At 44.0% G+C, this 72,089-nt stretch overlaps 3 protein-coding genes across 4 annotated transcripts; 1 reads left to right on the plus strand and 2 right to left on the minus strand.

The window, feature by feature from the left end:
* The first annotated feature begins 14,791 nt into the window (after positions 1-14,791).
* On the plus strand, positions 14,792-25,964 carry LOC123111417 (clathrin heavy chain 1). 2 transcript variants are annotated; one of them, XM_044532212.1, is made up of 30 exons: positions 14,792-15,016; positions 15,159-15,363; positions 16,976-17,064; positions 17,173-17,251; positions 17,368-17,495; positions 17,785-17,883; positions 17,965-18,073; positions 18,246-18,325; positions 18,409-18,636; positions 18,723-18,788; positions 19,378-19,494; positions 19,960-20,157; positions 20,275-20,391; positions 20,488-20,547; positions 20,658-20,744; positions 20,863-20,946; positions 21,032-21,166; positions 21,245-21,307; positions 21,379-21,483; positions 21,575-21,687; positions 21,777-22,029; positions 22,125-22,261; positions 22,331-22,609; positions 22,716-23,718; positions 23,796-24,281; positions 24,364-24,534; positions 24,614-24,799; positions 24,955-25,077; positions 25,166-25,276; positions 25,379-25,964. In XM_044532212.1, the coding sequence occupies exons 1-30, from the start codon at positions 14,972-14,974 to the stop codon at positions 25,547-25,549; spliced, it is 5,127 nt and encodes a 1,708-aa protein (XP_044388147.1). In that variant the 5' UTR covers positions 14,792-14,971; the 3' UTR covers positions 25,550-25,964. The 2 variants fall into 2 exon arrangements, with proteins under 2 accessions (XP_044388147.1, XP_044388146.1); XM_044532211.1 differs by having other exon boundaries at positions 21,032-21,307.
* A 1,809-nt stretch (positions 25,965-27,773) lies between these two features.
* On the minus strand, positions 27,774-28,526 carry LOC123115996 (probable calcium-binding protein CML25/26). Its single transcript, XM_044537020.1, has one exon. The coding sequence runs from the start codon at positions 28,524-28,526 to the stop codon at positions 27,921-27,923; it is 606 nt and encodes a 201-aa protein (XP_044392955.1). The 3' UTR covers positions 27,774-27,920.
* Positions 28,527-59,333: 30,807 nt separating this feature from the next.
* Positions 59,334-62,184, minus strand: LOC123111418 (mRNA turnover protein 4 homolog). Its single transcript, XM_044532213.1, has 8 exons — positions 61,989-62,184; positions 61,547-61,715; positions 61,109-61,199; positions 60,952-61,010; positions 60,792-60,852; positions 60,117-60,207; positions 59,957-60,033; positions 59,334-59,617 (listed from the first exon to the last, which is right to left on the minus strand). Exons 1-8 carry the CDS (start codon positions 62,014-62,016, stop codon positions 59,489-59,491), a joined length of 705 nt encoding a protein of 234 aa, XP_044388148.1. The 5' UTR covers positions 62,017-62,184; the 3' UTR covers positions 59,334-59,488.
* Between the last annotated feature and the right edge of the window lie 9,905 nt (positions 62,185-72,089).

The raw sequence follows: 72,089 nt of genomic DNA on the forward strand, positions 1-72,089 counted from the left end.
GACCCACACGTCAGTTTGACCCAGTCAACTGCACAGTTGACTGCTGACGTCAGCATGATGTCATGCTGACGTCATCATTTACTATTCTGGATAATGTTGAAGTAATTAATTAAATTTTAGAAATTAATAAAATCTTTAGAAAATCATATCGTTTAATCCTTAACTCGGATTAAAATACTTTCTACATGAAAGTTGCTCAGAACGACGATACGGATCCGGATACGCAGCCCGTTCATCCGCCACGCGTCCCTAGCATAGTGAACCTGCAACATTTAACCTCCGGTTCATGTGTCCGAAAACGTGAAACACCGGGGATGCTTTCCCGGATGTTCCCCCCCTTCACTAGTATCACCTCATACCGCGTTAGGGCACCCCTAGCACTGTTACTTGTCATGTCATGCATCGCTATGCATCTGTTTGCTTAAGTATTTATTGTTTCTTCCCTCTCTTCTCTCGCTAGACACCGAGACCGACGCCGCTGCTACCTAGTACGACTACGGTGTTGACGACCCCACTCTCTTGCCAGAGCAACCAGGCAAGCCCCCCCCCTTGGTCACCAGATATCGCCTATTCTTCTCTATACTGCTTGCATTAGAGTAGTGTAGCATGTTACTGTTCAGTTACTCCTATTATGTTGCATAGCCTGTCATTGTTGCTACAGTCATTGATACCTTACCCGCATTCCTAAATGCTTAGTATAGGATGCTAGTTTATCATCATTGGCCCTACACTCTTGTCAGTCTGCCTTGCTATACTATCGGGCCGTGATCATTTGGGAGGTGATCACGGGTATATACTACATACATACATACTATACAAATGGTGACTAAAGTCGGGTCAGCTCGTTGAGTACCTGCAAGTGATTCCGGTGTGGGGGCTGAAAGGACAGGTGGCTCCATCCCGGTAGAGGTGGGCCTGGGTTCCCGACGGCCCCCGACTGTTACTTTGTGGCGGAGCGACAGGGCAGGTTGAGACCACCTAGGAGATAGGTGGGCCTGGCCCTGTTCGGCGTTCGCGGATACTTAACACGCTTAACGAGATCTGGGTATTTGATCCGAGTCTGGCCATTTGGTCTATACGCACTAACCATCTACGCGGGAGTAGTTATGGGTATCCCGGCGTCGTGGTATCAGCCGAAGCCTTCTTGACGTCAGCGACGGAGCGGCGCGCGCCGGATTGGACTGCGTTAATGCAACTTCCTTTGTAATGGAGGTTGCTAGGTCTGTTTCCGGCCGCCCTCGCAACATGCAGGTGTGCAATGGGCGATGGGCCCAGACCCCTGCGCGCATAGGATTTAGACCGGCGGGCTGACCTCTCTGTTGTGCCTAGGTGGGGCTGCGACGTGTTGATCTTCCGAGGCCGGGCATGACCCAGGAAAGTGTGTCCGGCCAAATGGGATCGAGCGTGTTGGGTTATGTGGTGCACCCCTGCAGGGAAGTTTATCTATTCGAATAGCCGTGTCCCTCGGTAAAAGGACGACCCGGAGTTGTACCTTGACCTTATGACAACTAGAACCGGATACTTAATAAAACACACCCTTCCAAGTGCCAGATACAACCCGGTGATCGCTCTCTAACAGGGCAACCAGGAGAGGATCGCCGGGTAGGATTATGCTATGCGATGCTATGGAGATGCTACTTGGAGATGCTACTTGGAGGACTTCAATCTACTCTCTTCTACATGCTGCAAGACGGAGGCTGCCAGAAGCGTAGTCTTCGACAGGATTAGCTATCCCCCTCTTATTCTGGCATTCTGCAGTTCAGTCCACTGATATGGCCCTTTACACATATACCCATGCATATGTAGTGTAGCTCCTTGCTTGCGAGTACTTTGGATGAGTACTCACGGTTGCTTTCTCCCCCCTTTTTCCCCCTTTCCTTTCTTTCTGGTTGTCGCAACCAGATGCTGGAGTCCAGGAGCCAGACGCCACCGTCGATGATGACTACTACACTGGAGGTGCCTACTACTACGTGCAGGCGGCTGACGATGACCAGGAGTAGTTTAGGAGGATCCCGGGCAGGAGGCCTGCGCCTCTTTCGATCTGTATCCCAGTTTGTGCTAGCCTTCTTAAGGCAAACTTGTTTAACTTATGTCTGTACTCAGATATTGTTGCTTCCGCTGACTCGTCTATGATCGAGCACTTGTATTCGAGCCCTCGAGGCCCCTGGCTTGTATTATGATGCTTGTATGACTTATTTATGTTTTAGAGTTGTGTTGTGATATCTTCCTGTGAGTCCCTGATCTTGATCGTACACATTTGCGTGCATGATTAGTGTACGATTGAATCGGGGGTGCCACAAGTTGGTATCAGAGCCAACTGCCTGTAGGAATCCCCCTTCCCAACTCTTTGGCCGAAGTTGAGTCTAGTCGATGAAAATTGTTTTACTAACTTGGCTGTGCAGCCCATGGGCCCACGTCGCCATTGGGTGGTATTAGGATCTTTTATTCCTCGACCTATACTCTGGGACTCTGATCTCTCTTCTATTCGGGTTAAATGATTTTGCAAAAAAAAAACTAACTTTAGGTTCTCGAAAATACTTTCTCCCGGAGAGCCCCTCACTCCCGATGATCGTTTGCTACTCCAGAAGATTCCGAAGATACTCGCTGAAGTTCTCTCGAGACTTTGTGCCCACTTCTTTTGCAATTCCCTACCATCGATAAATCCTTATGGATAACTTATTACCCTTGCCATTCTTACATTCATCCCTAGCTGCTCTTGTTATTACAAGATGCATCGAATTGTTCTTCGTCTTTTAAGAATCTTTTGAGCCATTGCATTGCAGATCTTTGCCACATGAATACCCCCTATGGATAATTCCTCACGCTTACCGAGTATCCGTTCTTCCACCGTTGTTCATGTGTTCCACAATGGTCTTCGAATTACTAATCCTCCAAAAAAAAATCCTTAGTAGCTTATTGCTCTGCAATACTTGTCTGCTTGCATTGTGGATGCTTTCCATATGTCTGGCAATATTCGTTAGCATCCTTAGGCACCGTCATTTTGATCCTATTGATTCAACATGAGTGCGAATGCACGCAATCATCAGTTGATCCTTTTAAATTATCTTTCCGACTCAGACGTCACTTTAAACATGAGCTTGATCTCGACCAATCAAATTGTTGTCGATCTTACCCCTAAGCTTACTCAACCTATCCATCCTTAATCAGAGCGTTTGCTTCTGATCTTTTGATTTGGTAATCATAATTCCTTTACATGTGAGCTTTGAATTAGTCAGTTGCTTCTATAAGCCAATGCCTTCGCATTGTTTCTTCCTCTGGTTGTGTGCCGATACTCACATCAGTTTCACTATGGACCGTCGGATCCTTTGTTGAAATATCATCCGACAGTGTCCTTCGTATACAAAAACCTCGAGAAGTTCTTTCCTGGTACATAATGCCTTTGTTAAATTGTATCATCTACTTTCTCAACCTTGCTCTACATTCGAGCTTGTGATATTTACTCTTGAAACTTGTGGTATATGTTTCTAAGAAGCCCCTATGGGTTGACCATATGCCTTCTCTAAACCTTGTGAACCCGAAAGTTTTCACGAGTCATACTCTTCTCGTGCTTCGCTAGATAAAATTTCAACACTGCAACTTCTTCGAAGACGGGAAGTGAATGAAAGGTTATGCATTGAAGAAGTGGGAGTCGACCTTGAACTTTGTGTTCATGCCCATGGACATGATGTAGATCCTATCATGGAAACTTCTTGTAATAATAAATATTTCCTTGATAAATATCATCTGGTAGTTGTGAATTGATCCTTTGCAACCGTGGTTTCGACCATGTTTGTTCTCCTTTGATTTTATTTCTCGGACAAGTTAAATTACTTGCCTTCTGCAGATCAATACGCCTTCCCAACCTCTATTTTGTTCTACCTTCGAGTATTACCCCTAGGTATCTCGAGGATATCAACCCATTGCACTCCATCTTATGAATTTCTGATGAAGTACTATGTTTCCCCATCACAGTCACTCCACGGGTTATGGGTTGTCGTCAACCGAGAACCCCGATTTGTGAATCGAATCAACACTGAGATTTGGTACCCCCAGTACTTTGTGGTTGAGGAGTTTAATACTCCATCCCGTCAGTCCTAGCCTGATCGGCTACATCATTATCGTGCTAATTTTAACTGTGCTACCGGGTCCTTATTCCCGAAGCACAACTTTCGACGATAGCTAAGCTTACGGCGATCGTCCTCGGCATATCATTTCGCCTTGAACAACAATCTTTGATTTCAAGTTTGTATTGTACTAGTGGTTTCTTTGACTTGTTGTCATCGCCGATCAATTACACCTTCATGAAATCTCTCGACAATTGTGTCGGATCACCTTCAACACTTTGACTTCTTCCGAGATGTTAACTGTGTTCATGATGAGAAATACCCTCCTTGCCCTCGATGATTTTATTATCATCGACAACACCCTTGACTTACTTTCATCGCGAGCTTGTCCACATTATGAATACAACCTGCTCTCCAGCTAATGTTGTGTTCTGCCTTGAAGTATTACTGTCTTTTCTATCAAGAATGTTGTGAGGATTGCTCCACCTCTTAAGAATTCTTGAAATAGTGATACTTCTCCCCATCACCTTCTTTATTGGTCCCCGTGTTGTTTCTAACCGGAATACCGATAATTGAACTATGATGTGTGAATTCAAAATTCCTAGCAACCCTATTGCTTTGAAGTGAATGGTCAATAACTCCATTCTAAGTCTTTTGGTTATTGAATCGCCATTCTAACATTGATCATGCTACCTAAGCCCATATTTCGGGTGCACCTTTCAACTAATGTTTAATTATGTATGTTTCCCTCGAGCATACATCACTATATCATCAGATCTGACAAATGTTATCTCTTTGTCCGCATAATTGTGGAAACCCATCTTTTTGGAAATCTCAATGAACTTTTGCTGACTCCATCAGCCACCTCCTCATCCCCTCTTTGGTGTAATGATGAACTATTGTTTTAGGAACCCGCTCCCATAGTTCATTTCCCGAGAATCTTGCAATGTCATTTCATCGAATTTGTGTTGCACCTTTTCTTCTCAGACATCTCGAGTTTGAGGTATCATGACACCAAGCGGATCTGAATCTCGGTCAGATATGATGGTTGGGACAACTTTACAGGAGTTATGATGTTGGTCCTTTGATGACCCGGTAATATGATGTCATGCCTAGCACCCCCCCCCCCCAGCTAGAGGACCATCATTATAATTTCTTTTGCAAGGATAACCATTCTTCCTGGAGGAAACTGTAAAACTTATTTTATAAGTTGCTCCTGATGGATCATTTGTGTATCCAAAGTCAGACCCTTGATTGAAACACCATGTCATTGCTACCTCGAAGCATGACTATGATACCCCGCTCATCAACAAGAACATTGGAGGCGCGATGCTAAATGTTCCTTGGTCAGTTATCCAAACACCATTGTATGCGTAACATCTTGATGAATCCTTGCCTCTTTATCTGAATGGTTGGGTACTTGCTCTCCTACCCTGTATGCCATGTTCTGCTTGCCCATGAGAAGGATATACTCCTAATAATTGTGTGTAATCACATTTTTTCTTCCATTGGTCTGTTTAATCTGATAATCACGTTTTCCTTTCCATTCTTTTGCTTAACCTTTCCTGTAATCTGACTTAACTGAGCAGAGATATTTCCCTGCTTAGGTAAGCACCTTGTTGTACCACTTTGTTTGTAAGACCCTGTTACTATTGTTGATGACATTCCGGTAACCACCGATGGGTGAGAACTTTGCCAATTGGTTCGCCTCGTTCAACGAGCAGGAAAATGGTTTCTCTTTGTTCCTCGTCCTTGGTACCGACATTGTTGCCGACATAGCTGACAAGCTATCCACTGACATGCCTCCCTGTCGCGGTTGTGCAAGATGTCACCGCCTTTCCTACTTTCAACCCACATGGTGGGCCCATAACCCACAGATCCACTGGATCGAAACCTGACTCTTCTTCACAACCCGGATTCTAATGTATACTTTGCACCTGGCTTCGTGTGTGATTCACGAGCTAAATGCTATACCAATATTCATCCTGGGATCAAACACCATGTTATTCTTGTTGTTCAAACCCCCATTCCAGCTTCTGTCTAGTCATCGAATGATTGCCTACCTATTTGAAACTTTGGTACCAGTGTATATTGCACTCAACGAATTCACTGAAATACAACTCGTGGGGTACCTTGTGTATTTCCCATTGAGTTCACCGTCGGATGCCCAGCTTTGTGGAGATGCGTTCTTCCGAAGTTTTTTTCCCCTGGTCGCGTTCGTAGGACGATGGAGATCCCGAAGAAAGGATGACAACTTGGTCATGGTGACTTGAAGCAGAGAAACGAAGACATCAACATAATGGATCGACCTCTGTGAGAAGAGCAACCAAGACTGGGAACACTCGCTAGAATTTCGTAACCAAAACTTTCCCCCTTACTCCCCTCTTAAATCTCGGGACGAGATTTCTTGTAGTGGAGGAGAATTGTGATGCCCGGGTATTTAGCTACAGTAATTCCCTACTAATGATGCTACGTCACTTCGATTACTTTCGCTAATCTCATGATTAGTTCGGAACCGATTCAAATTCATATTCAAAATCAAGCAAACAATAAACGTTTTCAAAAGCCAAAACAAAAATGTTCAGTGGGTGCCAAACATTGCACTGGTAGTTATTGTGGAGAAAACAAATTTTTAGAAAATGCCTAATTATTTTAAAGTGAATTAAAACAGAAAGGAAAATAAATAAATAATAAAAAAATGAAAGGAAAACAAAACAAAATGTAAAACAACAGAACCCCCCTTCCCTGGGCTGTTCGGCCCAACAGGGCTACCAGGCCCCCCTGGCCGGCCCACCCCGCCTCCCTTATTCCCCACTCCTCCTCGTGACCTAGCGAACCACCCCACTTCCCCCCAGTCCCTCACGCTTCCCTCCCGATCCGATCTGGATCGGGGCTGCGACCCCGTCGCCGCTCGACGGCTAGGACGCCGACACCGGACCTCGCCGGAGGCCACGTCGCCGGAGCCCCTCCTCGCCGGACTGCCTCCACTGCGACGCGCCTTCCCCGTCCTCCTCCCTGAGCCCCGCTGCCTCGAACCCTACGGCCCCAGTGAGCGACTCTCGCCTCTCCTCTCTTCCCGGCCATGTCACCGTACTCGCAGCGTCGGGCCGCGCCTCGGGCGCGCTCACCAGCGCTCCGCCCCGCTCCCCTCACCGCCCACGACCGCGTGACCCCGCTCTGCTGTCTGCTGCTCCTCATCATGCAGCCCGTGACCCCGTGTCCACCCGCACAAGTGCAACCACGCCCTCCGGCCGCTGCTCACTCCCCTGCCGCCTAGCACCCGCTCTCGTCGGGATTGCCCTCCCGCACGCGTCGCTCCTACCCCTGCAACTGCCATCGAGCCATCCTACCGCGCTCCGGCGAGCCTCCCTGGTCGCCTCGGTCCATGCTACACGCGCTTCCCCACGCGCCCCTCGCGCTACGCCTCCCCCCGCTGCTGCCTTCCTCACCGCCGCAGCTGGCCACCCTTGGCCTCGCCTTCGGCCCCACGCCGGCGACCCCGTGACCGGATGGCCACGGCCTCGCCCCGCAACCGGGCGGGCTACGGCCTTCGCCCGGCGCCCACACCCGTTGCCAGCACACCCGCTAGGCCTCTGGCCACTGACTGCTAGGGCCCAGCCCCAGTAAAAACGAAAACGAATTAAAACAACAATAGTAAAATTAATTAGTTAATTTATTAGTGGACTTATTAACTTAATTAAAACTAGTTAATTAACCTAAGCACTTAGTTTAGTTAATTAATCTGTTAGGTTAATTAACACTCAATGACAGCTGGGACCCACACGAGTTTGACCCAGTCAACTGCACAGTTGACTGCTGACGTCAGCATGATGTCATGCTGACGTCATCATTTACTATTCTGGATAATGTTGAAGTAATTAATTAAATTTTAGAAATTAATAAAATCTTTAGAAAATCATATCATTTAATCCTTAACTCGGATTAAAATACTTTCTACATGAAAGTTGCTCAGAACGACGATACGGATCCGGATACGCAGCCCGTTCATCCGCCACGCGTCCCTAGCATAGTGAACCTGCAACATTTCACCTCCGGTTCATGTGTCCAAAAACGCGAAACACCGGGGATGCTTTCCCGGATGTTCCCCCCTTCACCGGTATCACCTCATACCGCGTTAGGGCACCCCTAGCACTGTTACTTGTCATGTCATGCATCGCTATGCATCTGTTTGCTTAAGTATTTATTATTTCTTCCCTCTCTTCTCTCGCTAGACACCGAGACCGACGCCGCTGCTACCTAGTACGACTACGGTGTTGACGACCCCACTCTCTTGCCAGAGCAACCAGGCAAGCCCCCCCCCCCCCTTGATCACCAGATATCGCCTATTCTTCTCTATACTGCTTGCATTAGAGTAGTGTAGCATGTTACTGTTCAGTTACTCCTATTCTGTTGCATAGCCTGTCATTGTTGCTACAGTCATTGATACCTTACCCGCATTCCTAAATGCTTAGTATAGGATGCTAGTTTATCATCATTGGCCCTACACTCTTGTCAGTCTGCCTTGCTATACTATCGGGCCGTGATCACTTGGGAGGTGATCACGGGTATATACTACATACATACATACTATAAAGATGGTGACTAAAGTCGGGTCAGCTCGTTGAGTACCCGCAAGTGATTCCGATGTGGGGGCTGAAAGGACAGGTGGCTCCATCCCGGTAGAGGTGGGCCTGGGTTCCCGACGGCCCCCGACTGTTACTTTGTGGCGGAGCGACAGGGCAGGTTGAGACCACCTAGGAGACAGGTGGGCCTGGCCCTGTTCGACGTTCGCGGATACTTAACACGCTTAACGAGATCTGGGTATTTGATCTGAGTCTGGCCATTTGGTCTATACGCACTAACCATCTACGCGGGAGTAGTTATGGGTATCCCGGCGTCGTGGTATCAGCCGAAGCCTTCTTGACGTCAGCGATGGAGCGGCGCGCGCCGGATTGGTCTGCGTTAACGCAACTTCCTTTGTAATGGAGGTTGCTAGGTCTGTTTCCGGCCGCCCTCGCAACGTGCAGGTGTGCAATGGGCGATGGGCCCAGACCCCCTGCGTGCATAGGATTTAGACCGGCGGGCTGACCTCTCTGTTGTGCCTAGGTGGGGCTGCGACGTGTTGATCTTCCGAGGCCGGGCATGACCCAGGAAAGTGTGTCCGGCCAAATGGGATCGAGCGTGTTGGGTTATGTGGTGCACCCCTGCAGGGAAGTTTATCTATTCGAATAGCCGTGTCCCTCGGTAAAAGGACGACCCGGAGTTGTACCTTGACCTTATGACAACTAGAACCGGATACTTAATAAAACACACCCTTCCAAGTGCCAGATACAACCCGGTGATCGCTCTCTAACAGGGCGACGAGGAGAGGATCGCCCGGTAGGATTATGCTATGCGATGCTACTGGAGATGCTACTTGGAGATGCTACTTGGAGATGCTACTTGGAGGACTTCAATCTACTCTCTTCTACATGCTGCAAGACGGAGGCTGCCAGAAGCGTAGTCTTCGACAGGATTAGCTATCCCCCTCTTATTCTGGCATTCTGCAGTTCAGTCCACTGATATGGCCCTTTACACATATACCCATGCATATGTAGTGTAGCTCCTTGCTTGCGACTACTTTGGATGAGTACTCACGGTTGCTTTCTCCCCCCTTTTTCCCCCTTTCCTTTCTTTCTGGTTGTCGCAACCAGATGCTGGAGTCCAGGAGCCAGATGCCACCGTCGACGACGACTACTACACTGGAGGTGCCTACTACTACGTGCAGGCGGCTGACGACGACCAGGAGTAGTTTAGGAGGATCCCAGGCAGGAGGCCTGCGCCTCTTTCGATCTGTATCCCAGTTTGTGCTAGCCTTCTTAAGGCAAACTTGTTTAACTTATGTCTGTACTCAGATATTGTTGCTTCCGCTGACTCGTCTATGATCGAGCACTTGTATTCGAGCCCTCGAGGCCCCTGGCTTGTATTATGATGCTTGTATGACTTATTTATGTTTTAGAGCTGTGTTGTGATATCTTCCCGTGAGTCCCTGATCTTGATCGTACACATTTGCGTGCATGATTAGTGTACGATTGAATCGGGGGCGTCACACTTGTGGTCTTCGGCCGTAGTATCGCAGTGGTTCCGGGCTACTACCGCCTCGCTTCGAGACCAATGTTTTTCGTGTCGGGTTTTACGGTACTAGGAGCGGTAGTAGTGGCGGTAGTACCGCTCCAAGCGGTAGTACCGCTCTTACTCCCGCGGTAGTACCGCTCTGGGGCCAGGACCCTGCCTTCCTCATCAGCGCGGTAGTACCGCTGGGTGGGAGCGGTAGTACCGCTCTGTGCGTGGATGTTTAGTGGGGTAACGGTTGGATTGGTTCCCCCACTATATAAAGGTGTCTTCTTCCCCATAGTTGACCTACCTCTTTCCCCCAAAACTCCATTGTTGCTCCAAGCTCCATTTTCGCCCGATCTCTCTCCCTAGCCAATCAAACTTGTTGATTTGCTCGGGATTGGTTGGGAAGGCCCCGATCTACACTTCCACCAAGAGAAATTTGATTCCCTCTCTTATCCCTAGCGGATCTTGTTACTCTTGGGTGTTTGAGCACCCTAGACGGTTGAGGTCACCTCGAAGCCATACTCCATTGTGGTGAAGCTTTATGGTGGTGTTGGGAGCCTCCGATTGTTGTGGAGATAGCCCCAACTTTGTTTGTAAAGGTTCGGTCGCCGCCTTCAAGGGCACCAATAGTGGAATCACGGCATCTCGCATTGTGTGAGGGCGTGAGGAGAATACGGTGGCCCTAGTGGCTTCTTGGGGAGCATTGTGCCTCCACACCGCTCTAACGGAGACGTACTTCCCCTTAAAAGGAAGGAACTTCGGTAACACATCCTCGTCTCCACCGGCTCCACTCTTGGTTATTTCGTACCTTTACTCTTGCAAGCCTACTTGTGTTGTATCCATTGCTTGCTTATGTGCTAGTTGTTTTTGCATCATATAGGTTGCTCACATAGTTGCATATCTAGACAACCTATTTTGTTGCAAAGTTTAAATTGGTAAAGAAAAGCTTAAAAATTGTTACTTGCCTATTCACCCCCCCTCTAGTCAACCAAATCGATCCTTTCAGAAGTGCTAGTATGAGTCATCTAAAATAATAAATTAGGTCATATAAGATACTAACACATGATACTACTCCCTCCACTCCAATGATAAGGCACACACGTTTCATATTTAACTTTGACCAAGAATTACACAAATATTTTTTTTGTGGCTTTAAAATTATACTATTGAAAAATTCTTTCGAATATTAATTCAATGTTATAACTTTTATCACATATAACATACATTTGATTGGTCTATTTTTTGGTCAAAGTTGATTTTTTAGATGCGTGTGCGCCTTATTCATTATAATGGAGGGAGTATGCATTATGGAGGTAACTCATGATACCCCCTTCCCGCAAAAAAAGCTCATGATACTCCTTTTTTTAATTCCACATATTAGATTCGTCTTGAGTTAGATTTTATAAATTTTGACCAGATTTATATTAAAGTATATCAACATATACAATTATCAAATACATACAACATGAAAGTAAATCGATGATGAACCTAACGACATTGATTTGGTATTTTAAGTGTTGGTATTTTTTTATAAACTTGATAGGACTTCATAAAATTTGACTGGAGATAAACATAATATGCAGAGTAAAAAGAAACAAAAGGAGCACTACACACTACGAAAGTTTTTAGTTAGTGTTGATTGTTCTATAATAACTAGATGATACCCCGCGCGTTGCTGCGGCATTCATAGTGCAAGCAATTTGGACTGAATATTAATAAATATAATTAAAACATAATTTCTACTAATAGATATACATGTAGATATACATTAGCAGACCAGATAAGGTCTAATTGTACATAACATTAAAATGACTTACAATTAGAGAAAAGAGGTATACAGGTAGAAATGTTCTTATTCGTCAAAAAAGAACTTAAGGCATTAAACTCTTACTTGTGTTACAAATACATGCATATATTTCATATGCAGCTACTTATGCTGATCCACTGAATAATAGATATACCAATTTGTTGAGAAAATCCTCGGGCACTAAGAGTAATGGAGACAAAGCCTTTCGATCTGGTTTTGATTTAGTAGCTTCACCACACAACACGTTATATCTTATCCAAGCAACATGAATCTGAAGTAGTAGTCGAATAAATGATTGTATGTCATGACATCTATGTATAGCACATCGGTCGGTCATTGGGAACGACAAAAGAAAGAGTTAAAATCTCACAATTCTACTGAACTAAAACATATGAGAATATGGTTCGGAAACAAAGAAAACAATAGAAAACGCCAAAATTGGGTCAGAATGTCTGCTTTCAGCTAAATGTACCAACTTGCCAACTTGGTTGCTTGCTACATCTCATGAACACACAACATGAATGTAAGTTGATTTAGCAGTATTGTCTGACTCCATGGATACCAAGAACATGTAGCTTCTTTCACCTACATCTTCACAATCAAATATCTTAAACCTCCCATAAAGTAAGTGAATGTATAAAATAGCCTATTATCTAAGAGAAAATATACATGCAGTTGTATCCAGGTTCACGATGAATCACACTTACTTTATTGTTAAACAGCTAAGAAAACATGGATGCAAATAGTAAGCAAGCAAGTAAGAGAGGTATCGATTTTATAAATGGATCATACTCAGGCATAGAGAAAATATGTGTACTTTTCAGCTAATATGAGCACTGTAGGGAGAGGGAGAGGTCACTACTCACCAATGAACATGTTAACTAATGCATAGACACAAACAGTAGAGCGAAATAATAAAGTTGATTTTTTTTAAGATTAATATGTAAGACTACATGTGGAAAACTAATCAGTGTGTCAAACGCCTTGAGATGACTATCTGCATAACAAATAAGCGAAATTCATGATACTATATATAAGCCGGCGAACATAATTCCATGCGAAGATATATCTAGCAATCAGTTGACTTCCCTCTGTACAGCTAGCAAAAGTGGATGTATTCAGTCATTTGTGAACAAACTCATGAGAATAAAATAAATATTGACAACTCAGGTGCAACTTATTGTGGCAGTAAAGCGGCAAGGCATTAGCGGAGGATTGGAATTAGAGGGAATCTAAACTAACCTCATGAAGGAACTGGAAGAGACACCGGCAGATAGCAGGGCTCCAAATTCGTCCCATCCATCTTCATTGCGCTACCAGTAGGCGACCTACCAACATGTTGACTGCAACTTACGAATCAAAAATTCAGCTCATGTTGGAGACAAATATCATAGAGTAAATGGAGAAAACCAAAAGGGATGGCTCACCGATGTAGTTCAGATTTCAATCAGGGCACAAGAGAGAGGAGGAACAGAGGTAAAACAGCAGCACCGCCGCCGATTCGACGACGACACAGAGCACCAGATCGATTTCCATCATCAATGACACTACAGTCCGAGGGAGCCACCGGATGCGCCGTGGACCGGCGACCATGACAGAGAATGCACGAGGAGATCTCTTCCCAGGCGGCGCACTGCATACTACTGCAGGGGAAAACGGGAAAGCCTTTATTTAAGGAGAGAGAGAGGGAGGAGGAGGAGGAGGAGGATGAAACAGAAAGCCAGGCGGGGGTGGGGGCAGGACGGCTGTTCTTCTTCTTAGCATGACCTTTGAGCTTTTTTCCTGCAGTGAGTTGAGACCATTGGGCTTCGGTGGTAACTTAAAGGCTAAAAATGTAGCAACGAAATTAGTAAAATGGGAAAATAATTGATGATGTGGCAGGATGCTGAGGTGGATAGGCTGCATGTTGAGAGAATTGGTTGTAGTGGGGATCAACTTCTTAAGAATGTAAGATAAGGCGGATGCATGAACTGCGAGCTCTTAAATGTTGATTAACTTTGAGATCTAAAAGCATATCAATTCTAAATTCTTTCGCACTTTTGGTAATCAGGTACTCAAACAAACATGTTGTGCGCCGTACCTGTTAACCCAGGCATGTACCACCGTCATTGTGGAGAGGGCTAATGTGCAAAAAACTTTCAACACACACCCACTACTAAAAATTCCATCCATCTTCTTGCCCCATTAGTTCATCCTCCTCCCGTCCTCAGATCAGATCCGATCTCTGGCTCGCACCGGCCGGGTGAGACGACGCACGAGCGATCCCCTTCCCCTCCCCTTCGACTGCGGCACTATTGATGCAGTATCATATATCAATATCATACGCATGATACTCTCTTTGTTTCTTTTTATTCTGCATACTAGATTTGTCTTAAGTTAAATTTTGTAAAGATTGACCAACTTTATATTAAAAAAACCAGCATCCGCAATATCAAATACATACAACACGAAAGTATATTACACGATGAATCTAATGATGTTGATTTGACATTTTGAATGCTGGATTTTTTTTTCTATCTTAAGACAAACTTAATACGCAGAGTAAGAACCCCCAGAAGGAATACTACCCATTACGGGAGGTTTTAGTTAGTGTTGATGTTGATTTGTTGTATAATAATAAGGCGATCCGTGAACTGCGAGCTCTTAAATGTTGATTAACTTTGAGATCTAAAAGCATATCAGTTCTAAATTCTTTGGTACTTTTGGTGATTAGGTACTCAAAAACAAACATGCGGTGCACTGTACTTGCTAAGCTTGGCGTGCACCGCTGTCATTATGGAGACGCTGGAGGGCTAATGTGCAAAAAGACTTCCAACAGACACCCCACTACTAAAAATTCCATCCATCTTCTCTGCCCCGTTGGTTCCTCCTCCTCCCGTCCTCAGATCAGATCCGATCTCTCGCTCGCTCGCTCGCTCGCACCGGCCGGGCGAGACGACGCACGACCGACCCCCCTCCCCTCCCCTCCGACTGTGTCCTCTCGCCACCGCCGTCTGCCGCCATGGCGGCGGCTAACGCCCCCATCGCCATGCGCGAGGCCCTCACGGTAACACGCGCGCGCATCATGCTGCCCGCCCCCCTTTCGGGAGTCAGATCAGATCTCCCGGCAGGGGTCGGAGCTTGCGGCCGACCGACTCGACTGACTGACTGACTGACTGACTCGTCGTCCATGGCGTTGTTGCTTGCAGCTGACGAGCCTGGGGATCGCGCCGCAGTTCATCACCTTCACCCACGTCACCATGGAGTCGGACAGGTACATCTGCGTCCGGGAGACCTCGCCGCAGAACAGCGTCGTCATCATCGACATGGCCATGCCCAGCCAGCCCCTCCGCAGGCCCATTACCGCCGACTCCGCGCTCATGAACCCCAACACCAGGATCCTCGCGCTCAAAGGTAGATCTCGCCGACCCCCTTGCCTCTGGGATCTCGTTTTCATACTTGCTGCGGCTTCCATCCTAGTCGGCCGCAGGATCTGTCAGAATTGGTCGGTGATCTCATCATTTAGCTGCTTACTTAGTACAATGTGCAAATGGTGCAGTGGCTATTAATTTGCATTGAAACCTGAGATCAAGTTTCAGCTGGGGATCTGGTAGTTTAGAGTGGCGATTGACAGTCATTTCCATACTTACAATGATGAATAGCACAGTATCTCAGTGATGACTATGCTTGATCTTTTTGAAGCTACGAGCCCTAGGTGGAATAATGGCTTCTCACTGTTTGCATACATAGATAATTCAGTTATGGTAATATGCCAATGTCAGAAAGACAGCTTGGTGATCTGATATCTTAAAATTGCCGAACAGCGATGAATACATATGTTCTAGAATTTGAAAAATGAATGCTCCCATGAAAGGTCACGTACATACTTTCAAGCTTGTGCTGATGTCTACTGACATCCTACACTTTAAATGCGCGTGCTTATTGGTTGTGCACAGAGATCAGAGTTTCCATGGATTGCATGGCGTCTATTTTGCCTATACTGTAACCATGACCATGACTTAGATTCCTTGTAGTTGAGCTTAGCTTGGACTTTCTATAGGTCATCGTAAGAGTTAATATATGAACCTGTGCGAGCCATTGTACGCTGTTCTCATTTGAATCAATGACTTCTCCACGAACTGGATCTGCCTGTATTGTCTACGGCCTACTTTTGTCAAGGAAAATGCTACCTTTGTTTTGAAGGAAAACTGTAGGGTAGGATACGGCAGTATGCATATTATTTAACAACTAAAACGAAATATGCACAAGATATGGACGTGGAGGAATATGGAAATTACATACACTGATTGCTAGGCATAAACTGGATATACAATTGAATTATCCCAGGCACAGAACTTCCATATCTTCTCGTTTAAGCCTAAAGGCTTTTTGTCAATATGTTTTTTTAAAATCGAATGCTCCCTTATCACCAGTCCTCTTTGTTTTGGCTAGTTAGTTGTGATGAAGTAGAACTTGCATGTAAAATACCCATTTGATGTGATATATTTTTTTACGATGCTTTCTATTCCCTCTGTAAAGAAATATAAGCGCGTTTAGATCACTACTTAGTGATCTAAACACTCTTTTATTTCTTTACGGAGGGAGTACATTCAAATAGTGATATCGGTTGTGCATTTAAACGGTAGCTGCCAGGTAATGTTCTTCCTGAATCAGAATTGTCTACTTGCAGAATCAGAATTGTCTATCTTAAATTTGATAATTTTTTTATGATGCTTTCTACATACAAATACAATAGTGATATCCATTCTGCAGATAAACAGATAGCTGCGAAGTGATGTTCTTGCAGAATCAGAATTGTCTATCTTAAATCGTTTTTAGTTGAAATGACTGGTTCATGCATCGATTTGCATAGAGTTTGTCTGGTTGCTACATAGCTGCTTGGGTTTATTTTTTTTCTGTAGAAAATGCATATTCATGCTTAAGCATTACTGTATATTTACTTTGATCTATGTATTTCAGGAGTTTACGAATAGACACGATAACATTCACCTAATTATTTTTGCAGCTCAAATACCTGGAACCACACAGGATCACCTGCAAATCTTTAATATTGAAGCTAAAACTAAAATCAAGTCACACCAGATGCCAGAGCAGGTAAATGTTTTGAATTATTTTCAAGTGTTCTTGCTCCTTTTGTTTAAATGCTAATATGTAATCTTACTCGATACATTATCTTGCATATCTCCTCTTCTACAATTGCAGGTTGTGTTTTGGAAATGGATCACCCCAAAGTTGCTGGGTTTGGTAACACAGGCATCAGTTTATCACTGGTCAATTGAAGGTTACTCCTTTGACAAATCATAGTTATTATCGGTTTAAGTGCTTCCAGCTTTGCATGATTTGGCTGCTATGCATACAAAACCAAGATAATCATCGCTTGCTTTCGTTGGGATGCAGGAGATTCTGAGCCCATTAAGATGTTCGATAGGACAGCTAATTTGGCGAATAATCAGATTATCAACTATCGGTGTGATCCAGCGGAGAAGTGGCTCGTGCTTATCGGAATTGCACCTGGTGCTCCGGAGGTATGCTTAACAGGCATTCTTGATATTTGTCATCGTAACGTAGTGCACTGCTGTGTTCAGAATTGAACGCAATATAAAGACAACAATTGCTTTTGCCTCTCTTGCTGACATTTCTATCTCGATGATTTTTGACCCCTCTTAGTGTGTAAGAATATAATTTATAATTTTCCAAAATCCGAAGCAAATTTACCAGAGTGAGCCAGCAAGCAGTTGTTGTAGGCACTTATTAAACGATATACTTTGTCATATGTGCTTCTCATATTGACGAGCTTTCCTTTTCACCTATCAGAGGCCACAGCTGGTAAAGGGAAATATGCAACTTTTTTCTGTGGATCAGCAGCGTAGTCAAGCACTTGAAGCCCATGCTGCTTCTTTTGCAACATTCAAGGTACTGTTCAGTTATTTAGTGCTGCTTATATAATTGTTTATCTTCTAGTGTTTAACAACTGTGCTTGGTTTTCCTAACCAGGTTCCTGGCAACGAGAACCCATCCACCCTCATCTGTTTTGCTTCTAAGGCATCTAATGCTGGAACAATTACTTCTAAGTTGCATATTATTGAACTGGGCGCCCAGCCAGGTTTGCGTTTAGAACCCTGAAGTTCTACTTTTCAGTATTTTTGTTTCTGCATTCAAATTCAAATTCTTAGTAGAGCAAACTTGTCTTGCATGGCCATTAGAATTTTGCTTTTATTTTGTTTAAATTCGTTCCTCTGTTCTTATTACTTTTGTTGTCGGTTCATTTTATGCAGGGAAACCTGGCTTTTCCAAGAAACAAGCCGATCTCTTCTTCCCACCAGATTTCCAGGATGATTTTCCTGTAGCCATGCAGGTATTATTTTAAGTCCCACAGGATGTATACCCTATATTAGCTACCACATAGATCTAATTCATTTTATCTTCTTTTGATTACAGATCTCTCAAAAGTATGGCCTTGTCTATGTAATTACGAAGCTTGGGCTGTTGTTTGTATATGACTTGGAAACTGCCGCGGCAGTTTATAGAAATAGAATCAGTCCAGACCCCATATTCTTGACTGCAGAGTCTTCAACAACCGGTGGATTCTATGCCATTAACAGAAGAGGGCAGGTTTTGCATGCCACAGTTAACGATGCAACTGTTGTTCCTTTTGTCAGTGGTCAAGTATGTTGTTTTACTTTCTTTGATCCCTTGGCCATGTGTATGTTAGTTAATCCTTTTAAAGTTTTAATACATTATGGTGCATGCAGTTAAACAACCTTGAACTTGCCGTGAATCTTGCCAAAAGAGCCAATCTCCCTGGGGCGGAGAACTTGGTAAGCTCCGCAGCTAATTTTCTTCTGTGTATAATGATTTACATTTTTTGGCACCTGCTCTTTTTACCTATGCTTGTATTTCTGCATAATTAGTTAGTACAAGTTTTGTTCGTGAGTAGTTACTTGCTAAATTGTTGAGCTATCTGTTGCTAATTTCTTCGTATTCCATTGGAAATTGTGTAGCTGACATGTGTCAGTCTACTATATTTAGCACTTGCATTCTTGCTGAATGAGCACTTCAGTCTTTTCAAGCTGTTTACGTAATCACTTAGCACACTTATCCTTCATAGTTGGAAACTTCATGCTTGCTCATTTAATTATTTTGGCAGTCATCACTTATTGTTCCCTAGATGGCACCAATCTTTTTCCACCTATACCTTGTTACAGTAACTGTTTTGTCCTAGTGGCAATGGGGTGCTTATTGTTTTCTTTGTGAGTACTTATTGGTTGGCACTGGAGTGCTTACTCTTGCAGTCAACTAGTCATGTAGTTGAGTTCTATGCTCACTGTAGAGTTTTAGATGTTTATCTTATCCTTCATGCCACATTTTGATGTGTAGATCCTAAGTTTTGAAGTTTCTGAATTGCAGGTTGTGCAAAGATTCCAGGAACTGTTCGCACAGACAAAATATAAGGAAGCAGCAGAGTTGGCTGCAGAATCCCCGCAGGGTCTTCTACGAACTCCCGAGACTGTTGCCAAATTCCAGGTCCCTTTCTTTTCATGCTGCCTATGAAGCTCTTAATGCTTACTTATTTCCTTTCTACCGCTCAGTTGCCATCATTGTATTCCTTCTTAACGAGCCAGCCATTCTTCAGACTGAACTGCGTGACTTATAAAGTGTGTTTACGGTATAAATTTTCATCAAAGGGATTATTAAAAATTTAAAATCAGGGCTTTGCTATTTTTTTTTACAACGCCAAACTCTTGGTAGTTATAATTTCCTGGAAGTATTATTGGGTTAGGACTAGAAATGTACACCCACAAAGACATATTATCTTCTTTCACATATACAGTTAATCTGCTTATAGTGTTAACATCTCTATTCTTTATTTGAAGGTATTATTTGTTAAGCGAAACGCAACGGCCAAATTAGATGTTACCCTTGTATAATCTGCTTTAATTGCAGGTTCTTCTGCTTGGCTGATTTGCTGTTTTTGTGCTTCAAATGCAGAGTGTTCCTGTTCAAGCTGGACAAACACCTCCACTGTTGCAGTACTTTGGCACATTGCTTACTCGAGGGAAGCTCAATGCTTACGAATCTCTTGAGTTATCTCGACTTGTTGTCAATCAGAACAAGAAGAACCTTTTGGAAAATTGGTTGGCGGAAGACAAGTTGGAGTGCAGTGAAGAGCTTGGAGATCTTGTAAAGGTAAAATTGTGTTCTGCCATGTTTCTTGATTGCATAGAGCCATAGATATAGCCGTGCTTCCATTAATTTTGTTCACTATTGTGTCTGGAATGTTCACCCAGTAGTTTGTTATTGCAGACGGTAGACAATGATCTTGCGCTAAAAATATACATAAAGGCTAGGGCAACCCCGAAAGTCGTTGCCGCTTTTGCTGAGAGGAGGGAGTTTGACAAGATCCTTATATACTCAAAGCAGGTATAGTGCTTTGGTACTGTTAAATCTTGTTTTCAGTTGTTATACCCGTGTTCAATTTGGACATTAACTGTTGACCTAACACTCTTGCTATTCCAGGTTGGATACACTCCGGACTACCTCTTCCTCCTCCAGACCATCTTACGTACGGATCCACAGGTAATAGTTTGTTTAAGAACTGTGCCATGGTGAAACATTTTATACTTGATTGTGTGGTTCTTTGATCTGCATAAATCGCCTAACTGTATATCCTGTATGTTCCTGGTCAGGGAGCTGTCAACTTTGCTCTCATGATGTCACAAATGGAGGGAGGTTGCCCGCTGGATTATAATACCATAACTGATCTCTTCCTTCAGGTAGCCTTTCTGTTCATATAAATGCTTATTATGCTTTGTTGATTTGTAATATTCTTTTTGCACTTTTTGCTATGAATTTTGGCTGTAATTCTTTGCCTTATGCATCTTTTGTTGACAGAGAAATATGATACGAGAAGCAACAGCTTTTCTGTTGGATGTTCTAAAACCAAATTTGGAAGAGCATGCTTTTCTTCAAACCAAGGTTAGCATTTACATTTTTTGAATATAGATGGCTACCATACATGTTTCATTCTTTACTCAGTAGCTTCTGTCTGAATCCATTCTAGGTTTTGGAGATCAACTTGGTAACTTACCCAAATGTCGCCGATGCCATCCTTGCTAATGGTATGTTCAGTCACTACGATCGCCCTCGTATTGCTCAGCTGTGTGAAAAGGCTGGCCTGTACTTGCGGGCTCTCCAGGTGAGTATTTTTGCACGGATTCATTTTGGGTTGATTCTCTTTGGCTCACTATCTAATTGTTCTTATACTGCAATGCAGCACTATGCAGAGTTACCTGATATCAAACGTGTTATCGTGAATACCCATGCTATTGAGCCGCAGGTTTGTTCTCTTCAGTTATAATTGGCCAGCAGTCTTTTTTTTTCCGGTCCACTGACCACTTTCTTGCACAGGCACTCGTTGAGTTCTTTGGAACCCTTTCTAAAGAATGGGCACTGGAATGCATGAAGGACCTTCTACTGGTCAACCTGAGAGGAAATCTTCAAATTGTTGTGCAGGTAACCTGCACAGTTACCTTCTCTATCACGTTGCTGGTCCCCCCACCCCCCTCCCCTCTCTCTTTGTTCTAATTATCAAATTCATCTGTAGGCCGCCAAGGAATACTGTGAGCAGCTTGGAGTTGACGCCTGTATTAAACTGTTCGAACAATTTAAATCATACGAGGGGCTCTACTTCTTCCTAGGGTCCTATTTGAGCTCAAGGTACTTATGCCTGATGTAACTTGATATGTTCTGTTTGCCCTTCTCTTACTGCGTCACACTTTAATATTTGACTTCATCACATGGAACAGTGAGGATCCAGATATCCATTTCAAATATATAGAATCAGCTGCAAGGACTGGACAGATTAAAGAAGTTGAGCGAGTCACAAGAGAGTCTAACTTTTACGACGCTGAGAAGACAAAGAACTTTCTGATGGAAGCGAAACTACCTGATGCCCGTCCACTCATAAATGTCTGCGATCGCTTCGGTTTTGTTCCAGATCTTACTCACTATCTGTACACAAACAATATGCTCCGGTACATCGAAGGCTATGTACAGAAGGTATATAACTCTCATGAATTTAGTTTTATTTGAGTATCATTCTTCTAATATGTCGAGTATATGAATGGCTATTGACCCTTTTCTCTGTATTGTAGGTGAACCCTGGAAATGCTCCGTTGGTAGTGGGGCAGTTACTTGATGACGAGTGCCCGGAAGATTTCATTAAGGGTTTGATTTTGTCTGTTCGATCTCTTCTTCCTGTCGAGCCACTGGTTGATGAATGCGAGAAGAGGTTTGATTCTTAGCTCTTATCCTGTACAAACATGCGCATTGGTCTTATTTGTTTAATATTTTTAATCAGGAACCGTCTACGTTTACTGACACAATTCCTGGAGCACTTAGTGAGCGAGGGTAGCCAAGATGTGCATGTCCACAATGCTCTTGGGAAAATTATCATTGACAGCAACAACAATCCTGAGCATTTCCTTACTACCAACCCGTTCTATGACTCACGTGTGGTGGGTAAATACTGTGAAAAGAGGGATCCTACTCTTGCTGTTGTTGCGTACAGACGTGGACAGTGTGATGAAGAACTTATCAATGTTACCAACAAAAACTCGCTGTTCAAGCTGCAAGCTAGGTATGTAAATAGTTTTTTGTCCTTCTGATGCCATGTTGATGTTCTGAATCTTTATATCCATTGGGTGTCTGCTTACATGCTCAAATCATGTGATCTGAATTTTCAGGTATGTGGTTGAAAGAATGGACGGTGATCTGTGGGATAAAGTTCTACAGCCTGATAACGAATATAGAAGGCAGTTCATTGACCAAGTGGTTTCTACTGCATTGCCCGAAAGCAAGAGTCCTGAGCAAGTTTCTGCTGCTGTTAAGGCTTTCATGACAGCTGACCTCCCTCATGAACTGATTGAACTTCTTGAGAAGATTGTCCTTCAGAATTCCGCGTTCAGTGGAAACTTCAATCTTCAGAATCTGCTCATCTTGACAGCCATCAAGGCGGACTCATCTAGGGTCATGGACTATGTTAACAGACTAGACAACTTTGATGGTCCTGCCGTCGGAGAAGTAGCAGTTGAAGCACAACTTTATGAGGAGGCTTTTGCCATATTCAAGAAGTTCAACTTAAATGTGCAGGCTGTCGATGTTCTGTTGGATAACATCCGAAGCATAGAAAGGGCGGAAGAGTTTGCATTCCGTGTCGAAGAAGATGCTGTCTGGAGCCAGGTTGCCAAGGCCCAGTTGCGTGAAGGTCTAGTCAGCGAAGCAATCGAGTCCTTCATTCGTGCAGATGATGTGACACATTTCCTTGATGTCATCCGCGCTGCGGAGGAAGCCAATGTATACCATGATTTGGTCAAGTACTTGTTGATGGTAAGGCAAAAGGCAAGGGAGCCCAAAGTCGACAGCGAACTCATCTTTGCATATGCTAAGATTGATAGGCTCAGTGACATTGAAGAGTTTATTCTGATGCCGAATGTTGCCAATCTCCAAAATGTTGGCGACCGTCTGTATGATGAAGAGCTCTATGAAGCTGCAAAGATCATCTATGCCTTCATCTCAAACTGGGCTAAGCTGGCTGTCACTTTGGTCAAGCTAAAGCAGTTCCAAGGTGCTGTAGATGCTGCTCGCAAGGCTAACAGCGCTAAAACATGGAAGGAGGTCTGCTTTGCTTGTGTTGACGCCGAGGAGTTCCGTCTAGCACAAATCTGTGGTCTCAACATTATCGTTCAGGTATATAAGCGGGGACATCCTTTTGAGCTTAATATATTATATATGTTCCTTTCTGACATGCCTTCTTTTTTGTTTAGGTTGATGACTTGGAGGAAGTGAGTGAATACTACCAGAACAGAGGATGTTTCAGTGAACTTATTTCCCTCATGGAGAGTGGTCTTGGACTTGAGCGGGCACACATGGGCATCTTTACTGAATTGGGAGTTCTCTATGCCAGATACCGCCCTGAGAAGCTCATGGAACACATCAAACTCTTCTCCACCCGTCTCAACATTCCTAAGCTTATCCGTGCTTGTGATGAACAACAGCACTGGAAAGAGCTTACATACCTATACATTCAATATGATGAATTTGACAATGCTGCTACCACTATCATGAACCATTCTCCAGATGCATGGGATCACATGCAATTTAAGGATGTCTGTGTTAAAGTTGCAAATGTTGAGATTTATTACAAGGCAGTGCATTTCTATTTGCAAGAGCACCCTGATCTCATCAATGATCTTCTCAATGTGCTCGCACTTCGTTTGGATCATACCAGAGTTGTAGATATAATGCGCAAGGTTTGTACCTAATTGAAGATGTTGGTGTCTTAGACTTGTATACCATGCTAAAACTTTGAACTGTTCTGTTATTTTGATGCAGGCTGGTCAGTTGCATCTTGTGAAACCGTACATGGTTGCAGTTCAGAGCAACAATGTCTCTGCTGTCAATGAAGCTTTGAATGAGCTTTATGTCGAAGAGGAGGACTACGAGAGGCTCCGTGAATCTGTTGACATGCATGATAACTTTGATCAGATAGGTCTTGCCCAGAAGGTAAGAAAACTAGACAAATATGAAATGCTTGTTGATGTTATTACTGTTTTTATAACCAGTGCCTGCTCTTGTTGACCAGCTTGAGAAGCATGAGTTGCTTGAGATGAGAAGGATTGCTGCCTACATTTACAAGAAGGCTGGCAGATGGAAGCAATCCATTGCCCTATCGAAGAAAGACAACATGTACAAGGATTGCATGGAGACATGCTCACAGTCTGGTGACCGTGAGCTCTCAGAGGACTTGCTTGTCTATTTCATCGGACAGGTCTGAATTCTATGCGAATTGAGTTATGCCTTTTCTTGTGCTGGTTTAGCAGTGTGAATTTTCTATTGTAATTTTTGAACTTTAGTCGGCTGTCATGGAATGGCAGCACGTGATATTGCTTTTCTTATCACTAAAGATGTCTGGTTTTCTTGCAGGGAAAGAAAGAATGTTTTGCTTCTTGCCTCTTCATTTGCTACGACTTGATTCGTGCGGATGTTGCTCTTGAGCTTGCATGGACGAATAACATGCTGGATTTTGCGTTCCCCTATCTATTACAGGTATATATCTTTCCATGTGAATGTTTGGAATTGGAAATGTCCACATATGTACGATTTTGCTATAATGGTGTTGTTGCTGTCCATGCAGTTCATCCGTGAGTACACAAGCAAGGTGGATGATTTGGTGAAGGACAGAATAGAATCGCAGAAGGAAGAAAAAGCTAAAGAGAACGAAGAGAAGGAACTAGTTGCGCAGCAGGTAATCTTATTGTGCCCCTTTGTTTTGGTTGAACGATGTATTATTTATTATTGATGATGCTTATAAGGAGCCAACATGACAAATATGCGTTGTGTTTGGCAGAACATGTACGCTCAATTGCTTCCTCTGGCCTTGCCTGCTCCGCCCGGCATGATGGGCGGTCCACCTCCGATGGGTGGAATGGGCATGCCGCCGATGGGCGGGATGGGTATGCCTCCGATGGGTCCTGGTCCAATGCCAGCATACGGGATGCCTCCAATGGGAAGCTACTGAGTCAACCAGCCTCTGTTGTATGAATTTGAAGAGTACAGATGATGTGAAGTATTTCAGTTGATGCAGAGGGAGGGAAGAATCATGAATATCTATCCCAGAGAGGTATCTTCCAAGGTGTATATCTGCGTCATTGGTTGTTCCAGTTAATATTCTTTTGGTACCAGGACAATTTTGGCAAGCGAAATCTCTAGCCGAGTTTGAGTTAATTACAGGATTGCTATATTATATATATTATATTACGGTCGGATAGGATGAGCAGCAGCATGACTGGTTAGGCCCCTGGTACCATTTGTATAGGTGTTATATTGAAAGTCTGTAGACATTCTGCATGTACACTCGTCGGTGTTGGTGTTGCTGCCAGCCATAAACACATCAAATACTGTCTGTATGTTGTTAATTACCGGTTTCGGTCTCTTGTCCAGTGCTTAGTTTTTTGTAACTGAATGAACGCTTTGGTTGAACTTGTGAGTTGCTGATGTGTCTAGTTTTTTCCGTGCATCGTACTAGCAGTGCTCAAATCCGATAATGTACAAGTGCCTCTCTTTGATGGTTGTTTTGTGACTGGTCATGCTCCACGCGAACCAGAAGTTTCGCGAAACTACTCGTGTCAATTTCATATTTATGGAGATGGGTGTTGGCTGACAGGAACATCTTGGAAACTACGTAGGCGCGTGGCCCCAGTAACGTCGACTAAGCAAGATTATCTCATTCTAGTCTTTCTAGACGTTTGAATCCCATCTCCAGAAGAAAAAGAAGTCTGAATCCAGAATGTCCATCCTGGAAGGACCCATTCCAGTCAAGTACAGTATATTCAAGGACCACTCAAGAATGGTCTAGAATGTGCATCCAGTTGCAACTAAGCCGGCGGCTATAACACTTGGAGGCTACCGGTTTCCCTTGTCACCGCTTTGTTTTCGTCTAGTTCCTGTTCTTTGCATCAGCTGCGTGCGCTGATAAGCATCTGTCACCTTTAGTCGGTCCATCTACTTGTTCGTGAACCCTTGTTTGTCACCCAACATGTCTCGATGCATGCTTCTCTTGGTTAAGCCCGGTCAGTTACCCATGACTGTCCTGTACTCGACATTCATCAAGGTAGCAAGAAGCGTTGACTCTGTGTCCTGTCGACGGCAATTATAGGTCAACGACGGCGAAGGACGACTGCGCATATGGAAACCAGTGGGTTTCTTTTCTCTTCTTGCACATCAAGGCACCCTTTCCCTTGTTTTCTGTACATAGGGGATATCAAAGTACCAACGTGTATGCATGTGATTTTGCCTACATAGAAAGAGCACACACATGCACTCGGTCTTACTCATCATGCCGACATCATCATATTAGTTGCTAAATGGGTATTTTAAAAATGATTTATCTCGCAAACCGTTAATCCGATTAGCGGCCTTTCTTTCACCGGTGGGTTCTCCTCCGAGAGGGCTTTCAAACGATCTCACGTTGACGTGCTTCAGTGATTTCTTTTGTCGTCACAAGTTGCCAGATTATGTTATCACATAGTGCCATTTTTAAGTGGGAACATTTGTCACATAGTTTGTGTACAGTTACCGCCTTACCGGTCAATAATTGTGTATGTTTTTAAACATTGCAATATTACTTTGAGCCCAAGAGTGAGTATTCAAGTGTAACAATAAGTAAGAAGAGATATCAACCCACACAAGTACTCCCTTCGTTCTGAATTACTTGCCGCAGAAATGGATGTATCTAGATCATAGTAAATTCGGGACGGAGGCATACTGTAAAGTCTTTTAGATGAGTATATCGACTTTCATCAATTTGACAACTAAATAGCTAATAACATGGTAAATAAGTGATAGTAATGTGGCTAGTATCGACAAAAAAAGTAATTAAATCATTCCGACATGGGATTTAGTTTCAAAAATCTCGCGTGACGAAGATAATGATGAAAGCGGACCGTCGACCAGGTTAACGGTTTGAGAGATAAACTTTTTGAAATTCAAAGTTTAAAGAATTTTTTGGTATCATGCTCATGTGTTATTGTTGCATGCAAAGGGGAGAAGGAAGTGAGCCGCCCCATGAGCAGGCCAATATCCTTTATTATTTGTTCCAAAAAAAATGTCAACGGAGGGTTTACCATTTGCTTAAAATAATCATGAACCAGATTGTTATCAATGAACTACAGTAGATGTCAAATAGGAAGAGGTATGAGCTTATTTACAACATGACACCCTCAACTTCTCTTCATCATCAAAACTGAAAAGAAAAAGAAGAAAACTTGAAATTTAAGCATCACACCCAAGCCTCAACATACAATTGAAACGTCCATCATGTGAACAACTGCAACCACATGTCAAAAATACAGAAGAGAAAAGCGAACGAATGAAATGAAACCATCCTTCCTTTACAAATTGGCCATCATCATGACCCTGAACTCGTCGAAGGAGAGGACGCCGTCGCCGTTGAGGTCAAACCTGCAGATCATGGCCCTGCACTCCTCCAGCCCCATCTTCTCGGACCCCAGCAGCTTGCCCAGCATCCGCCTCAGGCTCGCCGGCGTGATCCTGGCGCCCTCCTCGCCGCCCCCCGTCGCGTACATGGCGAACGCCTCCTTCAGGCACCGCCGCCTCACCTCGTCGTCGTCGTCGTCTCCGGCCGCCCCACCGTTGTCTCCGGCGGCGCCGAGCCCGAGCCGGGAGAACTCCTCCTGGTCCAGCAGCCCGTCGCCGTCGGCGTCCACCGTGGCCAGGATCGCCGCGGCCTCCTCCTCGGAAACCTCCTCGCCCAGCGCCGCCGTCATGGAGCCGCGCAGCTCGGCGGCCGACACCTTGCCGTCGCCGTCCTTGTCGAAGGCGGCGAACACCGATGACGCCTGCACCACGGCCCCGGCCACCATCCGTGAATGCTCAATCTTGCTTGCTGCTGCTGGCTTCTCTGTAACCTCTATGTATCTTGCTGGTGAACCGCTCACAACCGTACGTGGATTATTGCATTGATGGTTGATGGACATGGTGTGCCGCGTGGGTGTTGGTGCTATATATACTGGTACGGTCTCTGTACGGGTAAAATGGCCGGTTCCATGACCGTGGCGACGCGTCAGCAACGCTATCAGGTTCCCTGGATATGCGCGTAGCCGTAGGGTTATCACCAGCTTTCTGTGTGCTGCGACTGCGATGCATCGTGCGTCCTTCATTCCCAGTGCATTAATTAATTAATTAATTAAGCGTCACAACAAAGTTTTAGTCAAACATTGGTATCGGATTTCTTCATTTTTGCTATACCATACTATACTATAGATTTGGATTTTTTTAGAGATCATTTTTTCATGGTATTGAGAAAATTCCCAATGCCATTGGTTTGTGTAAACTCACAGAAATCTTGTTGCGTCTTTACTCGAGGCAACACCCACGCATTTCGGTAGTTTTTGTTAAAGTCTCTCATTTCATGTTTTCCCATGCTGTTGGTCATTGTTTTCAAGATCATGTCAAAAATCATTATTTTGACCAAATTTCGAGGATGTGGTTAGTAGTTTTCAAGTTTGTTCTGTTTTGCCATGGTTCCATTTCAAGGTAACACTTTTATACCATTGTATAGTTTACGAATAATTTTGAATATTGATCATTGGATGAGGCCAGTATGATGGTACAAATGTGACAAATCCAAGCACTGTTAGTCACTGAATATCATCTCCACCCATCGAATTCTGCCATATGTATTATCTTGAAGATTGAGAGCTTAAGCACAATATACAAATCTCAAAACACAAGCACTTCTTTGTTCTAGAGTATTCCATGCTTAAGTTCTCCAAGCCTTCTTTTTTCACTAAATGAATTATCATTATGTCTTAACTTTACGATTTACAATGTATAATATGCACAAACCTCAAACCAAGGCACTCCTCGATTGTTCTAGACTTTACCACGCTTTATTTCCTCAACTTTTTTTTTTGACATTTACTCTTACTTTATGATTCTTTTTAAAGGCTGACAACAACTTTATAAAGTCCACTTGTCTTAGCAAATGCAATACTTCATGCATAAAGTACTCCAGACTTGCATGTTTACCTGTTATAACTTTGTATGTCAATATTCATTCGTAAGCAGGTTATCTGATTTCTCACATGCAACACACGTGTACCTCACTAGTACATATGGCAGCAAAATATGGTTTCCCAATGGGAATAGAGTGTCCCAAATTGACAATACATCATCATTTATTTATTTATTTTTGTGAATATGCCATCGTTTATTTCCCTTGTAACCGTTAGTGGTACAAATTTCTTGATGAGAATCCCACAAAGAAAGTATTCATGAGAAAAAGAACTTTTGTCTCTGACTATTGGCTGAATCTACTTTTGATCCGTAAGCTCTGAAGTAGAAAAACTTCTTTTTGAACCTGCGACCATAGAACAATTGTTCTATGGTATTTTCATAAATATACAAGTATATTTACAAAAATCATTACATGAGGTGAATCACCCAATACCAACTCTAGGTAACATTTGGATCAAATTATAGGTTCTGTTCTATCCAATGCTCAATCTGTACTACTTTGGCTTGCTTAGCTCTAAGCTTGACATTCTGCAGTCCTTCCTTGAGATAGTATCTCCAAGAGCTTATGTGTGGTGGAGCAGATCTGAAGGTTTTATCATTTCTTACCATCCAAATACCCCAGCAACCCATAATTATGATCTCCATCGCAATGTCTTTATGTAGCTTGATCGTAGTCAGTATAATTTCATCATATGCAGATATTCCTCTCTGTTTGGTGGGGAGCAGGTTTGTCCAACAACTGAGTGAGAAAGGTCAATTCTAGAACAGGTGGATAAGAGTCTTCGTAAGTGCATCTAGTGCCCCTTAGTGATTTTGGTGTATTGAAGACTTATAGGTTAAGGGACTAATGTGTTTGTGAGTGTACACAGGTTTTATAAGTCTATGAGGAGTTTGATATTTACGAAGAAAGTCGACCCCTAAAAAAGAATGTCTTCAGTTGAAGACTTTGGTTTTCATGAAGACTTTGAAAATGAGGAAATTGGTGTGACCTTGAAGACTTTGATATTGATGCGAGGATTATGAAGCGCGAAGACTTTTGTTTTCGTAGTTTCATTTTCTCTTTCTTGAGTCATAGGAAACACCGTACTATTAAAGGGGGTCGAGGTAAAACTAAGGAAACACTTTCCATGTGATGTTCATCTCAAAGCCTACACCTACCCAATCCTTTTGAGTAAAGCCATTGGAAATCTCATACAGTTCAGTCAATTCCTTCAGTGACAGAGATGAAGATCTTCTGTTTTCTGAGGAATTTATTCTGACTGAGGAGTTAGGAATTCACCAGTGCAGATTGTTTACAAGTGAGGAACATGATAGCCCTGAGGAATTTGAGAGCTCAAATTTTTGACCATTGTTGTGCTACACGCCAGCTGTCCCAAATATCTTATCCACCTAACGGTCATATAATTGAAGGGCATTTATGTCTTCTCATGTCGGACTGCTCCCCGGCTATAAATAGCTGCCCCTTACAACCACTAGCTGGTTGGCTGCTCCGAGAGAAACTGACACTTGTCATTGAGAGCATCCCATCCTCCGAGGACTTTGAGTGAAAATCATCAGTGAGGAAAAACCCAAACCCAAACACCTACAACCCAAAGTGATTGAGCATCACTGAAGAGATTGTTCCTGTGTGGAATCGACGCTTGTTACCTTTGAGGATTGTGCATCCTCCAGATGGTTAGGCGTCATGGTCTAGAGCATCCAAGAGGAATTGTGGATCGTCGAGTGACCGAGTCTGTGAAGGTTTGGAAGTCACCTGAAGACTTACCACGAGTGAGTGGGCAAGTTCTGTTTGACTTTAGCTCAAGGAGAATACGGTGAGGACTGTGTGTCCTCAGGTTTAAATACCTAGCCGCTCCAACCAGACGTACAACTGTCACAACAGTTGGAACTGGTCTACCAAATCATCGTCTTCACCAAGCTACTGGTTCTATTTCCTCAACCCTTTCATTTCCTCATTCATGTGATGATGAACTTGATTGTTACTGTTTGAAGACTTTGACTGAAGACTTTATCAATTTCCCCATTCCTATTTCTTCAGTCATCTTAGCTTCAGCCTGCTTATCCTGTTTACACGCTACCTATACCATGTGCTTGTTTCATTTCTTCATGATGAATGTGTTACTGCCATGTTGTGCTTGCACCTGAGTACTTATTCCGCTACATGTACTTCGTCGCTTAGCAAATTCCTCAAGTTGAATTTCCTTAGTTACAAATTTGTAAAAATCGCCTATTCACCCCCCTCTAGTCGATATAACGCACTTTTAATTGGTACCAGAGCAAGGTACTTCCTTGTTCTGTGTGATTTTGATTTAACCACCTGAAGTTTTAGTTATGTCGACTGCAGGCATGATCAAGGTCTCGGTTGGGTGTCCTACCTTCGATGGGACGGACTATCCCTACTAGAAGAATAAGATGCGCATGCATCTTGAGGCAATTGACAACGATCTCTGGTACGTTGTGGAAAATGGCATTCCCTCCATCACTCCTTCCGTGAACGCTGCTGATGTGGAGAGATTCAAGCAACAATCGCTCTCAAGCGAAGAATATCATATGTGGCCATCTGAGCAAAGGAAAGTACGACAGAGTAAGTGCTTTGGAGACAGCAAAGCTTATCTGGGATAGGCTGTCCAAGGTCAACAAAGGAGTCTCAACTCAACGTGACTCTCGAGTTGATGTTCTTCGTAATCTCTTCAACCGCTTCAAAAGACTCGACAATGAAAATGTTCAACAAACCTTTGATCACCTCACTGACATCTCAGATGAGCTTCAAGCAACTTGGTGCCACTGACATCACCGACCATGAGGTGGTGAAGAAATTGCTGAGATCACTTGATTCCTCATTCGATACACTGACACTGGTGATTCAAGAACGTGGAGACTACAAGTCACTAGATCCTGCTGGTATCCTTGAGAGGCTGAACACTCTGAATTCCAACTAGCTGAGAAGAGAGATCTCTACGGGCCTAGCTATGGAAGATCACACGCACTGAAGGCCAAGGCAGTTTCCTCATCTGAAGGAGAAAATTCTGATAGCAGCCTTAGTGATCCCAAAGAACTAAGCCAGGAGCTAGCAATGCTCGTGAGGAAATTTCAGAAGTTCTCAAGACGTGGTTGCTTTGGAAAATCTTCAAGAAGTGATGACATGAGATTAGATTCCTCATCCCGCGTTTACAAGAAGAGGACTTGCCACAAATGCAAGAAACCTGGCCACTACATAGCTGATTGTCCTTAATGGGCGAAGGAATCAAAGAAGAAGTACAAGGATGATAGTTCCGATGACTCAAAGAAGAAGAAATCTTCAAAGTCCTCATCGTCAAAATCTTCAAAGTCCTCATCTCATAAGAAGAGCAGTTCCAAAAAGGCTCGGGCTTTCATTGGCACGGAAATGGATTCTGAAGCTGAATCTGAGGAAAATGAGGACGAGGAGGAATCTGAGTCAGACTTTGGTGTGGCGAGCCTAGCCCTTGCTATTGCTTTCGTCAGCAAGTCCATCTTCAGCGATGAGGAAAATGGCTTCCCCAACACTACTGACGACGACAATGATGACTACGCTCCCACCTATTGCTTCATGGAAAAAGGTGCCAAGGTACTCAAATATCCCTCCTCCGAATCAAGTGAGGATGAATCTGATGAAAATCTCAAACCTAGCTATTCCAAACTTGCCAAGATTTCCGTCAAACAACAAAAAGCTCTGGAAAAGGTTCAAAATCTGCTAGACAAAAGCGATGACCTGTTGGGTGAGGAAATGGATCGAACTCAAAATCTGACTGATGATCTTCAGCGACTACAGTCTAAGTTTGATAATCTTCAAAGTCATCATAACACTCTCTTAGCTGATCATGAGAAGCTCTCTTATGCATTTCTTCAAAGAAAGCAAGATCTTGAGAAGCTAAGGGTGAGTTATGAAGATCTTCAGAAGGAAAACGATTCATTGCTTGCTCAACAGATCAGTTCCACTCAGGAAGAATTCATTCCACCATGTTTGAAATGCATTGAGCGTGAATTTGCTAATTCCTCACCTAAATGTTCAAATGCTTCTATTACTACACATTCTTCAACTATTTTTGTGGTCACAAATTCCTCATATGAGGATACCACAAGTATCAATGACAATGCAGGGTTGAAGGAGTTGTATGTGACAGGCATGTACAAAAGCCTCAAAGGGCATCAGGCTCTTTGTGATGTGCTCAAAAAGCAGATCTTGAACAGGAAACCAAGGAAAGAGGGTATTGCGTTTGAGAGGAAACTCAATGCTGATGGGACCTACTGGAAACCTGAGCAGTATCCCAAAACCTCATGGGTTTCTATGAAAGGACCTCCCATAGATCCATCCACTTTATCTGGCTTTACTTGTGAATCTTCATATTCATCTGATGAGTCATTTGACTCCAACTATAAACTGTTCAAAAATTAGAATAGCGAAGTATTTGTTAGATATGTTGGAACTAACTGCACGAACGGCCCCCCTATGAAGAAAATCTGGGTTCCCAAAAGGTGCCTTGAAAGTCTTCAGATGAATGTCCTCATGACACCACATGTGAAGAAGAGGAACCCCAGATCAAATTCTTCATATGGACCAAAGTCTTTAAATGGATCCAAGTCCTCATATCGATAAAATTCCTCACGTGGATCCAAATCCTCATATGAACACCATCGTGCTAACACTTCTATTTCACAGGGAAAATCTAAGAGCTATGAATATGTGCATTATTCTTCAAATCATTATGTTCATAAGTCCTCGAAGAATTTCTCTACTTATTCATATGCATATTCTAACCCCTCTTCTGTGAAACGAAGTGCACTGGCTTCAATGCCACCTTTCTCCTATGGAGCTCATAGAATGATGAACTCTTTGCCACCCCTTCAGATGTGGGTGGTGAAGAAAAAGAACTAATCTCTTGCAGGGTCAGGTCTCCAAATGAACTTGAACGTCTGAAGAATTTGCTGGAGACCTGAATATGCTAGATAGGGTGCAAGCTAATTATGAAGAAATGAATTACTCATTTCTCACATCCTTATACTGCTATATCTGTTGTACTGCTTGATGAAATTCAATCTGATGAATTTGATGTCATATTATTCACTGATGAAGTATATGAGTTCATAAGATGCACTAATTCATCTGCAGGATGATGAACCCAAAGCTATTGAGTGGGTCCTCGATAGTGGATGTACAAATCACATGACCGGTGACATGAACTTATTGATGGACACTGCTTTATCTCCATCGTATCTGAAGCATATCACCTACGCTGACAAAGGCAAAAGCAAGGTATTGGGTCTAGGTAGGGCTGCGATCTCAAAGGATAGACACATGGATAAAGTCATGCTTGTCGAGTCCCTCGGGTTCAACCTCATGTCTGTCTCAATGCTTTGTGATCTTGATATGGTTGTCATCTTTGGCAAATATCTTTGCATTGTGCTAATGGAATCTGACAATTCCAAAGTCTTCAAAGGCTTTAGGAGAGGAGACTTGTATATTGTTGATTTCTTTGCAAGATCACAACCTCCACATGTCTACTTGCAAAAGCTTCAGAAGGCTGCCTATGGCATCGATGACTAGGTCATGCTGGCATGAGAAACTTGCATACACTCGCGAAGAAGAAGCACGTCATTGCCATCGAGGGTGTCAAATTCCTCAGATCATTTTTGTGGGGCTTGTGAGGCTGGCAAGATGAACAGAGCCAAGCACCCGTCGAAGACTATCATGACTACCACTCGTCCTTTTGAATTGCTTCACATGGATCTCTTTGGCCCTACTCATTATGCCACTCTAACAAATGTAGCATCTCTATATGGATTTTTTATTGTTGATGATTATTCTCGTTACACCTAGGTGCATATCATTATGTACAAAACTGAAGTGCAGGAAGTCTTCAAACAATTTTCCTCAAGGGCCTCGACGAATTTCAACGTGAAGATCAAGCATATCCGCTGTAACAATGGGGTCGAGTTCAAGAATGCTGGTCTTGATGACTATCTTGATGAACTTGGTATTACTCACAAGTTATCTGCCCCATACATTCCTCAGCAGAATGGCGTCGTGGAGTGCAAGAACATGACTCTTGTTGAGATGGCTCGCACTATGCTTGATGGATACAAGACGCCTCGTCGCTTCTGGCCTGAGGCTATTGATATTGCGTGCCACATCATCAATAGGGTATATCTTCACAAATTCTTCAAGAAGACCTTATATGAACTCCTCACTGACAAGAAACCCAATGTGACTAATTTCGAAGCTTCGGTGCTAAATGTTAGATTAGAGATCCTCATCACAATTATAAATTTGCACCGAAAGCACATGAAGGTTTTATGTTTGGTTACGAAAAGGACTCGCACACCCACAAAGTCTTCAACACCTATCACAACAAGGTTGTTGAAACTGTAGATGTGCGGTTCAATGAGACTAACGGCTCGCAAAGAGAGCACCTACCTCCCGTGCTAGATGAAATGTCTTCTATGGAATCTATCAAGTTCAAGGCTACTGAGGATGTCATACCCATTGAAGAATCTGCCAAAGAAGTCATTCCAGAACGTGAAGAAAATCATGCTGGTGCATCTGAGGAAAATGGCTCTGAAGAAAATGCTGAGCCCAATCAAAGTCGTCAACCTACTCATCCTCGCGTCGCAAATGAAGTGCAAATTGAGAGAATCATCGACGACATCAACGCACCGGGTCCTCTCACACGCTGAAAAGCTTCACATTTGTCTAACTTTTGTGGGCACTTCACTTTTGTCTCTATCACATAGCCCACCAAAGTTGATGAGACATTTCTGGAGCCTGAGTGGATTCAAGCGATGCAAGAGTAATTACATTAGTTCAAGCTCAACAATGTCTAGGAACTTGTCAAGCGACCAGACCCACACAAGCACAATATCATCGGTACCAAATGGATCTACCACAACAAGCAAGATGAAAATGGCCTAGTGGTGAGGATTAAGGCTCGTCTTGTAGCTCAAGGCTAAACACAGGTTGAAGGAATTGATTTCGATGAAACATTTGCACCCGTTGCTAGACTTGAGGCTATTAGCATATTGCTTGCTTATGCTAACCATCATAATATCATCTTATATCAAATGGATGTGAAAAGTGCATTCCTCGATGGTAAGCTTGAGCAAGAAGTATATGTTGCTCAACCACTAGGTTTTGAAGATCCTAAGCATCCTGACAAAGTCTTCAGACTCAATAAGGCCCTCTATGGCCTCAAGCAGGCCCCTCGGGTGTGGTATGATACACTGAAGGAATCCCTCATGAAGAAAGGCTTCAAACCCAGTTCACTTGACTCAACTCTTTTCACCAAAACTTATAATGATGAAGTATTCGTGTGCCAAATATAAGAATGATGTAGACATGACCAAGACGCTTCTCCGGTCAATAACCAATAGTGGGACCTGGATGCCCATATTGGTTCCTACATATTCCACGAAGATCTTTATTAGTCGAACCTTTATGACAACATATGTAGTTCCATTTGTCCGTCGGTATGTTACTTGCCCGAGATTTGATCATCGGTATCTCCATACCTAGTTCAATCTCGTTACCGGCAAGTCTCTTTACTCGTTGCGTAATACATCATCTTTTAACTAACTCCTTAGTCACTTTGCTTGCAAGCTTCCTGTGATGTTGTATTACCGAGACGGACCAGAGATACCTCTCTATCATACGGAGTGACAAATCCCAATCTTGATTCACGCCAACTCAATAGACACCTTCGGAGATATCTGTAGAGCACCTTTATGATCACCCAGTTACGAAGTGACATTTGATAGCACACAAGGTATTCCTCCGGTATCCGGGAGTTGCATGATCTCATGGTCGAAGGAATATGTATTTGACATTAAAAAAGTAGTAGCAAAAACTGAACGGATGGGTCTTGTCCATCACATCATTCTACTAATGATGTGATCCCGTTATCAAATGACAACTCATGTCTATGGTTAGGAACCCTTAACTATCTTTGATCAACGAGCTAGTCAAGTAGAGGCTCACTAGGGACACGATATTTGTTTATGTATCCACAAATGTATTTAAGTTTCCGGTCAATACAATTCTAGCATGAATAACAAACCTTTATCATGATTAAAAAAATAATAATAACCACTTTATTATTGCCTCTAGGGAATATTTCCAACAGAATCATACCTATTAAATTCATTAATCCCTTATAAATAGCAAATGGGCCAAGAATAATGCCAAATTTGGACATGGATAATGTTACGGTGTATGTTGAATGTAGAAAAAAAATCATGGTCCAATGATGAAGCAACTACAAGTTCACCTTCAAACCTTATGCTTTTCCTTTGTCGGGGAGGGGTAGCCCTTTTATTGCCACTTTTCCATTATTCCCACATACACACTATTTCCATTCAGCCACTATTACTCCTATGCAACGTTTTCACTTTTATCACTTTCCCACTATTCCCATGAAGTAGTAGTGTATCCAATCAAACTTAATACGACTGAAACCAAGGATCAAACTCGATAACCTATGCACCCGAGTCAGGAGCATATGGCTTGAGTGAAACCTCTAGGTGTTCAAAAATACATCTCTTCTCGTTGGAGCGGTCGTTCAAAAGACGTACGCCCATTGATATGAATGGAAGATGGCAGGGAATGGTAGTCCTAGGCGAGTGATCTCGTAATTTCTTTTTGATAGTGGTTGGGAGGGTTTCCGTACTACCGTCTTGCTAGCTCATGTCTGCTCTCGTGACTCTGTCTCTCCGCACCCACCCCCGTCGTCGCCACCGCCTCGCTCACTGCTCCTTAGGCCCTCTCCGCACCCACCCCCGTCGCCGCCACCGCCTCACCCACTGCTCCTTAGGCCCTCTCCTTCCCACATACCCATTCTCATGCCGCGCACATTCGGATCCACTGGGGTGCGGCTTGGGGAAGGGAGGGGATACCAGATCCCGCTGCCTCTGGTGTACCAGACGTTCCCAGATCTACTTCAACCACTCGACTCGATCTCGACGGAGGTCCAGGAGGAAACTAGGGCGCTAAGCTGGAGAGAGCGAGCCATGAGTTTCAGGGACAATGCTCTCTCATGGACACTGTGCGTGAGGGAGTGGAGGGAAGCAGAGGAGGAAGCAGGGGAGAGGGCGGATCCAAACTCCATCGCCAGAAGGTTTGCTTAGGTATGCAAGGATCGGGCAGATCAGGCACTGATGAATCTCGCCTGGAGGATCTATTTCGAAGGCAGCTGGGAGGAGAAATGGAGGGTGCCACATCTGTCTGTCCCACCTGTTGCATTCGTCAATTGGGAAAAATAGGAGGCAAAGTCAGAGGATCAGACTCTTGTAGTGAGGTGGGATTGCATCCTTGGGCTGATGCCCACATGCACTCTGCCTCCACCTACTCCGGTCGATCCCTTGCTATATCTCTCCCCTCCACCAGCAACAGACTGAGCAATCGTTCCGAGCATGATGGTGGATTTGTCGTATTAGATGAAGAGGACATCAACTACTTGTGAGTAAACATTTGGAAGTCACCAATTACTAAGGAGCAGAAATAGTTGTTCTTAGCATATCATCATCATCATTCCCGTGGTCATGGGACTTGCCTGCAATCTGGTGTGGAGTGGGTCCCAAATCGTCAACAGGGCCTGGTCTCGGTGAATTTCATTGCAGAAGGAGCGATGTGGGATCAATTTCTCCTGACATAACCGCAAATGGAGAACCAGGACGTGCTATAGAGGAAGAGGAGAGGAACTCTTGCTCCGACATGGGTCGGTTTTCTGATGATAATGACGGGAGCAAGGGCCATAGTGCCGATAGCTTAGGTCTGCAACATGGGGATCCATTGAAAATACCCCAACCCTGCTGGTGATGCAACATGATGGAGGATTCAGGCTCTTCTAGGGCCATCGCCGCGCAAAAATTCAAAACCAAAAAAGGGGGCAGGTGGAGGAGAACTCAATTGGTCCCATGCCTTGCAAGTTTGGTGACTCAGCGGAAGAATTCAACCGTCAGCTGTGGTTAGTTATAAAAGTAGGCTCAGGGGAAACCCTAGCATCCGAAACACTTCCGTCCCCCCTCCAACCATACCGCCGCCACCAAACAAGGAGCTGTGTCGATGGCTGATGGAGGTCGGGGCCGAGAACGGAGCAAGAAGCTCGGAGGGCGTGGAGACAACTTTGGGAAGTGGCCTCAAGACCAACACCTGATGCAGCCACCACCAGGCCCGCCTCCACAATTCTTTGGGTACGGGTTGGGGGCGCCGCCGCCGTGGAACTTCCAAGGTCCATTCCCCCCACCATACTAGCAACAACAATGGTGAAGGGGGGCACCGTAGCAATGGTTTGGGCCTCCGTAGCAGCAGCAAGGGGCACATCCAGACCAGGGCCCCAGGCAATACCTATGATCACAACAACAACTCGACAGGGGACGTGGCAACCCAAGAAATCAGTCCAAGCAGAATAAGAAGTAGGACCAGTCATAGTCTTCCTCTTCAACATCCTCAGGTATGATGTCCTACTCTTAGATCGTTTGCTATGGCTGTGGTGAACCAGGGCATCATGTGGACAAGTGTGACAAACCAAAAAGTCGTTTCATATGCAAGATGGTCACTCACAAGGTGGAAGCTTGTCCAGTCAGGGAAAAGGCTCACACATCGGCCAGATATGTAGGAAGTGCTGCTCCAGGGCTTGGCTTCTACCATGTTGATGCCCCAGACATCAACTCCCAGCATCATGGGGGTCTGAAGAATGTGGGTACTATGCTGGTGGAAATTGGAGAAGTTACTAAGCAAGAATTGTCAAAGGAATTCTTTGACATCTACAAAACCAACTAGCCATGGCCAATCAATGCTCTGGATGAATGGACTTTCTTAGTCAAGTTTCCACCAGAGGTTGATACAGAGCATGTAGTTGGTTACCCCTATTTTGGCTTGAAAAAAGACAATGTGGTGGTTAATGTGGAAGTGTGGAAAGGCAATGTTGATCCTAAAGATGATCTACATGAAGTTTGGATCAAAATCAGAAAGATGAACCCAAAATGGCGTGACTGGAATATGTTGGACCAAATCACATCCACCCTTGGGGTGCTAGTGGATGTGGACTGGCATCATAACTATCGATCTTTCTATGAAACAGTTAGGGTCAAGGACCCCTCTAAGATTCCAGGGGAAATGCTTTTGGCATTAAAGTATAGGCTCTTGATTGAGTGGAACCAATACCCAGTACTGCAGAGGTTGTTGCTGCTAATAACCCTGTTGTAGAGAATCAGACCTCTACGGACTCTGAGACCCAGGGGGAACAATTCCATTGATGGCAGATCCCACTCTGGGTCCAAAACTGGCTCTGATACTGGCTCTCTCACTGGCAATGGGAACACTAACACTAGGACCCAATCTCTTGGGCACAAACACTCTTTGGAAGATGTTTCTACTTCCACTTCCAAGCTAAACACACACCTGCCCGAGTCCTAATACTCCCCTAGTATCAAGGCTTTAGAGCTCTTGCTGAATTCTGAACAAGGAGATTCAGTTGGGTTCAATGAGAAATGTAACTAATGGATGAAGATGAAGAGCTTGAGGAGCAACTGAATGATGAAACTGCTCTGGATGAAATGGAGAAAGAAAACCGTGCATACTCTGAATTTCAAATAGACAATGATCAGTTTGACCTTGTTTTCCTGGTGCTGACTGGTGATGTGAGTGGCAAATCAACTAAATGGGGTCCAGTTCAAGCTGTCAGAATGAGTGCTAGAGTACCTAGGGATAAAAGGACTATAATTGAGAAAGCTCAACAACTCAAGGAGGTGCAAAACTTAGAGGTGCAGAAAGAACAAGGTAAAACTAATACTCCCTTCTCCCTGTTTAACAACTCCTCTTTCCTTTCTGTTGCTGCTAAAAGTGGAGTCGATTTTGATCTGCATAACTCTAGTACTTTATCATTTAGTCTAGTTGGTGATGGGAATGGTCTAAACGAAGACATGGCTGTGGGCCATGTTCCTGGTACAAATTCTAGTAGTGCTTGTGCTGACAAAACCATCCCAGATCCTCACTCTAGTCCAAATGAAGGGTTGTGGTCTCTAGTATGTAAGCGCAGGCGTGGCAAGGGGAAAATATCTGGTGCACCGGAGCTTGTGGTGCTACCGGTGCACCGAACTCACATTGTTCTTTTAAAATGTTCAAAAAATTCTGAATTTTTTTTAGCACACTCACACAACACCGATGTAGGTTGTCAGAAAATTTCAAGTTAAAATTCGAAACATAACTCGAAAAAACAAAAATGACAAATTCAACACTAAATAGTACATGACATAACTTGGGCTTTAGATTTGTCCCACTATCACAATGGTGTCAAATTTGTCATTTTTGTATCTCAAAAAATATTTCACATTTTTATACGATTTTTTGTGACATCATACATCGATTTTGTGTTAACATGGTAGAATTTTTTTCAGATTTTTAAAATATCCTATGGCATCCGGTGCACCGGATACATTCCCACGTGGCAAACACCCCAAAATGGTGGTGATTCAGTGAATGCACTTTTTTGGAATGTAAGGGGCATTAATGCCCCTGCTAGGAAGCCTCTGATTATTGATACTATTAACAAAACCCATGCGACTATCCTAGGTTTCCAGGAAACTAAGAAAGAGGATCTTCACACCTCTTACTTAAAATCACTAGTAGGGGTTAGAGATTCGAGTGGCATCACCTTCCATCGAAAGGCTCTACTGGAGGCATCCTGATCGGGTTCGATTTAGAAGTCTTTGAAGTAATTTCCTGGTCACATCTAGACTTTTCTGCGAGCTGCCTTCTGAAGCTCGGATCTAAGGATCCAATTTTTAGAGTGGTGACTATTTATGGCTTTCCTTATGACGATGGAAAAGAGGCCTTTATTTCAGAGTTGCATTCTATGTTCGTTGATAACCATGTCCCCACTCTAATTGGTGGTGACTACAACTTAGTTAGAAAAACCAGTGACAAAAGTAACGGAGCTATTAATCATAGATGGAGTACCAGCTTTAATGCTTGGATAGAAATCTGGGGGCTCTTAGAAATTAAGCTCTCAAGTAGGAAGTTTACCTGGGCAAATAATCAGGTGGACATTATTATGTCCACCATAGACAGGCTTTTATCTGATACTGATATAGATAAGCTGTTTCCCCTAGATTCTTGTAGAGCCCTGCCCATATGTGGTAGTGATCACACCCCTTTACTTTGGGATTCTGGTACTCAACCTAAGAAAAGTAGTTTTAAATTTGAAAAGTGGTGGCTTTTAAGATCAGATTTTGATGACCTGGTCCATAAGATTTGGACTGAGTACACCAATTCTGGCTCCCCTTTAGAAGATTGTTAGGGAAAAATTAGAAAGCTTAGGAGAGTCACCAAGGGGTGGAGCTCCAATGAGGAAGCCAATCTTAGGGGATATATACAAGAGAATTCTTATAGAGGAATTTGATGTGCTAGACATCAAGGCCGAAACCTCTGACCTCCCTGATTCTGAGTTCACCAGGATGAAATTCATCCATGATGAGCTGCAGAAAATCTGGCTTCAAGAGGAAACAAAAGCCAAACAAAGAACCAGAGACACAGAGATCAAAGAGGGGGATAGAAACACTGCTTACTTTCAAGCAGTGGCTAACCAGAGGAGGAAAACTCTAATCCACTCCCATGATAACCCTAATGAGCCAGTCACTGACATTAAAGACATGCTGATTGTAGCCAGTGACTTATACAAGGATCTTTGCAAAAAGGAACCTAGTAGTGGTTTCAAACTTAAAGAAGACTTTTTCTCTGTTGATGATAGAGTTACTCAAGCTGAAAATGACTGTCTAGAATCACCTTTTACTGAAGAGGAGGTCAAAAAAGCTGTGTTTGAATCTTACCCAGATGGGATCCATTTTTTGCTTTCCAGCACTTCTGCGATTTGATTAAACATGATATTTTGGCCATGTTTGAGGAATTCCACAAAGGCACACTAGATATCTATAGATTGAACTTTTCTATGCTTACCTTAATCCCTAAGGAACCTGATGCTACATCCATGAAAAAATTCATACTTATTAGCCTGATTAACTGTAGTTTCAAAATCTTTTCTAAAGTGCTAACTAATAGCCTAGCTAATATTCTGCAAAGACCGATTGTTAGTAATCAGTTTGCCTTCTTAAAAGGCAGGTATATTCTGGAGAGTGTGGTTACTGCTCATGAAGTAGTCCACTCTGTACACTCTAGTAAACACAGGGGCTTGTTTTGAAGCCGGACTATGAAAAAGCCTTTTGATAAAGTAGACCTAGACTTCTTAGCCAACCTCCTTAAGAAGAGGGGCTTTGGAGACAAATGGTTATATTGGGTCCATCAACTTACTCATGATGGCTCTGTTGGAGTCAAAATGAATAATGTAGAAAGTGACTTCTTTCTTGCTGGGAAAGGCCTCAGACAGGGTGATCCTATCTATCCTCTCCTTTTAAATTTGGTAGCGGATGTGCTCACCAAAATGTTAGCTAAGGCAGCAGGTCATGATCTGATCTCTCGCCTATGCACAGAGGTTTCCCCTGGTGGAATCATCTGTTTACAATATGCAGATGATAGCATCCTTTTCCTTAATAGTAATATTTCTCACACCAAGAACCTTAAAATAGTCTTGGCCTGCTTTGAACAGGTCTCTGGGATGACAGTCAACTATAGTAAAAGTGAACTCATCCCAATCAACATTGAAGGCCCTGAATTTTAGAATTTCCTCTCTATTTTAGAATACAGTGGGGATTCTTTTCCCATTAAATACCTAGGATTCCCCTTCATCATGACAAATTAAGGAGAGAGGATATATATCCACTCATTGACAAAACCCTAAAGAGGATTGCTGGGTGGAGGGGGAAACTTTTCTCCTGCAAAGGAAGGCTAGTTCTCATCCAAGCTTGCCTTGCTAGTATTCCTATTATTTACTATCCTTCTTCAAACTCCAAAGTGGGTTGTGGAACTGATTAACTCCCATATGGACAATTGCTTGTGGAATGATTTTGAAGGGCACATAAAACTTCACCTAGCTAACTGGAATCTGGTGTGCATGAAAAAAGAGTTTGGAGGTCTAGGCATCCCAAACCTACAAGATAAAGATTTGCGCCTACTAGGCTCTTGGGTGAAAAGGTACTCTGAGGGTGAGGGCAAACCTTGGATATTAATCATTGATCATAAATACATGACTGGGAAGCCCAATCTCTTTGCCCCAAGCACTACCCCCAAAACTTCCAGTTTTTGGAAAGGGGTGAAATCCATTTTTCAAGCCTTGAAATTTGGACATGGATGGAAAGTGGGTAATGGGCATAACATCAGGTTTTGGGAAGACACCTGGTTTGGTACTTCTGTTGGGAAACGTAGCATGCAATTTAAAAAAAAATCCTATGCTCACGAAGATCTATCTAGGAGATGCATAGCAACGAGAGGGGGAGAGTGTGTCCACGTACCCTCGTAGACCGAAAGTGGAAGCATTTGCCAACACGGTTGATGTAGTCGAACTTCTTCTTGTTCCGATCGATCAAGTATCGAACGTACGACACCTCCTAGTTCTGCACACGTTCAACTCGATGATGTCCCTTGAACTCTTGATCCAGCAGAGCGTCGAGGAAGTGGATGAGTTCTGTCATCACAATGGCATCGTGACAGTGATGCTGAAGTTATCCGTGCAGGGCATCGCCTAAGCACTACGTCAATATGACCGAAGGCGTAAACTGTGGAGGGGGGCGCCGCACACGGCTAACAATCATTGGTGTGTGTTCTAGGCGCCCCCTCCCCATGTATATATAGGTGGGAGGGGGAGGGGAGCAGCCTAGGGCGCGCCCAAGTAGGAGGAATCCTATTTGGGCCCCTAGTCCAATTCGGCCTCCCCCATTCCTTCTTTTTACCGAAGAGAAAAGGGAAGGGGGAGGAGAGAAGGAAGGGGGGGGGGGGCGAACCCCTTCTCCTCCTTCTCCAATTCGACCACATGCCTAGGGGGGGCATGCTACCCCTTGTGGGCTGGTGTGCTCCCCTCTTATGGCCCATATGGCCCTTATCTTCCCCCCAGGGGTTCCGGTAACCCCCCTGCACTCCGATATGTACCCGATACACCCCGGAACACTTCCGGTGTCCGAATACTATCATCCTATACATCAATCTTTACCTCTCGACCATTTCGATACTCCTCGTCATGTCCCTGATCTCATCCGGGACTCAGAACAACATTCGGTCACCAAATTACATAACTCATATATTACAAAATTATCATCAAACATTAAGCGTGCGGACCCTACGGGTTCGAGAACTATGTAGACATGACTGAGACACCCCTCCAGTCAATAACCAATAGCGGAACCTGGATGCTCATATTGGTTCACACATATTCTACGAAGATCTTTATCGGTTGAACTGTTATGACAACATATGTTATTCCCTTGTCATCAGTATGTTACTTTCCCGAGATTCGATCGTTGGTATCTTCATACCATGTTCAATCTCATTACCGGAAAGTCTCTTTACTCGTTCCGTAATGCATCTTCCTGAAACTAACTCATTAGTCACTTTGCTTGCAAGGCTTCTTATGATGTGCATTATCAAGAGGGCCCAGAGATACCTCTCCGATACTCGGAGTGACAAATCCTAATCTTGATCTATGCCAACCCAACAAACACCTTCAGAGATACCTGTAGAGAAACTTTATAATCACCCAGTTACGTTGTGATGTTTGATAGCACACAAGGCATTCCTCTAGTATCTAGGACAATCTCATAGTTGGAGGAATATGTATTTGACATGAAGAAAGCAATAGCAATAAAACTGAACGATCATTATGCTAAGCTAACAGATGGGTCTTGTCCATCACATCATTTTCTAATGATGCGATCCTGTTCATCAAATGACAACACATTTCTATGGTTAGGAAACTTAACCAAACGAGCTAGTCTAGTAGAGGCTTACTAAGGACATGGTGTTTTATCTATGTATCCACACATGTATCAAGTTTCCGGTTAATACAATTCTAGCATGAATAATAAACATTTATCATGAATAAGGAAATATAAAATAACAACTTTATTGCCTCTAGGGCATATTTTATTCAGTCTCCCACTTGCACTAGAGTCAATAATCTAGATTACATAGTAATGATTCTAACACCCATGGACTCTTAGTGTTGATCATGTTTTTTCTCGTGGAAGAGGCTTAGTCAACGGGTCTGCTACATTCAGATCCATATGTATTTTGCAAATCTCTATGTCTCCCTCCTTGACTAGATCGTGGATGGAGTTGAAGCGTCTCTTGATGTGTTTGGTCTTTTTGTGAAATCTGGATTCCTTCGCTAAGGCAATTGCTCCAGTTTTGTCACAAAAGATTTTTATTGGACCCGATGCACTAGGTATTACACCTAGATCAGATATGAACTCCTTCATCCAGACTCCTTCATTTGCTGCTTTTGAAGTAGCTATGTACTCCGCTTCACACGTAGATCGCGCCACGACGCTCTGCTTGGAACTGCACCAACTGACAGCTCCACCATTCAATATAAATACATATCCAGTTTGTGACTTAGAGTAATCCAGATCAGTGTTAAAGATAGCATCAACGTAACCATTTACGACAAGATCTTTGTCACCTTCATAAACAAGAAACATATCCTTGGTCCTTTTCAAGTACTTCAAGATGTTCTTGACCGTTGTCCAGTGATCCACTCCTAGATTACTTTGGTACCTCTCTACTAAACTTATAGCAAGGCACACATCAGGTCTGGTACATAGCATAGCATACATGATAGAATCTATGGCTGAGGCATAGGGAATGCCTTTCATTTTCTCTCTATCTTCTGTAGTGGTCGGGCATTGAGTTTGACTCAACTTCACACCTTGTAACATAGACAAGAACCCTTTCTTTGACAGATCCATTTTGAACTTCTTCAAAACTTTATCATGGTATGTGCTTTGTGAAAGTCCTATTAAGCGTCTTGATCTATATCTATAGATCATGATGCCTAATATATAAGCAGCTTCACCGAGGTCTTTCATTGGAAAACTTTTATTCAAGTATCCTTTTATGCTATCCAGAAATTCTATATCATTTCCAATCAACAATATATCATCCACATATAATATTAGAAATGCTACAGAGCTCCCACTCACTTTCTTGTAAATACGGGCTTCTCCGAAAGTCTGTATAAAACCATATGCTTTAATCACCTCATCAAAGTGTATATTCCAACTCCGAGATGCTTGCACCAGTCCATAAATGGATCGATGGAGCTTGCACACTTTGTTAGCACCTTTAGGATCGACAAAACCTTCTGGTTGCATCATATACAACTCTTCTTTAAGAAATCCATTAAGGAATGCAGTTTTGACGTCCATTTGCCAGATTTCATAATCATAAAATGCGGCAATTGCTAAGATGATTCGGATAGACTTAAGCATCGCTACGGGTGATAAAGTCTCATCGTAGTCAACTGCTTGAACTTGTCGAAAACCTTTTGCGGAAGTTGAGCTTTATAGACAGTAGCATTACCATCAGCGTCTATCTTCTTCTTGAAGATCCATTTATTCTCTATGGGTCGCCGATCGTCGGGCAAATCCACCAAAGTCCATACTTTGTTCTCATACATGGACCGTATCTCAGATTTCATGGCCTCAAGCCATTTATTGGAATCTGGTCTCATCATAGCTTATTCATAGTTCGTAGGTTCATCATGGTCAAGTAATATGACTTCCAGAACAGGATTGCCATACTACTCTGGTGAGGATCCTACTCTGGTTGACCTACGAGGTTCAGTAGTAACTTGATCTGAAGTTTCATGATCATTATCATTAGCTTCCTCTCTAGTTGGTGTAGGCATCACGTGAACGGATTTCTTGGATGAGCTACTTTCCAAATTGAGAGAAGGTACAATTACCTCATCAAGTTCTACTTTCCTCCCACTCACTTCTTTCGAGAGAAACTCCTTCTCTAGAAATGTTCCATTCTTGGCAACAAAGATCTTGCCTTCGGATCTATGGCAGAAGGTGTACCCAATTGTTTCTTTAGGGTATCCTATGAAGACGCACTACTCCGATTTGGGTTCGAGCTTATCAAGCTGAAGCCTTTTGACATAAGCATCACATCCCCAAACTTTAACAAACAACAACTTAGGTTTATTGCCAAACCACACAGTTCATATGGTGTCGTCTCAACGGATTTTGACGGTGCCCTATTTAACGTGAATGCAGCTGTCTCTAATGCATAACCCCAAAACGATAGTGGTAAATCGGTAAGAGACATCATAGATCACACCATATATAATAAAGTACGGTTACGACGTTCATACACACCATTATGTTGTGGTGTTCTAGGTGGCTTGAGTTGTGAAACTATTCCACATTGTTTGAAATGAAGGCCAAACTCGTAACTCAAATATTCACCTCTTCGATCAGATCATAGAAACTTTATTTTCTTGTTACGATAATTCTCCACTTCACTCTGAAATTCTTTGAACTTTTCAGATGTTTCAGATTTGTGTTTCATTAAGTAGATATACCCATATCTGCTCAAATCATCTGTGAATGTCAGAAAATAACGATACCCGCCGCGAGCCTCAACACTCATCGGACCGCATACATCTGTATGTATTATTTCTAATAAGTCATTGGCTCGCTCCATTGTCCGGAGAACGGAGTTTTGGTCATCTTACCCATGAGGCATGGTTTGCAAGTATCAAATGATTCATAATCAAGTGATTCCAAAGTCCATCTGCATGGAGTTTCTTCATGCGCTTTACACCAATATGACCTAAACGGTAGTGCCACGAATATGTTGCACTATCATTACCAACTTTGCGTCTTTTGGCATCAATATTATGAATATGTGTATCACCACAATCGAGATTCAACAGAAATAGACCACTCTTCAAGGGTGCATGACCATAAAAGATATTACTCATACAAATAGAACAACCATTATTCTCTGATTTAAATGAATAACCATCTCGCACTAAACAAGATCCAGATATAATGTTGATGCTCAACACTGGCACCAAATAACAATTATTCAGGTCTAAAACTAATCCCGAAGGTAGATGTAGAGGTAGCGTGCCGATGGCGATCACATTGACCTTGGAACCATTCCCGACGCGCATCGTCACCTCGTCCTTAGCCAATCTTCGCTTAATCCGTAGTCCCTGTTTCGAGTTACAAATATGAGCAACCAAACTGGTATCAAATACCCAGGCACTACTACGAGCATTAGTAAGGTACGCATCAATAACATGTATATCAAATATACCTTTGTTCACTTTTCCATCTTTCTTATCCGCCAAATACTTGGGGTAGTTCCGCTTCGAGTGACCAGTTCCTTTGCAGTAGAAGCACTCAGTTTCAAGTTTGGGTCCAGCTTTGGGCTTCTTCCCAGGAGTGGCAACTTGCTTGCCATTCTTCTTGAAGTTCCCCTTCTTTCCTTTGACATTTTTCTTGAAACTAGTGGTCTTGTTAACCATCAACACTTGATGCTCCTTCTTGATTTCTACCTCCGCAGCTTTGAGCATTGCGAAGAGCTCGGGAATAGTCTTTTCCATCCCTTGCATATTATAGTTCATCATGAAGCCTTTATAGCTTGGTGGCAGTGATTGGAGAACTCTGTCAATGACACAATTATTTGGAATATTAACTCCCAGCTGAGTCAAGTGATTATGATATCCAGACATTCTGAGTATGTGTTCACTAACAAAACTGTTCTCCATCTTGCAGCTATAGAACTTGTTGGAGACTTCATATCTCCCAACTCGGGCATTTGCTTGAAATATTAACTTCAACTCCTGGAACATCTCACATGGTCCATGACGTTCAAAACGTCTTTGAAGTCCCAATTCTAAGCCGTAAAGCATGGCACACTGAACTATCGAGTAGTCATCAGATCGAGCTTGCCAGATGTTCATAACATTAGCATATACTCCTGCAGCAGGCCTTTCACCTAGTGATGCATCAAGGACATAATTCTTTTGTGTAGCAATGAGGACAATCCTCAAGTTACGAACCCAGTCCGTGTAGTTGGAACCATCATCTTTCAACTTAGCTTTCTCTAGGAATGCATTAAAATTCAAGGGAACGGTAGCATGGGCCATTGATCTACAACATACATATGCAAAAACTATCAGGACTAAGTTCATGATAAGTTCAATTAATCATATTATTTAAGAACTCCCACTTAGATAGACATCCCTCAAGTCATCTAAATGATACGTGATCCAAATCAACTAAACTATGTCCGATCATCCCGTGAGATGGAGTAGTCAATGGTGAACACCTCTATGTTGATCATATCTACTATATGATTCACGTTCGACCTTACGGTCTCCAATGTTCCGAGGCCATGTCTGTACATGCTAGGATCGTCAAGTTTAACCGAGTATTCCGCATGTGCAAAACTGGCTTGCACCTGTTGTATGTGAAATGTAGAGCCTATCACAGCCGATCATCACATGGTGTCTCAGCACAAAGAACTTTCGCAATGGTGCATACTCGGGGAGAACATTTATACCTTGAAATTTAGTTCAGGGTTCGTCTTATAATGCTACCGCCGTACTAAGCAAAATAAGATGCATAAAGATAAATATCACATGCAATCAAAATATGTGACATGATATGGCCATCATTATCTTGTGCTTTTGATCTCCATCTCCAAAGCAACGTCATGTTCTCCATCGTCACCGGCTTGACACCTTGATCTCCATTGTAGCGTCGTGGTCGTCTCGCCAACTATTGCTTCTACAACTATTGTTACCGCTTAGTGATAAAGTAAAGCAAGTACATGGTGTTTGCAGTTCATACAATAAAGCGACAACCATAAGGCTCCTGCCAGTTGCCGATAACTTTTACAAAACATGATCATCTCATACAACAACGTATATCACATCATGTCTTGACCATATCACATCACAACATGCCCTGCAAAAACAAGTTAGACGTCCTCTACTTTGTTGTTGCAATTTTTACGTGGCTGCTACGGGCTTCTAGTAAGAACCGTTCTTACCTACGGCACAAAACCACAACAGTGATTTATCAAGTTTGTTTTTTTAACCATCAACAAGGACCGGCCACAGTCAAATTCGATTCAACTAAAGTTGGAGAAACAGACACCCGCCAGCCACCTTTATGCAAAACTAGTTGCATGTCTGTCGGTGGAATCGGTCTCATGAACATGGTCATGTAAGGTTGGTCCAGGCCGCTTCATCCAACAATACCGCTGAATCAAAATAAGACATTGGTGGTAAGCAGTATGATGATCACCGCCCACAACTCTTTGTGTTCTACTCGTGCATATCATCTACGCATAGACCTGGCTCGGATGCCACTGTTGGGAAACGTAGCATGCAATTATAAAAAAATACCTACGCTCATGCAAGATCTATCTAGGAGATGCATAACAACAAGAGGGGGAGAGTGTGTCCACGTACCCTCGTAGACCGAAAGCAGAAGCATTTGCCAACGCGGTTGATGTAGTCGAACTTCTTCTCGTTCCGACCGGTCAAGTACCAAACATACGACACCTTCGAGTTCTACACACGTTCAGCTCGATGACATCCCTCGAACTCTTGATCCAGCAAAGCATCGAGGAAGTAGATGAGTTCCATTAGCACGACGGCATGGTGACAGTGATGGTGAAGTTATCCGCGTAGGGCTTCACCTAAGCACTACGTGAATATGACCGGAGGCGTAAACTGTGGAGGGGGCGCCACACACGGCTAACAATCGTTGGTATGTGTTCTAGGCCCCCCTCCCCATGTATATATAGGTGGGAGGGGGAGGGGAGCATCCTAGGGAGCGCCCAAGTAGGAGGAGTCCTACTTGGGCCCCTAGTCCAATTCGGCCTCCCCCCTTCCTTCTTTTTACCGAAGAGCAAAGGTAAGGGGCAAGGAGAGAAGGAAGGGGGGGGGGGCGAACCCCTTCTCCTCCTTCTCCAACTCAGCCACATGCCTAAGGGGGGGCGCGCCACCCCTTGTGGGCTGGTGTGCTCCCCTCTTATTGCCCATATGGCCCATATCTTCCCCCGAGGGTTACGGTAACCCCACAGTACTCCGATATGTACCCGATACACCCCGGAACACTTCCGGTGTCCGAATACTGTCATCCTATATGTCAATCTTTACCTATCGACCATTTCGAGACTCCTCGTCATGTCCGTGATCTCATCCGGGACTCCGAACAACATTCGGTCACCAAATCACATAACTCATATAATACAAAATTGTCATCGAACATTAAGCGTGCGTACCCTACGGGTTCGAGAACAAGGTAGACATGACCGAGACACCTCTCCGGTCAATAACCAATAGTGGAACATGGATGCTCATATTGGTTCCCACATATTCTACGAAGAACTTTATCGGTCGAACCGTTATAACAACATACGTTATTCCCTTTGTCATCAGTATGTTACTTGCCAGAGATTCGATCATCGGTATCTTCATACCTAGTTCAATCTCGTTACCGGCAAGTCTCTTTACTTGTTCTGTAATGCATCATCCTGCAACTAACTCATTAGTCACTTTGCTTGCAAGGCTTCTTATGATGTGCATTACCGAGGGGGCCCAGAGATATCTCTCCGATACTCGGAGTGACAAATCCTAATCTCGATCTATGCCAACCCAACAAACACCTTCGGAGATACCTGTAGAGCATCTTTATAATCACCCAGTTACGTTGTGATGTTTGATAGCACACAAGGCATTCTTCCGGTATCCGAGAGTTGCATAATCTCATAGTTGGAGGAATATGTATTTGACATGAAGAAAGCAATAGCAATAAAACTAAACGATCATTATGATAAGCTAATGGATGGGTCTTGTCCATCACATCATTCTCTAATGATGTGATCTCGTTCATCAAATGACAACACATGTCTAGGTTAGGAAACTTAACCATCTTTGATTAACGAGGTAGTCTAGTAGAGGCTTACTAGGGAGACAATGTTTTATCTATGTATCCACACATGTATCAAGTCTCCGGTTAATACAATTCTAGCATGAATAATAAACATTTGTCATGAATAAGGAAATATAAAATAACAACTTTATTATTGCCTCTAGGTCATATTTCCTTCAACTTCCCCTCTAGTTGTCCAATATTGGCCTATCTACTCCATTTGTAATGAACAAACTAAATGCATTAGTGAGGTCTGGGATGGCCATCAGCTAAAAATGACTTTTAGAAGGAACCTTGACAGCAATCTCATGGAACAATGGTATCAACTCTCTAGGATAGCTGAGAGCATTACCTTTACTAATGATATTGATTCTCTTATTTGGCAACTGGAGAACAAAGATCAACACTCAACTAGTTCCTTGTACCATGTGATTAATTTCAGAGGGGTCCAGCCTATGTCCATTCCTAGTGTCTAGAAACTTAGGGTTGCCCCTAAAATTCATGTTTTCCTTTGGTTGCTTGCTAACAACAAACTCATGACCAGGGATAATCTTAGGAAAAGGCAGATTATCAAGCCGCTTGACGGTGTGTTTTGTGTCGAGCCAAAATCCATCTTTCACCTTTTTCTTTGAATATGTAGTAGCTAAGCAAGTCTGATCTTTTGACAAAGACCAGTTCTAGTCGAATGTTGGGACTAACTTTGAATCTGTAGCTAGATTCTGGGTCTCTAACAACAAGAATTCTACTTTAAATACTGTTAGTGCTGCAGTGTTATAGGGCTCTGAAAAACCAGAAATTCTGTTATTTTTAACAACAATATCTGGATTTCTATTAAGCAGGTGCAGAGGCTGATCCTGCGAATGATCAAATCCTGGTCTGTTCTCTCCCTAGAACAGAGCAGGGTGAGGCTGGAGGCCTTCACAAGGCAACTGGCAAACCTCATTCGATGTCCCCTGATGCTTACATGTGGCTGACCGCTCGCCCAGACCCCTGGAACAAACTCAAGATCTCTGATGCCGACCCCTACCTCGCCTCGCCAGCCAAGAAGAGAGACACCGAGTGCGACTCCATGCTGTCCAGCCCCATTTTTACACTCTCGGCATGCTGGTCACCACAGGCGACTACGACTCCTCCGATGAAGGCCAGGAAAGCTTCCTTCAAGCTTACCTGTGGGTAGCTGTAGTTTGTGTTGGAAATCTTCTCTTACTGGGGTGCTCGACTTGGTCGTATCAAATTAATAGCGCCCTTTTGGCTTAGCTTTATTTCGCTTCCTGCTGAACCACTCCTCTAAGTGAGCTGCTTGTAAGACTTTATCACTATTGGTTTCATTCTAGCAATGGAACCGGGGAGGAGCCTCCCTGTCTTCTAAAAAACTGCCGTCTTGTGGCTCACAACCTCAAACTTGTAAATGCAACTTTCTTCCTATCTTAATATATCGGCACACAGATGTCCCGAGTCTCCACCAACACATCCAGCTGGCTCCAGGCCGGTACACAACTCGTCTTCTAGTGCAGAACCACAACTTCGCAAGGAGCAACACGAGGAGAACACGATTTGTCCTTGCGCATCCCACAAGATCATACCAGCCCTTGCCGCTCCAGTGGATTCCAAAAAAGCATCATCCGCATTCAGCTTCACCTTCCCTTCTGGTGGTTTCTCCCAAGCCTTGGCCTGCTCAGATAGCCTTACAGGGGCAGCCGTAGCCGTCGGCGTCGGTGCTAGCTCCGGCCTGAGTGCAATGCCTTTTCCCTTGATGATGTGCTTCGTAGACCGTTTGTGAATATTCGTGAGGCTGAGCATATAGCTACATAGGAACCGCCGGGGGCCTTCGATAAAGGGCATAGGCTTAACCGAGGGTCAAACTTGACCAGAGTTTGTTTAGCTTGACTTGTGTGCTACCTATGCATGATATATAAAAGCTGAGAGCATCTCCAACAGATGCGCTATATACGCGCCATGCTGAAAAAGTAGTGCTTTTAGTGCGCGCGCTACCGTTCCGGGCGCTCCAGCGAACGCGCAAAAACCGCGCGCGCGGCATATGTAATTCAGCGCGCGGGCGGAAATGTCATCGCGCGCCGCTTATTTGCTGCGCCCGCTCCCGCGCGCTGGACTCTCGAGCGCTCGCGTGCAACTCCACCTACCCATCCAGCTGCGCCGCCGCCGCCACCCGCGCCACCCCTTTTTTCTGGCGACCGTTCCGGCGCTTCCCCGATCTCTTCCCACGCGGTTGCGGCTTCCTCCCTGTCTCTCTAGTCAGGCGCCGCCCGTCGCGCGCGGCAGTCCTCCGATGAACAGCGCCCGGCAGCTCACCGCCGCTTGGCGCCCGCAAGGTGTTCGACAAAAGGCCCACAAGGTATGTATTGCTTCCAACTTCCACATTTTTACATGAAATTTGGTGCATGTTGTTTTATAGCCTAGTTTTGAACATTTTAGATGAGTTCGTCGTATGATTCTTTCGAGGAAGAATTTGATATGGAAGAGGAGGAGGATCTTGCAATGATCCTAGCTATGCACATCAATAAAAAACCGAAGCACGGTGGTTCGGTTATGGGTCGGCAGAAAATTTGGAGGGATAGGATTGATGCCCACAACATATTGATGAGGCACTATTTTGTGGAGAATCCCACATACCCCGAGTCGTACTTTCGTCGCCTAGGATGAGCACCGAGTTGTTCAGACGCATTGCAGAGAAACTAGCAAGCTATGACCGGTTTTTTCAGCAGAGGAGGAATGTCGCCGGAGAGCTCGGGCATAGTACCTTTTAGAAGGTGACAACCGCTTTGCGTATATTGTCATACGGTATCCCCGCTGATCTAGTTGATGATCACTTGGCCTTGGGTGAGAGCCAGGCCATCATGTGTGTCAAGCGCTTCGCAGTCGGAATTGTGCAAGTGTTCGGTCCGGAGTACTTGAGAACTCCCAATGTTAAAGATGTCACAAGGCTATTGGAGATGAACAAAGCTCGCAGGTTCCCAGGTATGCTTGGCTCAATAGATTGCATGCATTGGAGTTGGAAGAATTGTCCAAAGGCATGGCATGGCCAATTCCACGGACAAAAAAAGGGTTCCACTATAATCCTTGAAGCGGTGGCCGATCAAGAGACTTGGATTTGGTATATTTATTTTGGAATGCCTGGATCTTTGAATGACATCAACGTTGTCAACCGGTCACCACTGATGAGTAAGATTGCAGATGGTGAACTGCCACCGGTGCAGTTTGTAGCTAATGGTCGTACATACAACCATGGCTACTATCTTGCGGATGGCATCAACCCAAAGTGGCAAACATTTTTGAAGCCGTTGAAAAAATCGGAAGGTAAGAAATATCTTGATTTCCACAATGCTAAAGCGGCGGCTAGAAAAGATGTGGAGAGAGCTTTTGGGATTTTGCAAGCCCAATTTGCTATTGTGAGAGGACCGGCTAGATTTTGGGATCAGAAGATGCTTTGATACATAATGCACGCTTGTGTGATCATGCACAACATGATCATCGAGAATGAGCGTGGCCAAGATGTAGACTACTCTCACTATGAGCTCTTGGGACATCCCGTGCGAGTGCGGTGGAGGGCTGAAAGGGTGGCCCGTTTTGTTGCCTCCTATCATGCCATTCGACGTCTGGCAGCGTATAATGAACTCAAGAAGGATCTCATTGAGGAGTGGTGGGCTTGAAATGGCCGCCAAAGAGCATCATGATTTGTGCGTTTGATGTTGTATTGTTGAACTATTTGTTATATTTCATGAAAGATACTATTTGTTTGAGTTGTAATAAATTGAACTATTTATTTTAAACTTGGTTGATTGATGTTTGTGATTTAAACTATATGCCATGTCTTTGTTTTGTGGATGTGTTGTGTACAAAATGCAACAAATGTGATGCGCCGGCTGCTCGCATGCGCTGCTGGAGCTGCGCGCGTGCTGCATTTTAGCGCGGCTGCTGAAGCCAGCGCTGCGCGCCGCGCCAAACCTGGCGGGCGCGTCGTATGCCGCAGACCAGATTTTAGCGTGCAGCGCATTGGGCGGCTGTTTGAGATGCTCTAATAATATATTTAAGCAAGCAAGCATACATATATGCTAATACGTAGGTGTTAGTGATAATGATAGAAGGATAATTTTATGTGGCAATTAACATGAGCAACGCCGATGTCAACGAACGCTGGCCACACCCACATCGTGGATTCTCTCTTTCATGGACCGGCCGGCGCCCGGGCATCACGAATGGCGCCGACGCAACGTGTGCGGTGAGGTGCGCACGATTCAGCAGACGTGAACATGCGTATAGCAGCCACATAGCTAATTAAACGAGTAAAATGTCTGTGTTGTGGTTAGGATTAAGTCAACTGAAATGTTTATCCGGCTAGCAGAATATTCTTGCTTTGCGACGGCGGAACAAATAGTTCAATTTATTACAACTCAAACAAATAGTATCCGGCTGACCCCGTTCTACATCTTAACGGAATTGTCGAAGGACATTGTTGTTGTTGTTTTTTTTGCGTAGAGAAGCACATTGTATTGTTTATTTTGTATTCGCAAGGGCGACGACATGATTTTCTTAAACTCATACACTAAAACGGGAATTAAAACACAGTGTCAAAGATCGGATCCGTTGGAGGAAATATTCAGTCTTGTATATGACCAATCAATTGAAAGCCAGGTGATCCATGCCCGGGACTGACCGGGACACACACAAGTGGCACGCACGACACGACGCGCGATGCACAATTGCCAGCGGCGGCGTGAACCGCGCCGGCCTATATTAGTGGAGTAGTATATATCTTCCGTAGTACGTAGTCAGCTAAATTGGTCACGTCAAGTTAGAAGGAAGGAATTATCACCAATGGCAATAGGAGGGTCAAATGCTAGCACGTCAGGTAAAACTTGCTAGTACCACGAGAGAAGAAAGCAATCAATCCACCAGATTAATCTCAGGCCACACATCAAAGTCTACTGGCTCTTTTAGAACAACATAATCTATCCGGCCGTGTCGTCGTGCATGCATAGTGCAGCTTTGCACCACCATAAGGATGCTTCCATGTCCCTGCGACTCTCACTATCACATCACATACTTATGGCGCGGTGTGCATACACGTACGAGGGCGGCAGTGACGACCGCATTCCGTCCAACTCGTCATGTGGCGGCGGCCGGCTCCTCCCCGTTGCGTGCGCCTACAGGGTGCCTGTCTGCTTGTCTCGTGTCTCGACGTGTGTTGTTCGGCGGACGTTCGCCTCCCTGGTCGACGTCTATGCCGCCGGCCGGACGGGCAGTGACCTCCAGCTTGATCGCCGGCTCCCTAGCTCCACGCCGGCAGAGTCAGAGGTGGTGACAAATCTAAAGGTATAGAGACAGAGAGAGGCGCTGACGGCGGCGTGATGAAGGGTACACGCAGGAGCAACTCCGTCGCCATCACGTTATGGCCAAAAATGCTAGACGTGCGGGAAGGAAACTCTATGTGTACTCGTTAAGAAAGTATACTCCCTCTGATCCATACTAATTGTCATCATAACTTTCTATTAAATCAGAGACAATTAATATGAATCAAAGGGAGTAGATGATATAATGTCAAAAAAGGCACGACCCATACATCACCATAGAGATGCCACTCCATGAAACACCTGAACGAAGTAAGGATCATCATCAACCTGATGGTTGGTGATCCACGATTAAGAAAACAAACTGAATCCAACCCAGACTAGAGCAAAAGATACCCCAGAGCTGAACCCCACTGGTGTAAGCCTGCTCCTCGCCAAAACAATATGATTGTTTCCTGGTCCGGTCTTGCCATCGATATATGTCAGTCGATCCAGGAGCCGGAACCAGAGCCAGAGCTTGACTCCTCCATGGAAGATCAATGCAAGACGATGACTGAGAAGACAAGTACAACGGAGAAGAGGCCAAGGAAGAAGATCAACCTATAATAGTAGCTCGCAAAAATACTGGCACTCAACAATATGCCCAACTGGGTCAGATCATATATTTGAGATTCCTGTCGGATTAAGGGTACAAAGGCATGGCACAAAACCGTCTGAACACAGCTAGACAACAAGCACGCCACCATGATCCAACAACCTTAAGAAGACTCGTCAGCTTCCTCACCTCCCAGGTGCGCCAAGCCTTCCTTGTACACTTCAAAGTCGTCCGAGGACCAGCGGCAGACAAGGTACAGTCGGAACGTCGCCATCTTCGTCCCAAGCACGCGCTGCGACAAGGAAATCAATTGGGTCTCAGTGAAAAGAAACAGATCGACAGCATGCACAACAAGCACAGACATAGTTCTTAAGTTCTATGAAGGATAAATATGTGGTATCAGAAGTCTGGAACACCCTAACAAAGTATACAACTTTGTACAAAGTGAACCATCTGCCTATGTGTATAAAGTGAACCATCTGCCAAACCTAGCTAATTAACGTGCTATTACTGGGAAACTATACTGCTGCTTCCCGCGGCTGACCATACAACAGCACATGATCGGTATCTGTCTTGTTAATTTTTTTTAACTAATATATGTCAGCAACACTGCACAATATCCCATACATACCAGAGTGTGCGCTGCTTCTGGTGAAAGGGGCTTTCCTTCTTCACATACTACATGATCTGCAACCAATTCAACAACACCTGCACCAACAACGGTTAACTTTATTAATTCCAACCATTTTGCTTGGTAGCTTCAAGCACCTGCGTGCAAGGGAAGTACAAACCTTTGTTTAGGCGAACTGGCAGTCCTTGCTTGCGCAGAAAGGGCTCCATTTCATGTGAAAACTGTTCCAGAGGACCTTCCTTTAGCTCAACCTGAGGCATCATAAAGTTCAGAGTTTTGCTAGCCAACTCATACAAGAAACCACAAGCGCTATTTAATAGAAGAATAACACAACTTTCGACTACCACTCATTGTTATACCCTATCCAGGGCATACTCCCTCTGTTCCGTGTTATAGGGCATGTAATTTTTTTCATGCAATTACTAATATAAGGCATCCCATCAATCTCACGCCAATTCTACCAAAAATACCCACACCAGCTGTCACAAAGTTTTTGCGTGCACCGATGCGGCGTCAGGAAAACTGGCGCAATAACTTAATCCCCAGAATTATCATGCAGTTACTTCTACATTTCCCATCTCCCCACAATCTGCAGCAAGAAAGGCCAGCATAACATGTGTCTGCTTTAGGAAGACCAACATTTAATTAGGGGTAAGATTGGAACGATTGCACCCTTTAGGCCTGTCAGGATTTGCAAAATAAGTACTCTCTATATCAGAACAGAGGGAGTCCTACCAGTACTAATTACATGTCCAGAATTACTAAAAGCTTAACACTGTGTAACCAAACTAAAAGCTTGACCATGAGTCCATGAACATGAAAGCAAAAGTAATACCGTTTGAGTAGCAATACTTCCTGTCCTCGCAAAATCATTCACCTCAAATTCTCGGAATAATCTGCAGGATTTATGATCATAACGTTACTAGAGCCGCGCCAAGTATGTAAGCAAGCATTACCAACAATGTGCAATGCTAAAAACTATAAGATAGGGCTACCTCTCGACATCATCCCTTGGGAGATTGGTAAATAACAATCCAGAAGCACCTTGAAGGAACTATAGATACAGAGAAGTAGCTGTCAGCAAAAACCTCACAAGAATGGTGTGGACTACACTTAACAGTATCTACCAAACACTGGCAAAGGATGAATCACCTTGGAGAGTTTATGCAGGCCTGTCTTAGCTTCATCAGCAGGTGACCGCCCCAATGCTATCTGCATGACCTTCTTTCCAGCAAGGAATATCCTGAGAAAAAAAATACTTACAAGTTATAAAATTGGTCTACAAATTTTGCAGCATCAACTGCCAGTAAAGCTTAGCATTAACTAGCATGGTGTGTGTTCTATATGCACCATAGTTGTGACTTATCACTTTATCAGGGTTTCAAGGCACTGTCCAGCAAAACAAAGCAGCATGCATCAACGAGCTGAAGCAAATTATGTTGATTCAAGCCAAAAAGCATTTGCAGACATGTCATTGTTGTGAAGGAAATGATTCAAAACCAACCATGTTCTGAATTGCTCTTGGATAGAGGACTTGAACACAGCATAAGAGATAACTAGTAGTAGTAATAAATAAAGAGTGGAACCTACCGGCTAGAGGACTTGAGTTGGTCCCTGAGGTCCTTGAGCTTCTGATTCCTCATATTGTTGTAGGTGAAGACATAGGCGCTGCTGTGGCGCTCAATGGCGTCTTTGATTTCCGTGACCACCTTGCCCTTACGCTCTAGCCCCGGCTTCTTCTTGGTCTTTGACAAGGTGACTGCGCCCATCATCAAACATCGAGATTTTGAGCATGAGATGACAAAATAAGAACAGAAAAATGACATGGTTGCTCGCCGAAACTTGGGTTTCAATTCTTGACTAGCAGTTTAGCACATATTTAGGTTCCATATGAACACCACTGGTCGTTGGAACTAATCCAAACACACAAGTTTGGTCAGCAAAACTTGGTCGAATCCAGGAGACGGAGAAGGAAGCGGGTAGAGGCAGGAGGGGGGGATTGAGGGCAGCAGAACGGAGCGAGTGAACTGACCTGAGCGATTGCGCTTGGATTTCGGCATGGCGGAGGCTTGGAGTCCTCTTCCTTGGCTGCTGTCCTGGGAGCAGCGGCGGCGGCGGCTGTGCCTAGTGTTCTAGGGTTTTGAGAGGGTTCTCTCTCGCGTCCTGCCTTGCCTTTTGTTTTGTGTTGCGCCGCTCGACGAAGGGAGAAGGCCGCAGGACAGGCTTGGGTTGGGCTACAACAGGCCTACTGGACGCCCGACTATCTGGTTCGCAGTTGGCCTGGCCCATTAATCTCTAAGAACAAATTTTCTATGGCGCGTTTCTTTTAGGGGTATAACCGAGCTTTAGGCATCAAAAACCACATCGTATGGAATACAGTTCTGATCCTGAGATTGGCCAAACAAATGTAACGATCTCAGACCTAAAGAAAGTGAAAACTTGCTAAACTATGTGCTTCCACATTAACATCATGATTCTCAAAAAAAAAACATTGAAACTAAGCTGAGTAGTAGTTAATCCCACTAATGATAGCCCCATATCTGCCTCTAGATCTGTTGTTGACGTCCGCTATGACTTGTTTAGAGTCTGATGCAATCACTACTTAGTGCAATTGAAGGTCCTCGGCGAGCACAAGTGCCTCCCTGCACGCAATGGCCTATGTGGTTGTCAGGTCGTCTACCGCCCAGGACCAGAGACGGGAACTACCAAGATAGCATCCCTCCTTGTCTCGACAAATTGCAGCCACGGCTCCTCCTCTCGCCCTCGGACTCCGGCTTCTACATGTATTTTTGCAAAACCCATGGGTGGTGCCTTAGGTTGTCGTACTAGTGCCACGTGAACATGGGTCGAGTCGTTGGTTGCTAAGTGTTGTTGATCATCTCCGGTTCACCAATAAATCTTGCGACAAAAGAGTGTATAGATTGGGTTTTTTGGAATATCCCCCCCCCCCCTAGCTTTTACGCATGACTGGCCAAATTGCTCATAGCGTGGCTGAAAGCTTGTGAGGTAACGATTGCATGAGTGTGAATAGCCAACAGTTTGCATTCAGTTCTGTTGTGTCTGTCATTTTGTACACTAGTTCTTCATCCGCCAGGGCCCATGTGCATCTATGGTGCGGCTATGTCTTCGTTTATGCGAGACAGTAGCTCGTCTCGCCTAGAGGGAGCCGGTCGTGGGCTCGCCATGCTGACTTTTGAAACAATTAGAATGTTTGTACCATTAAAAACAATTGCATGTGACATTTAACAACTGTTCACACGTTTCACAAAATGTATGTGGTACTTTTAAAAAATATATACAATGTAACAAAATGTTTCATGCCATTCAAAAAGATTTACATTACACTTAAAAAAGCCCACTTGTTTCAAAAATATGTTTGTGAATTTTGAAAAAAGTTTATACAATGTAAAAAATGTCACACGGTCTAGATTTTTTTTGTATCATTCAAAAAATGCTTAACATATATTTAAGAAATGTTAATTATGGCCAATTTCAATCGATTCGGGGCCGCAACCAGGCAATGCACGTAGCATTTGTAGAGTTGATTGCTAAGAACTATTCCCCCCGTCCCATAATATAAGAACATTTTTGACACTGTTACTAATTAGAATCAAAAGAAACCTCTCTGCTCTCCTATTTCTTCGTATGCAAACATAGTAGAACTGTTCAAGTTTCAATGCAGCTTATGGCTGAACACTATCTAGAGTAACACCAAATAAAAAATATAGATAAACATTTCTTGGGTGATCACGGACAAAGCTAAACGATGTGCCGAAGTAATCATAAAAAATCAGCTACAAAATGGCATAATCGAAATTTGCGCAAGCTGCTTAAAAAAACTAATTTGGTTGAATGCTTAGCGGCTGACATATGTACCTACACATCATGTGAATCACTGAAATCCCATATGTCTGCCCGTCCCCTCCCGCACGCTCCCGTGAGCGCCGGGGGAGGAAACCCTAGCCGCCCCGCTCAGCCCCCCTCCCCCACCTCCCTCCTTCCCTCGCCGCTGCCTTGGCGCGCTGGCGGGCGAAGCCAGGCCAGCGTAGGCGGGGGGGGGGGGGTCTCCTCTCTCCCCGCCCTCGTGGTGTTGTATCGCGGGATGTGGCCGTCGGGGGATGGCGTGGCGCTGAGCACGGGGCGCGGTGGCGCGGTCTCTACAGCTAGTAGCGGCGCCCGCAGGTTATTGGTGGTGGCGTGGAGGGCTGTGGGCGGCGGTGGTGCGCGCCATGGAGTAGATCGGCAAGTCAGGCGGTGACCCCCACCTCCCTCCTTCTTCGGCGTCTTCTTCCTCAACCTTCTCAAGGTTTCGACTAGCTAGAGCCAGATTCGGCCATCCAGGGCTCCGTCGGCGCTTGTGTCGTCCTTGGCTGGAGGCTTCGTCTCTGGTGGTCGGGGGATCTGGCGTCCAGAGGCGCGTTGCAGGTGTGCCGGGTGATGACCCACAAGTATATGGGATCGATTGTAGCCCTTTTCGATAAGTAAGGGTGTCGAACCCAACGAGGAGCAGAAGGAAATGACAAGTGGTTTTCAGCAAGGTAATGTCTGCAAGTGCTGAAATTGTAAGTAACAGAGTAGTTTGATAGCAAGATAATTTGTAACGATAGTAGTAACAAAAGTGCAGCAAGGTTGCCCAATCCTTTTGAGGCAAAGGACAGGCCAAAATGGTCTCTTATGATAAGCAAAGTGTTCTTGAGGGTACATGAGAATTTCATCTAGTCACTTTCATCATGTTGGTTCGATTCATGTTCGCTACTTTGATAATTCGGTATGTGGTGGACCGGTGCTTAGGTGTTGTTCTTACTTGAAAAAACCTCCTACTTATGATTAACCCCCTCGAAAGCATCCGCAACTACGAGAAAGTATTAAGAATAAATTCTAACCATAGCATTAAACTTTTGGATCCAATCGGTCCCTTACGGAATAGCGCATAAACTAGGATTTAAGCTTCTGTCACTCTCGCAACTCATCATCTAATAACTACTCCACAATGCATTCCCTTAAGCCCAAATATGGTGTAGTGTCATGTAGTCTACGTTCACATGACACCACTAAGGGAATCACAACATACATGTCAGCAAAATATCGAACACATATCAAGTTCACATGATTACTTGCAACATGATTTCTCCCGTGACCTCAAGAACAAAAGTAACTACTAACAAACGATAAGCATGCTCAAGATCAGAGGGGTATTAAATAGCATAATGGATCTGAACATATAATCTTCCACCAAATAAACCCTATAGTAATTGACTACAAGATGTAATCAACACTACTAGTCACCCACAAGCACCAATCTATAATTCCGGTACAAAGAATGAACACAAGAGATGAACTAGGGTTTGAGAGGAGATGGTGCTGTTGAAGATGTTGATGGAGATAGCCCTCCCCAAGATGGGAGAGTTGTTGGTGATGATGATGACGATGATTTCCCCCTCCGGGAGGGAAGTTCCCCCGGTGAAATCGCTCCGCCGGAGGGCAAAAGTGCTCTTGCCCAGGTTCCGCCTCGAGAAGGCGGTGCTTCGTCCCGAAAGTCCTCTCCTTATTTTTTCTAGGTCAAAATGACTTATGTACTAGAAGAGGGGCATCGGAGGTGGGACAAGGTGAGCATAACCCACTAGGGCTCGCCTGGGCTTCCTGGCGCGCCTAGGTGGGTTGTGCCCACCTGGTGGGCCTCCTTGTGTACTTATTGGCTCCAAAAATCCTCGTTTATTCCATAAAAAGTCCTCGTAATTTTCAGCTCATTTGGAGTTGTGCAGAATAGGTAGCCTGACGTAGCTTTTTCAGGTCCAGATTTTCAGCTGCCGGAATTCCCCCCCTTTGTGTGTACCTTGCATATTATGAGAGAAAAAGCATTAGAATTACTCCAAAAAGCATTATTATGCAATAAAACAACATAAATAATAGTAGGTAAACATCATGCAAAATAGACGTATCAACTCCCCCAAGCTTAGACCTCGCTTGTCCTCAAGCGAAAACCGAAATCGAAAAACATGTCCACATGCTCAGAGAGAGAAGTGTCGATAAAAAAACAAAATACAGACATAGAAGCATCATGTAACTTATTATAGCAGCAACAAACTTTAACATAAAACTTTTATCATAGACTTCTCATGAACAAGTAACAATTCACCACAACATCGAAGTAACAAATATACTCTATTGGAAACCAACAAACTATGTTCTCAGTCAACTTTGCAACTACAATCCATCATCTTTTCAGGAAGGGTCATGTATCGGAGCCTTTAGGAAAGTCCACTACTCAACCATCATATAGTCTTCTATGATTGCTAACACTTACCGCGTACACATGAGCAAAACGTTTCAACCGGACACATAGAAAGATAGGGGCTTATAGTTTTGCCTCCCAACGTATTCACCTTAAGGATGATGTCAACAATAATAACTCACGCTACCCATATTCAGCTGGATATATGTTCCTAGATATTTCCTCACCACATGATGCTTGCCAAAGGAGAAAATAAAAAGGAATAAAGAGAAGAACTTTGACTCTTGCATGAAAGTAAATACATAAAAGTAAAAGATAGGCCCTTCGCAGAGGGAAGCAGAGGTTGCCATGCGCTTTTTTTTGTATGCTGAACCCCTTAGTGCAAGAGAACATTATGTTATATCACCCCTTATGATGGAAACCTTTATTATGCAGTCTGTCGCTTTTATTCTTCGCCTTCACAAGTTCGTACAACGCTCAATTTTCTCTTATACTAAATGATCTAACACTTTTAGAAGCATTTTTTTATTGCCTTTTTGCACCAATGACAACTTACTTGAAGGATCTTACTCAATCCATAGGTAGGTATAGTGGACTCTCAAAACAAGATTTGGGTTTAAGGGTTTTGGATGCACAAGTAGTATCTCTACTTAGTGCAGAATTTTTGGCTAGCAAAGATGGGGGGCAAGGGCAAGCACCACATGTTGAAGGATCTATGACAATATAGCTTCTATGTGAATATGAACAAACATAAATCATTACGTTGTCTTCCTTGTCCAACGTCAACAATTTTGGCATATAATATTTTGATGGGTGCTCACAATCACAAAAGATTTCTAGGATAGTGTATTTGCATGTGAATCTTCTCTTCCCTTATTAATTCTTTCATGAGTTGCATCATTGACCAATGCTATGTTTGTCAATCTACAATAAAATTTTCTACTTATACTTTTCCTTGTGTGATGTCATTACTCACCATAAGATTAGCATATGATACTTTTCATTTATTTCCTTTCTTTTTATTGAAACAAGAAAGTAAATAAAGCAAAATTCAAGCTAAACTTTATTATATATCTCGCACACGATTACAAAGATAAATCACTAAGCAAACTCTAGAAAAGAAAGGATTGAACTAAACTTTTTTCATCTAAAGAAAAAGATAACTATGGAACAAACTAAGAAAAGTAAAGGCAAAAGATAGTGGAGGTGATACGATACCGAGGCACCTCCCTCAAGCTTGGCGAAAGCCAAGGGGAGTGCCCATACCCGATACTTAATTTTCTTTTGGTGATGAAGAAGGTGGTGGTGGTGATGAAGTAGTGGTGATCCTATCCTCGGGTTTCCACGGCAGAGGCTCACCATCATAAGAGGAAGAGTGAGTCTATCGGGTCCTGCAACTAGCAGCCAAACTCATACCTTTAAACCTTGCCTCATATTCAAAGACTTGGTTTTGAAGGTCGTAGATCTGGCTCTGGAGGAAGTTAATTTGCTTGTTGAAGGAGAAGATGATGTACTTCATGGACTTGCCATCCACCTTGAGATCACGGGTGTAGTCTACGATCATGACGTGATTGGCATTGAGTCCACGTTCCACCATCCCCTTGCACCGGAAGACTTCCTGCTTCAAGCCCGGTCTCCACAGATCAATTTCCCTTGGGGCCTTGCACATCGCAGATGTGGAGCACCCCATCACGCATCTGGATAGCTTGAGGGTGCTGCGTCACCTCTCGCAGATATGGGTTGACGATGTTCTGAAAGAACTTGTCCTTGAGGAGCTTGAAGCAACCATGGAGGATTAGATCTGACAGAAAACATGAGATTTCTCCGCGATACAGAGGTCAATAGGTTCGGGGGGGGGGGGTATATAAAGATTTTTATCTTGGGGAACAAGCAAACGGAAGAAAAATGGAGTCCGGAAGGTGCCCGAGGTGGGCACAACCCACCTGGCGCGCCTGGCAAGCCAAGCGCTACCTGGTGTCTTGTGCCCGCCAGGGTCGCCTTCCTGGTAGTTTCTTATTTTCCTAATTTTTTAAATATTTCAAAACTGACAAAAAATATTTTTGCGGATATTTCGGAGTCCGTTTACTTACTGTATCACATACCTCCTTTTTTCATGATTCTGGAGTGTTCCGGAAGGTTTCTTTTATGTGTTCTTCCGGTGTCATAGTTTGGATAATACTGCTTTCAACATTAATGGGCGTACCTGAGATATACTGTTTTATTCGTTGCCCATTAACAACCTTTAGGTTAGTACCTTCGGCATTATTTATTTTGATGGCTCCGGATTGATAAACCTCCTCGATAACATAGGGTCCTTCTCATTTGGAGAGGATTTTTCCTGCAAAGAATCCGAAACGAGAGTTGTACAAAAGAACATATTCTCCAACTTTGAACTCACGCTTTTGGATTCTTTTATCATGCCATCTTTTAACTTTTATTTTAAATAACTTTGCATTTCATAAGCTTGGGTTCTCCATTCATCTAACGAGCTAATATCAAATAACCTCTTTTCACCAGCAAGTTTGAAATCATAGTTGAGTTCTTTAATTGCCCAATATGCTTTATGTTCCAACTCAAGAGGCAAATGACAAGCTTTTCCATAAACCATTTTACAAGGAGACATACCCATAGGATTTTTATATGCTGTTCTATAAGCCCAAAGTGCAGCATCTAGTTTCTTAGACCAATTCATTCGGGACCTATTGACAGTCTTCTGTAAAATTAATTTTATTTCTCTATTGCTAAGTTCAACTTGACCACTAGACTGAGGATGATAGGGTGATGCAATTCTATGGTTAACATCATACTTAGCAAGCATTTTATAGAAAGCACCATGAATAAAGTGTGAACCACCATCAGTCATTAAATATCTAGGGACTCCAAACCTTGGGAAAATAACTTCCTTAAGCATTTAATAGAGGTGTTGTGATCAACACTACTGGTTGGAATAACTTCTACCAACTTAGGAACGTAATCAACAACAACTAAAATATGAGTATACCCGTTAGAGGAAGGAAAATGTTCCATGAAATCAAATCCCCAAACATCAAATGATTCAACAGCAAGCGAATAATTCATAGGCATTTCTTGACGTTATCGATATTACCTATTATTTGACATTCATCACAAGATAAGACGAACTTACGGGCATCCTTGAAGAGAGTCACTACTGGAATCCACTTCTTTGTCGTCAGTTTCCACAAAGCAGACGGCAAAGAAATAGCTGATGGCACATGTTATTTTGCCATCAGCCATTACTTTGCCGTCAGCTCGCGGACGGCAAAGAGTTCTTTGCCGTCAGCTGGCCGACGGCAAAGAACCTTGTGGGTCCACAGACGCAAGGCTGTGGCTAGGTCAGCTCTTTGCCGTCTGCCAATTCTTTGCCGTCCGCTAGGCTGACGACAAAGAGGGTAGGGGGCCCACCCGGGCACGGCGTTGAATCGCTAACCTCCCCCCCCCGCCGTGAATGCCAGCGCTCTCTCTCTCTCTCTCTCTCTCTCTCTCACCCACCAGCCCGCCGTCGTTGCCCCTCCCCGTTGTCCTGCCGCCTCGTCGCCGCCCCTTCTCGCCCGTCGCCGCCCCTCCCCGCTGTCCTGCCACCCCATCGCCGCCCGTCGCCGCCCCTCCCCGCCCGTCGCCGCCCCTCCCCGTCGTCTTGCCGCCTGTCGCCGCCCCTCCCTGCCGTCCTGCCGCCCCGTCGCCGCCCCTCCCTGCTGTCCCGCCGCCCCGTCACCGCCCCCTCCCGCCCGTCGTCGCCACCCTCCCGCCCCGTTGCCGCCCCTCCTTGTCGCCGGCCAACCTCTTCCACCCCCCACGGTGAGACCCCTCTTCCACTTCGACACCCCCCTTTTCTTTTTTTTTTCTTTTTTTCTTTTCTGTTTTAGATATTAGATATAGTTTTAGATAATAAATAGTTTTAGTTAGTTTACATATTAGAAAAGAAGAAGGAAAAAAAGGAAAAAGAAAAAAGGGAAAGGAAGAAGAAGAGGGAAAGGAAGAAGAAGAGGGAAAGGAAGAAGAAGAGGGAAAGGGAAAGGAAGAAGAAGAAGGGGAGAAGAAGAAGAAGAAGAAGAAGAAGAAGAAGAAGAAGAAGAAGAAGAAAAGGAAAAGGAGGAAAAAGAAGAAGAGGGGAAGAAGAAGAAAAAGACACATTTTTATACTTTCTTATTTAGGGTTCCGCCACATTTTGTAGTTTCTTTCTTTTCTTTAGTTTAATGTTTTTATACTTCTAGCTAGTTGCCTAGTTTGCTGACCGATAGAAGTTAAAATAGTTATTATATGAAATTCAACTAAAGTCAACATTTTTGACGACTAGTGCTACTAATAAATTCAACTAGAGCCATCATATGTCCACAAGTGCAGTGTTTTTTGAATGAGAAATGATAACTTGGTGTAGTTGATTATCTTCTGCTCAAAATTTCCTATGATATAATGTTGTATGATAATAATGTTGTAAGGGTACTAATTGGTCTCTTCTGCTGCTTATCAGAGATGGGGGGAAGCCGCCACCGCAAACTCCACTCTGCCACACCGGAGTACGAGTTGGATGCTTCCGAGTTCTTCAGTATCATACTTGGGACTTCAGTATCATCCATGAGGCATGTATATAAAAGGAGAGATCTCCCCTTCACCCATCTCATTATGATAACTCTGTTGTTTGCTACATCACTCATTGTCCCAAACTACAGAGGCTGCCTACCACTTTTATGAACATGCTGGGTGAAGATCTGCCAAATAATGTGAAGCTGCGACAGGTCGGCAGTGGGTTTTGCATGCTGTGGGACATGGAGTTGGTGATCAAGGAGGGCCACATGTACCTGTGTTGTGGCTGGGAGAAGTTCTACCGTGCCTACGACCTATGGCTGGGGTACTTCCTTCTCTTCAGGTACGCCGCCGCCGCCACCATGCTCATCGTGAAGGTGTTCAACGCAACTATGTGTCTCATGCGCTACGCCGCCAACGATGATGCCAGTATGTTCTGCCTCTTCTTATTCCTCTACATTTGGCTTTGTCTCACATCGATTGTTAACGGTCATTGTTGCATCTGGACAGGCAATGGGAGCAGCAGTAGCGACACTGGCTACAGCCAAAGCAGCAGCGATTCTGGCTGTAGCAAAAGCAACAACGATTCTGGCTGTAGCAAAAGCAGCAACAATTCTGGCTGCAACAAAGACAACGGCATTTCTGGCTGCAACAAAGACAACAAGGAGGATGATCCGGATTGGAGTGGGGAAGAAGAGGATCAGAGTGGGCATCCGGCTGAGGATGACCTAGCGATGGTGGTGGCTGACCAAGGGCAAGAGATGGTGGTGGATGACCATGGGCAAGAGTTTGTGGTGGCTGAGGATCACCTAGCGATGGTTGTGCCTGTCCTGCCTGAAGATGGCCTCGCGATGGTGGTGGTGCCTGACAATGACCTTGCGCCGGTGGTGGCGCCGAGGATCCCACAGCTGGGCGACATGACCATGCCAATTGTGGTAGAAGATTACATCCCACTTCCTCCACTGCCTCGCCGCTCTTGGCGCATCAGGCTGAGGAAGGAGAAGGAGAAGAACAATGAGAACTGAACTATGTCAGGTATGTCAGATCTCCAAAATGATCTATATATACTTAGCTTTGTTTCCTCCAAAATGACATAAGTTAGCTCTAATATGCTTAGTTACCTATGTTAGCTCTAGTATGCTTAGTTACATATGTTAGCTCTAATATGCTAAGTGATCTCTACTATGCTTAGTTTCCTATAGGTTAGCTCCAAAATTACTTATGTTAGCACAAATGACCAAGTTTACATAATAAGCTTATAGTCTTCTTCTTCGTTAGCTCCATTTTACTTAAGTATGCTTACTTCTTATAGTCCTCTTCTTCTTCTTCATTTTCTTCTTCTTCTTCTAACATCTTGTT

Source organism: Triticum aestivum, chromosome 5B (assembly GCF_018294505.1).
Source record: "Triticum aestivum cultivar Chinese Spring chromosome 5B, IWGSC CS RefSeq v2.1, whole genome shotgun sequence".
NCBI lineage: Eukaryota > Viridiplantae > Streptophyta > Magnoliopsida > Poales > Poaceae > Triticum > Triticum aestivum.

Coding starts and splice junctions, on each gene's coding strand:
- LOC123115996 (XM_044537020.1), bottom strand. CDS start 28,526: ATGTCCATCAACCATCAATGCAATAATCCACGTACGGTTGTGAGCGGT.
- LOC123111417 (XM_044532211.1), top strand. CDS start 14,972: ATGGCGGCGGCTAACGCCCCCATCGCCATGCGCGAGGCCCTCACG. Junction 15,364..16,975: donor CAGGATCCTCGCGCTCAAAG/GTAGATCTCGCC, acceptor TTATTTTTGCAG/CTCAAATACCTGGAACCACA. Junction 18,326..18,408: donor ATTTTCCTGTAGCCATGCAG/GTATTATTTTAA, acceptor TTTTGATTACAG/ATCTCTCAAAAGTATGGCCT.
- LOC123111418 (XM_044532213.1), bottom strand. CDS start 62,016: ATGCCGAAATCCAAGCGCAATCGCTCAG. Junction 61,200..61,546: donor CAACTCAAGTCCTCTAGCCG/GTAGGTTCCACT, acceptor TTTTTTTCTCAG/GATATTCCTTGCTGGAAAGA. Junction 60,853..60,951: donor CCAAGGGATGATGTCGAGAG/GTAGCCCTATCT, acceptor TAAATCCTGCAG/ATTATTCCGAGAATTTGAGG.